The sequence below is a fragment of the Arachis ipaensis genome, chromosome B1 (assembly GCF_059453495.1).
Source record: "Arachis ipaensis isolate K30076 ecotype BB chromosome B1, ASM5945349v1, whole genome shotgun sequence".
In the NCBI taxonomy this organism is placed as follows: domain Eukaryota; kingdom Viridiplantae; phylum Streptophyta; class Magnoliopsida; order Fabales; family Fabaceae; genus Arachis; species Arachis ipaensis.
Genome location: NC_142436.1, coordinates 113,171,296 through 113,243,384, shown reverse-complemented (window position 1 = coordinate 113,243,384; position 72,089 = coordinate 113,171,296). Strand labels below are relative to the sequence as shown.

At 37.1% G+C, this 72,089-nt stretch overlaps 3 protein-coding genes across 3 annotated transcripts; all 3 read right to left on the bottom strand.

Moving 5' to 3' along the window:
• Positions 1-44,440: 44,440 nt before the first annotated feature.
• LOC107609609 (E3 ubiquitin-protein ligase AIRP2-like) lies at positions 44,441-45,241 on the bottom strand. Its single transcript, XM_016311621.2, has 4 exons — positions 45,136-45,241; positions 44,926-44,993; positions 44,784-44,850; positions 44,441-44,691 (listed from the first exon to the last, which is right to left on the bottom strand). The coding sequence occupies exons 1-4, from the start codon at positions 45,239-45,241 to the stop codon at positions 44,441-44,443; spliced, it is 492 nt and encodes a 163-aa protein (XP_016167107.2).
• On the bottom strand, positions 45,205-47,417 carry LOC107618820 (mitochondrial import receptor subunit TOM40-1-like). The gene is made up of 4 exons (XM_016320990.3): positions 46,164-47,417; positions 45,961-46,063; positions 45,768-45,863; positions 45,205-45,475 (listed from the first exon to the last, which is right to left on the bottom strand). The coding sequence occupies exons 1-4, from the start codon at positions 46,193-46,195 to the stop codon at positions 45,356-45,358; spliced, it is 351 nt and encodes a 116-aa protein (XP_016176476.3). The 5' UTR covers positions 46,196-47,417; the 3' UTR covers positions 45,205-45,355.
• Positions 46,287-46,718, bottom strand: LOC148577976 (putative dynamin-related protein 4A). Its single transcript, XM_088502932.1, has one exon. The coding sequence runs from the start codon at positions 46,716-46,718 to the stop codon at positions 46,287-46,289; it is 432 nt and encodes a 143-aa protein (XP_088359058.1).
• Positions 47,418-72,089: the final 24,672 nt, after the last annotated feature.

Genomic DNA, 72,089 nt, shown 5'->3' with positions numbered 1-72,089 from the left:
ATACTTTGCTCGAGTTTTGACGACACAAACTGGCGTTCAAATGCCAACTTCCTGCCCTATTCTGAAGTTAAACGCTAGAAACAGGTTACAAACCAGAGTTAAATGCCACAAATAGGCTGGAACCTGGCATTTAAATCCAAGAGAAGCCTCTACACGTGTAAAGCTCAATGCTCAGCCCAAGCACACACCAAGTGGGCCCCTAAAGTGGATTTCTGCACTATCTGCACTTAGTTACTTATTTTCTGTAACCCTAGCTACTAGTTTAGCATAAAAACAACTTTTAGAGACTTTACTATGTACCTCATGACATTTTACATCTGAATTTGTATCTTCTACGGCATGAGTCTCTAAACTCCATGGTTGGGGGTGAGGAGCTCTACTGTGTTTTGATGAATTAATGCAATTACTACTGTTTTTCATTCAATCACGCGTGTTTCTATTCTAAGATATTCACTTGCACTTCAACATGATGAATGTGATGATCCGTGACACTCATCACCATTCTCAACCTATGAACGCATGTCTGACAACCACCTCCGTTCTACCTTAGATTGAGTGTGTATCTCTTGGGTTCTTGGCTCATACGTTTGATTGCATCTCCTGACAACAGAGCATTCAAATCTGTGAGATCAGAGTCTTCGTGTTATAAGCTAGAATCAATTGGCAGTATTCCTGAGATCCGGAAAGTCTAAACCTTGTCTGTGGTATTCTGATTAGGATCCGGGAAGGGATGACTATGACAAGCTTCAAACTCATGAATGCTGGGCGCAGTGACAGTGTGCAAAAGGATCAATGGATCCTATTCCAACATTAGTGAGAACCGACAGATGATTAGCCATGTACATGGACCCTTTTCACTGAGAGGACGGCTGGTAGCCATTGACAACGGTGATCCACCAACATACAGCTTGCCATGGAAGGAGACCTGCGTGCGTGAAAAAGAAGACAGTAGGAAAGCAGAGATTCAAAAGATGGAGATCTCCAAAACCTTAACATGTTCTCCATTACTGCATAACAAGTATTATTTATTTTATGTTATTTAATCTTCATAAACTCAACCATTTTTATCACTAATTTCCTGACTAAGAATTACAAAATAACCATAGCTTGCTTCAAGCCGACAATCTCCGTGGGATCGACCCTCACTCACGTAAGGTATTACTTGGACGACCCAGTGCACTTGCTGGTTAGTTGTGCGGAATCGCAAAAGTGTGATTGTAATTTCGTGCACCAGGTACCAAGAAAAGAAAAGAGAAGACCACTGACATGGCACCAGCAAGGAGAGGAACCAAGAGGGCACCGTCTAAAGCTCTTCCATCTACAAGCGTAAAGCCACCAACAAAGCGGGTGAAGAGGATCATTAAAGTTGATGAATCAGAAAAAGCCTTTCCTGCACGAGACTCCACACGGTTCACTAACCGTTACTGCGAGTAGATGTTCCCCATCCTAGCCGAGAGGAACTACAACAATGAGCATCTACTCATTGTTCTAACACACTTTGTTGATTTTGTCGAGCCCCGAATCAGGAGGAGACAATGGGGATTTTTGAGGAGGCAGCCGCGAAAGGCCAACTTACCAGGGGTAGTTGAATTCTATTCCAACTTCTACTCGCCTACCCTGCAGGCTGTCTATGTTCGTCAGCACCAAGTCCCTGTCTCCGAGAGTGCCATACAGCGAGCACTAGATCTACCGCCTAGTCCAGAGGGATTGGATGCATATCAAGAAGCCTCTTTTAAGCACCATATGTATCAGTTCGATTGGAATAGTGTCCTTGGAATTATAGCCCAACCTGGCAGTACCTGGATCTATGGGCCGCATCGATCAAAGCCCAAGAGCATCTCAGCCTAATCACTTACCTTGGAGGGTCACGTGTGGGCACAGATTATGTCCCACTATACCTTTCCGAGCACTCACGAGTCCACCTTCACAGCGGACATGGCTGTCATTATCTGGTGCATCCTGACAAAGCAACCCCTTAACCTGCCCCAACACATCCGGCAAGCAATGGGACATGTACAGATTGCGGTTAACTTGTCTTTTCCCACCTTAGTTTCAGATTTAGTCTCTACAGCAGGTGTGTCCTATCGGGTAGGAGACATGAAGGTCATGATCCCTAGAGCCGACCAGTATGTCCCACATGGGAAGTACATCAGGCCACCAGTTCCTTCTGCGAGCCGGCCTACAGGCCCATCTTTGGATACTCCTCCTACTTCTCCTCCATCATCATCCACACCACAAGCACCATCCATCCATCAGATGTTCCTTCAGATCCTTCAGAGGTTCGACCGGCAATACTGGCGGATGGAGCAAATGGAGCACCGTAACAAGCGCCAATACAACTATCTGAAGGAACTCATAGTTTGTACACACCCACCTCCAGAACAGAAGGACACCCCGGATTCCCCTTCTTCTAGTAGCACAGGGAGCCATGGCAAACCAGACAGCGGAGGCAATGCTTCCAGCCCTACCTTGCTCCTTACTGATGGCACGGAAGACCGTGCCAAGCCTTAAGTGTGGGGAGGTCAATCCTTGACTTCCGGAGATAACTTCTCTCTCTTAACACCAACATTTGACTTTTTCTTTTGTTAGATAGCATAGATTGCATGATAATAATTGTTTGCATGTATGTTTTGCTTGGTTAAAATAATGAGTTCTTTTTCAAGACCCTTTTTATAGCATTCCACTAATTTAAATTAAAATTTTTGTGCTAAAATTGTTTGAAGATTGTAATTTGGAACATGGTTGATAGCTAAGAACACACAACCTGTGAGATTTGAGCTTAACTACATGGTTACATTATTTAACCATAACATTTTATTCTTGTGTGTTTTCTTCTCTATAATTGCAATCTATATTTTGTTCCATTCTATATGTCCATTGTTTAGTGTATTTACATGCATACATATGATTGAGGCCATCAATTGTTATTAGCTCACTTATCCCAAATAGCCTACCATTCTATTTATCTTTGTTAGACACTTTGAGCCTTTTAATCCCCATTTGTTCTTTATATTACCACATCACTAGCCTTAAGCAGAAAAATAATTAATTACCTGATTTAAATCTTTGGTTAGCTTAAGATAGTCTATTAAATAAGTGTGGGGAATTGTGGAAGCCTGGGTTAATGGGAATGTGTTATGTTTTCACTTTATCTGAATATTGGAAATTTGAGAACCTACTCATGTGAGACCAGAAATATTAAAAACCCATATGCATTGATATATTATGTTTGCTGTCAAGTTCAAAAAAAAAACTTTAATATAAGTAAATAGATAAATAAGGGGACAAAATTACCCCAATGTGAAGTTTAAATAAAAGATCAATGCATATGTGGTGAAATTAAAGAAAATTTGGTACATGAGTATGTGATGCAAATGTGGGAATTATGGGTAGCTAGGTATGATTTTAGAGTTACATAGAGTGTGTGTGTGTGTGTGTGTGTGTGTGTTAGGTGAGAGCTTAGGTTTGTCAAAGATTCATATTATAGCTCACTTGGCCATATATATATATATATATATATATATATATATATATATATATATATATATATATATATTCTCACCTTTACCTTAGCCCCATTACAACCTTGAAAAGACCTCGTGATGTTTGATGGGTTGAAACCAATTTCCAACACCTAAACTCACCGGCAAGTGTACCGGGTCATATCAAGTAGTAAAACTCACTTAGAGTGAGGTCGATCCCACAGGGATTGATAGATCAAGCAACTTTAGTGGGTGATTATTTTAGTCAAGCTAACATTGGTGAGTGATAATTGATACATCAGAAAGTAAATGACAAGAAAATTTAAAGTGCAGAAAGTAAAATTGCAAGTAAATTAAAGAGCAAGAAATGTAAATTGACAGAATCTTAAAAGACAAGAAATGTAAATTGCATCAAATGTAAAGGGGATTGGGTGCAGAGAATTTAAAGGAAGCAATAAGCAGAACTTAGAACAATTGCAGAAGAATTAAATTGCATGAAAAGTAAAAGGAATTGGGTGCTGAAAATTGAAACAGAACTGAAAAAATAAGAAGTGCAGTAAACTAAAGAGCTCTCAGGTTATGAAATTTGGAAACAGATTGATTCAATACCAAAACGGAAATGTAGAAGTGCAGGAGAATTAAAACAGAATTTAAATTTAGCTCAATTGTGAAATTTAAAGGAGAAATTCAAGATCCCAGGAAATCAATGAGACTAGAAAACAAGTCTAGATCTCAATTCCTTCCTTGATCCAACAAAGAATAATTGCAGAAGAGTAAAAGACAGATTGCAAAAGAAGTAGAAATGAGAACAGTAGAAAAACTTAGATCCAAATCACAATTCTTTTAATTATGCAGAAAGTAACAAGAGAGATCTTAGATCAAGATTGAAACAGAATTTCTTCAATTCTTAATCCAAGAATCAAAACAAAGAGTAGAGATTGCAGAAGTAAGAACAAGGAAGAAGAGAGATCAATTCTCTTTCCCAATTCTCAAAAATCAAATTCAAAGAAGAAAATTAAGAGAGCTCCTACTACCACTGCTCTCTAGTAGAGCTAGCCTCCTTTACAAAGATGAAAATGATGCCTTATATAGGCTTTACAAAGTGAAAATCAAAATGAAATTGAAATTAAAAACAAATTAAAATTTAAATGAAATTCCTATTCTAACTTGTTCTTGTGCCTTTGAGTGATGATGTGGGCTTTGCTTGCTTTCGATTTGAAGAGAGATGGGTCCAGTTGGCCTTGGTTCAATTGGTGAAGAATTGAATCCAATTTGATTTTTAATTGAATTTTCGACCATGGGTGCTACTCCCAGGGAACGGCTCAGTTGATTAAGTGAACCGAGCTCTTTATTTACTTGTGGCGTGCCAATTTGTGCGCATCAAGCCTTCCTTGTTGCTGCCCCCTTTGATCCTTGCCCGTTCACATTGTTGGAGTGCATGGGGGAGTAGTGCTCGGTTAGGAAAGTGAACTGAGCTTTCCTTTGTGCGCATAGAAGGGTCCTCTCTTCGATCCTTGGTGGGAGCAATTCAGCTCCAATTTTCCTTGTGAAGAAAACAAAGGTAGAGCTCAGTAGGAAAAGTTAACTGAGCTCCCTTTATATTCCTTGTGTAGCGCTCCACCTTTGAGTGTGAGGCCTTGAGTTCGAACCTTTGTAAGTGCGTTTTGTGTATTTTTCCTTGCATAAGTGCTTCTCTTGGTCCCGTGGGTGCTTGGTTTGAACCCTTGTTGAAGCCTTTTCCAAATGTTGCACTTTGATTTTCTTTGAGGAGAGCCCGATAAAGTTAACTTAGTTAACTGAGCTCAATGCTTTTGTCTTGCTCTCTTGAGTGTTCAGTTAACTAAGTTAACTTAGCTCCATGCCTTCCTCCCTTGGCCCTTGATCTAGAGCCTTTGCTGCCTTGATGCCACGCTTCCTTTTACTCCTTGGATGAGCGTTGCTTTTCCTTGGCCTAAGTAGCGCTCGGTTATCAAAGCCAACGCAGCGCTATGGCCTTTTCTTTCATGAACGCTAGCTTTCATTTGTTTTATTAATAATGTCGTAGCATCCATTGCATAAATTCACTTGGCATTGGCATTAGCAATTAAATGAGTCATGCATGCATTGGCTTTATTTTAACTATACTATATCACTTAGTCATGCTAAGTAACGTAAAGCCTATTCATTTAATGAATGCATGAATAAATTAATGATGACACTAAGTATACTAGCATGAGTAAGCTAATGTAACATTCATTCATTTATAATTAATGCCAATGTTAATAATGCATGGTTCATGGTGGCATTAAATGCATGCATGCTTTAATTTATTAACTCATGATAATGCATGCATAAGGCATTAATGCTAATGCCAATGCTTCATGGTCATGGGCCACGCTTTTAAAAGCGTAGCCTAAAGTTCTAAAGTGTGCTCAATCTTCAAAGCGTGCCCAAAATTTCTCTTTTCTTTTTTTTAGCTTATTTTTTGCTCTTTTACTTATTTTTCTTCTTATTTCCTACAAAATTTATAAAATCAAAAGATCAAGGAAATATAATATTTAAGCACCAAAGAATGCAATATTTAAGCACTAATCACAAATTTCTTGTATGAAAAAGCATAGAAAAACATGACATGATGACATATCATCAATGTTTGCATTGGTATACTAAATATTTGTTGATTGGTTAGATGAAGAACAAAGTTTTAGAAAGGATGACTAGAGAAGAGTGGAGTGATCAACCCTAGACACTTGAGTGATTAGAGTGCATATACACTACTAGTAAGGGTTCAATGCTTGATTCTATGTTCCCTGCTTTCATGAGCTGTCTTCTCACAAGTTTACTTGCCTTCTATTGTGTGATTTGAATTAGTGGAATTTGATTTATGTTTGTCTTGGAGAACCTATTTACTTTTAACCAAGTAGACAGAAACATCTCAGCATATAGTTGCATTCAAAGGTTGCATCTTGATAAGCGGATAATTTATACGCTTTTTGGCATTGTTTTTAGGTAGTTTTTAGTATGATTTAGTTAATTTTTATTATATTTTTATTAGTCTTTATGCAAAATTCACATTTCTCGACTTTACTATGAGTTTGTGTATTTTTCTGTGATTTCGGGTATTTTCTGGCTGAAATTGAGGGACCTGAGCAAAAATCTGATTCAGAGGCTGAAAAATGACTGCAGATGCTGTTGGATTCTGACCTCCCTGCACTCGAAATGAATTTTTTGGAGCTAGAGAAACCCAACTGGCACGCTCTCAATTGCGTTGGAAAGTAGCCATCCAGGACTTTCCAGCAATATATAATAGTCTATACTTTGTCCGAGTTTTGAGGACGCAAACTGGCATTCAAATGCCAACTTCCTGCCCTATTCTGAAGTTAAATGCCAGAAACAGGTCACAAACCAGAGTTAAACGGCACAAACAGGCTGCAACCTGGCGTTTAACTCCAAGAGAAGCCTCTACACGTGTAAAGCTCAATGCTCAGCCCAAGCACACACCAAGTGGGCTCCGGAAGTGGATTTCTGCACTATCTGCACTTAGTTACTTATTTTCTGTAATCCTAGCTACTAGTTTAGTATAAAAACAACTTTTAGAGACTTACTATGTACCTCATGACATTTTACATCTGAATTTGTATCTTCTACGGCATGAGTCTCTAAACTCCATGGTTGGGGGTGAGGAGCTCTGCTGTGTTTTGATGAATTAATGTAATTACTACTGTTTTTCATTCAATCACGCGTATTTCTATTCTAAGATATTCACTCGCACTTCAACATGATGAATGTGATGATCCGTGACACTCATCACCATTCTTACCTATGAACGCGTACCTGACAACCACCTTCGTTCTATCTGCACTAGCTTCAGTGTGTATCTCTTAGCCTCCTGGTTCATGATCAGAGTCTTCGTGGTATAGGCTAGAATTATTGGCGGCCATTCCTGAGATCCAAAAAGTCTAAACCTTATCTGTGGTATTCTGAATCGGATCTGGGAAGGGATGACTGTGACGAGCTTCAAACTCACGAGTGTTGAGCGTAGTGACAAACGCAAAAGAACCAACGGATTCTATTCCAACATTAGTGAGAACCAAAAGATGATTAGATGTGCGGTGACAGCGCATTTGGACCATTTTCACTGAGAGGATGGATGGTAGCCATTGACAACGGTGATCCACCAGCATACAGCTTGCCATGGAAGGAGACCTGCGTGTGTGAAGGAGAAGACAGTAGGAAAGCATAGATTCATAAGACAGAGCATCTCCAAAACCTCAATCTGTTCTCCATTACTGCATAACAAGTATTATTTATTTTATGTTAATTACTTTTCATAAACCCAACCATTTTTATTGTTAATTTCCTGACAAAGAATTACAAAATAACCATTGCATGCTTCAAGCCGACAATCTCCGTGGGATCAACCCTTACTCACGTAAGGTATTACTTGGACAACCCAGTGCACTTACTGGTTAGTGGTACGAGTTGTGAAAAGTGTGATTTACAATTCATGCACCAAATTTTTGGTGCCGTTGCCAGGGATTGTTCGATTTTGGACAACTGACGGTTTATTTTGTTGCTTAGATTAGGAAAAATTTATCCTTTTTTGTTTAGAGTCACTAAAATTGCGTCTTCTATTATTGTTTTTGGTTAAAACTTTTTTTTAAATACTTATTTTCTTTTTCAAATTTTTTCGAAAATTTTTATAAACTAATAATTGAGTTTTTCTATTTGAGTTTAGTTTCATATTTTAAGTTTGGTGTCCTTTGTGTTTTTGTTTTCTTAAAAAAAAAATTTTTTTCAAAAGTTGTTCTTGGCGTTCATCGTGATATTCAAAGTTTTCCTGTTTGTTTCCTTTGTTTTGATCTAAAAATTTAAGTTTGGTGTCATTTTTACTGTTTTTCTCTTTCTTCATTAAATTCAAAAATATCTTTTCTCTTTATTTTAATTAATTTTCGAATTTTCCTTTAAAAATTCGGATTTTTATTTTAAAACTTTTTATTCTATCTTATCTTAGTTTTGAAATTTCGAAATTCAAAATCTTTTTCAAAAATCATATCCAAAGTTTTTCAAATCTTCTTAATTAAGTAATTATTTTAGTTTTCAAATTTATTTTTCTCTTAGTTTTCGAAATTTATATTTTTATTTCTAATTATTTTATTTTATCTTATTATTTTTAATTATTCGATGTGTTTCAACTTAAATAAAATAAAAATAAAAATATATTTTATTTGCAATTCATATCAATTCCCTTTTCTCCATTATAGACCTAAATGGAAATGAACAATTCAGAAGGACTCTGGGATCATATGCTAACCCCATTACTGCTGCATATGGAAGCAGCATTTGTATACCTCCCATCAAAGCAAGTAGTTTTGAGCTAAATCCTCAGCTCATTGTCATGGTGCAGCAAAATTGCCAGTATTTTGATCTTCCACAGGAAGAACCTACTGAGTTTCTGGCACAGTTCTTGCGAATTGCTGACACAGTACGTGACAAGGAAGTAGATCAAGATATCTACAGATTATTACTGTTTCCATTTGCTGTAAAAGATCAAGCTAAGAGGTGGTTAAATAACCAACCTACTGCAAGCATAAGAACATGGAAACAGTTATCAGACAAATTCCTGAATCAATATTTCCCATCAAAAAAGATGACACAGCTAAGGCTGGACATCCAAGGCTTTAAACAAGAGGATGATAAATCCCTTTATATTGCCTGGGAGAGGTACAGAGGGATGCTAAGGAAATGCCCCTCTGAAATATTTTCAGAGTGGGTGCAGTTAGACATCTTCTACTACGGGCTTACAAAAAAAGCTCAGGTATCTCTAGACCACTCAGCTGGTGGATCTATACACATGAGAAAGAACATTGAAGAGGCTCAAGAGCTTATCGATATAATTGTTAGAAATCAGCATCTGTACATAAGTAATGAGTCCTCCATGAAAGAAGAAGCTAAGGCAGTATCAACTGACTTTAGTCCTCAGGAACAAGTTGCTGAACTCAATCAGCAACTATCTTCTATAACAAGGCAGTTAGCAAAATTTAAGGAGATGCTACAAGAAACCAAAAATGCTAACAAGAATATAGAATCACAATTGAATCAGACAAAACAACAGTTATCAAAACAGATAACAGAGGAGTGCCAAGTAGTTCAATTAAGAAGTGGAAAAACATTAAATACCTCAACTCGAAGTAGCAGAAAGCCAAGAAAAGAACAGCTGACAGAGGATGAGCAACCTGCTACCCAAAATCCCTCTGAGGACAATAAGAGCCCAGAGAGGAATAAGTCTGGCGTTCAAACACCAGAAAAGGGTGAAAAACTGGCGTTAAACACCCAATCTATGTCCAGTTCTGGCGTTCAAATGCCAGTGAGGGATCAGACACCTGCAAGTGCTGATAATAACTCTCTCAAGAGGGCTTCTCAACCTGCCTCTGTAGGAAATAAACCTGCAGCAACTAAGGTTGAAGAGTATAAAGCCAAGATGCCTTATCCTCAGAAACTCCACCAAGCATAACAGGATAAACAATTTGCCTGCTTTGCAGACTATCTCAAGACTCTTGAAATCAAGATTCTGTTTGCAGAGGCACTTGAGCAAATACCCTCTTATGCTAAGTTCATGAAAGAGACCTTAAGTCATAAGAAGGATTGGAGAGAAACTGAAAAAGTTTTCCTCACTGAAGAATGTAGTGCAGTCATTTTAAAGAGCTTACCAGAGAAGCTTAAAGATCTAGGAAGCTTTATGATACCATGCACATTAGAGGGTACTTGTACTAAGAAAGCTCTATGTGATCTTGGGGCAAGTATCAACCTAATACCTGCATCCACTATCAGAAAGCTTGGCTTGACTGAAGAAGTTAAACCAACCCGAATATGCCTCCAACTTGCTGATGACTCCATTAAATATCCATCAGGCATAATTGAGGACATGATTGTCAAGGTAGGGCCATTTGCCTTTCCCACAGACTTTGTAGTGCTGGAAATAGAGGAGCACAAGAGTGCAACTCTCATTCTAGGAAGACCTTTCCTAGCAACTGGACGAACCCTCATTGACGTCCAAAAAGGGGAATTAACCCTGAGAGTCAATGAGGATGAGTTTAAGTTGAATGTTGTCAAAGCTATGCAGCATCCAGACACCCCAAACGACTGCATGAGTGTTGATATTATTGACTCTCTGGTGGAAGAGGTTAATATGACTGAGAGTCTCGAATCAGAGCTAGAGGACATTTTTAAAGATGTTCAGCCTGATCTGGAGGAACCAGAGGAAATAAAAGAACCTCTAAAAATTCCTCAAGAAGAGGAGTAGCCTCCTAAACCCAAGCTCAAACCACTACTACCATCCCTTAAATATGCATTTCTGGGAGAAGGTGACACTTTTCCGGTGATCATAAGCTCTGCTTTAAATCCAAAGGAAGAGAAAGCACTAATTCAGGTGCTAAGGACACACAAGACAGCTCTTGGGTGGTCCATAAGTGATCTTAAGGGCATTAGCCCAGCAAGATGCATGCACAAGATCCTATTGGAGGATGATGCTAAGCCAGTGGTTCAACCACAGAGGCGGCTAAATCCAGCCATGAAGGAGGTGGTGCAGAAAGAGGTCACTAAGTTACTGGAGGCTGGGATTATTTATCCTATTTCTGATAGCCCCTAGGTGAGCCCTGTCCATGTTGTCCCCAAGAAGAGAAGCATGACAGTGGTTCATAATGAAAAGAATGAACTGGTTCCTACAAGAATAGTTACAGGGTGGCGTATGTGTATTGACTACAGAAGGCTCAATACAGCCACCAGAAAGGATCACTTTCCTTTACCATTCATAGACCAGATGCTAGAGAGACTAGCAGGTCATGAATATTACTACTTTTTGGATTGCTATTCAGGTTACAACCAAATTGCAGTAGATCCCCAAGACCAAGAGAAAACAGCATTCACATGTCCTTCTGCTGTATTTGCCTACAGAAAGATGCCTTTTGGTCTGTGCAATGCACCTGCAACCTTTCAGAGGTGCATGCTCACTATCTTCTCTGATATGGTAGAGAAATTTCTGGAAGTCTTCATGGATGACTTCTCAATATTTGGAGACTCATTCAGCTCCTGCCTTGACCATTTAGCACTTGTTCTGAAAAGGTGCCAAGAGACCAACCTAGTTTTAAACTGGGAAAAATGTCACTTTATGGTGACTGAAGGAATTGTCCTTGGGCATAAAATTTCAATCAAGGGAATAGAGGTGGATAAAGCTAAAGTAGAGGTAATTGAAAAATTACCACCACCTGCCAATGTTAAGGCAATCAGAAGCTTTCTGGTGCATGCAGGATTCTATAGGATGTTTATAAAGGATTTTTCAAAAATTGCAAAACGTCTGAGCAATCTGCTAGCTGCTGACACACCATTTGTGTTTGACACAGAGTGTCTGCAGGCGTTTGAAACTCTGAAAGCTAAGCTGGTCACAGCACCAGTTATTTCTGCACCAGACTGGACATTACCATTCAAACTAATGGGTGATGCTAGTGACCATGCCATTGGTGCAGTATTGGGACAGGGGCATAACAAGCTTCTGCACGTCATTTACTATGTCAGCCGTGTTTTAAATGACGCACAGAAGAATTACACAACCACAAAAAAGGAATTGCTTGCAGTGGTTTATGCCATTGACAAGTTTAGATCTTACTTAGTTGGATCAAAAGTGATTGTGTACACTGACCATGCTACTCTAAAATATCTCCTCACAAAGCAGGATTCAAAACCCAAACTCATAAGATGGGTGTTGCTTCTGCAAGAGTTTGATAAAGAAATAAGAGACAGAAAAGGGATAGAGAATCAAGTAGATGATCACCTGTCCCGGATAGAACCAGTAGCAGGAGCGTCCCTCCCTCCTACTGAGATTTCTGAAACCTTTTTGGATGAGAAATTGTTTGCTATTCAAGAAGCTCTGTGGTTTACAGACATTGCAAACTATAAGGCTCAGTAATGTCAAGCTATTGACAGTAAAGAAGTGCTTATTGGGAGGAAACCCAATCTTATTTATCTATGTTAATTACTTTTTCATTTTATTTTCCATTGTTATTTTATGTTTTCTTTAGGTTGATGATCATGTGGAGTCATAAAAACATCTACAGAATTAAAGTAGAATAAAAAACAGCATCAGAAATAGCACACCCTGGAGGACAAACTTGCTGGCGTTTAAACGCCAGTAAGAGTAGCAGAATGGGCGTTAAATGCCCTGTCTGGCACCATTCTGGGCGTTTAACGCTAGAAAGAAGCAACAAGCTGGCGTTTAACGCCAGAACAGAGCACCAAGTTGGCGTAAAACGCCAAAAAGGGAAGAAAAGTTGGCGTTAAATGCCAGAAATAGGCTGCAGCCTGGCGTTTAATGCCAGAATTGCACTATAAGGGTGTTTTACACGCCTAAATGGAGCAGGGATGAGAAGTTCTTGACCCCTCAGGATCTGTGAACCCCACAGGATCCCCACCTATCTTACCATTCAAATTCAAGTTATTCCCCTCTCAAACCCACCTCCATCTCCTCCACTTCTCCTTCTACTCCCTTCTTTCTTCTTTTGCTCAAGGACGAGCAAACCTTTTAAGTTTGGTGTGGAAAAAAGCGTTGCTTTTTGTTTTTCCATAACCATTTATGGCACCTAAGGCCGGAGAAACCTCTAGAAAGAGGAAAAGGAAGGCAGTTGCTTCTACCCCCGAGTCTTGAGAGATGGAGAGGTTCATCTCAAGGGTCCATAGATCAGTGGTAGAGCATTTGACTGCAGATCAAATATCCATGAGGGAGGAGCAACAAAGGCAAAGAAGAGACATAGAGGAGCTCAAGAGCACCATTGGTTCTTCAAGAGGAAGAAGACGCCACCCTCACTAAGGTAGACCCATTCCTTAATCTCCTTGTCTATTTATTTTTCTGTTTTCGATTTTGAGCTTTATGTTTGACTATGTTTTGTGTCGTTACTACATGATCATTAGTGTCTAATGTCTATGCCTTAAAGTTATGAATGACCCATAAATCCTTCACCTTTCTTAAATGAAAAATGTTCCTAATTACAAAAGAACAAGAAGTACATGAATTTTAATTTTTATCTTGAAATTAGTTTAATTATATTGATGTGGTGGCAATACTTTTTGTTTTCTGAATGAATGCTTGAACAGTACATATTTTTTATAAGTGGGGTTTATGAATGTTAAATTTGTTGGCTCTTGAAAGAATGATGAAAAAGAGAAATGTTATTGATAATCTAAAAAATCATAAAATTGATTCTTGAAGCAGGAAAAAGCAGTGAATAACAAGGCTTGCGAAAAAAAATATAAAAAAAATTTGGCGAAAATAAAAGAAAAAGAAAGAAAAAGAAAAAGCAAGCAGAAAAAGCCAATAGCTCTTTAAACCAAAAGACAAAAGCAAAAAGCCAGTAACCCTTTAAACCAAAAGGCAAGGGTAAAATAAAAAAGGATCCATGGCTTTGAGCATTAATGGATAGGAGGGCCCAAAGGAATAAAATCCTGGCCTAAGCGGCTAAACCAAGCTGTCCCTAACCATGTGCTTGTGGCGTGAAGGTGTCAAGTGAAAAGCTTGAGACTGAGCGGTTAAAGTCGTGATCCAAAGCAAAAAAGAGTGTGCTTAAGAACCCTGGACACCTCTAATTGGGGACTCTAGCAAAGCTGAGTCACAATCTGAAAAGGTTCACCCAGTTATGTGTCTGTGGCATTTATGTATCTGGTGGTAATACTGGAAAACAAAGTGCTTAGGGTCACGGCCAAGACTCATAAAGTAGCTGTGTTCAAGAATCAACATACTGAACTAGGAGAATCAATAACACTATCTAAATTCTGAGTTCCTGTAGATGCCAGTCATTCTGAACTTCAAAGGATAAAGTGAGATACCAAAACTGTTCAAAGGCAAAAAGCTACTAGTCCCGCTCAACTAATTGGAGCTAAGTTTCATTGATATTTTGGAATTTATAGTATATTCTCTTCTTTTTATCCTATTTGATTTTCAGTTTCTTGGGGACAAGCAACAATTTAAGTTTGGTATTGTGATGAGCGGATAATTTATACGCTTTTTTGCATTATTTTTAGGTAGTTTTTAGTATGATTTAGTTAATTTTTATTATATTTTTATTAGTTTTTGTGAAAAATTCACATTTCTGGACTTTACTATGAGTTTGTGTTTTTCTATGATTTCAAGTATTTTCTGGCTGAAATTGAGGGACCTGAGCAAAAATCTGATTCAGAGGCTGAAAAATAACTACAGATGCTGTTGGATTCTGACCTCCCTGCACTCGAAATGGATTTTCTGGAGATACAGGAACCCAATTGGCGCAATCTTAATTGCGTTGGAAAGTAGACATCCAGGGCTTTCCAGCAATATATAATAGTCCATGCTTTGCCCGAGTTTTGACGAAGCAAACTGGCGTTCAAACGCCAACTTCTTGCCCTATTCTGAAGTTAAATGCCAGAAACAGGTCACAAACCAAAGTTAAACGCCACAAACAGGCTGCAACCTGGCATTTAACTCCAAGAGAAGCCTCTACACGTGTAAAGCTCAATGCTGAGTCCAAGTACACACCAAGTGGGCCCAGGAAGTGGATTTCTGCACTATCTACACTTAGTTACTTATTTTCTGTAACCCTAGCTACTAGTTTAGTATAAAAACTACTTTTAGAGACTTACTATGCACCTCATGACATTTTTACACTTTACATTTTATTTCTGACGGCATGAGTCTCTAAATTCCATGGTTGGGGGTGAGGAGCTCTGCTGTGTTTCGATGAATTAATGCAATTACTACTGTTTTTCATTCAATCACGCTTGTTTCTATTCTAAGATATTCACTCGCACTTCACCCTGATGAATGTGATGATCCGTGACACTCATCATCATTCTCACCTATGAACGCGTGCCTGACAACCACCTCCGTTCTATCTACACAAGCTTGAGTGTGTATCTCTTAGCCTCCTGGTTCATGATCAAAGTCTTCGTGGTATAGGCTAGAATTATGGGCGGCCATTCCTGAGATCCAGAAAGTCTAAACCTTGTTTGTGGTATTCTGAGTAGGATATGAGAAGGGATGACTGTGACGAGCTTCAAACTCGCGAGTGTTGAGCGTAGTGACAGACGCAAAAGAATCAACGAATTCTATTCCAACATGAGTGAGAACCGACAGATGATTAGCCATGCGGTGACAGCGCATTTGGACCATTTTCACTGAGAAGATGGATGGTAGCCATCGACAACGGTGATTCACCAACATACAGCTTGCCATGGAAGGAGACCTGTGTGTGTGAAGGAGAAGACAGTAGGAAAGCATAGATTCAGAAGACAGAGCATCTCCAAAACCTCAATCTGTTCTCCATTACTGCATAACAAGTATTATTTATTTTATGTTAATTACTTTTCAAAACCCAACCATTTTTATTGTTAATTTCTTGACTAAGAATTACAAAATAACCATAGCTTGCTTCAAGCCGACAATCTCCGTGGAATCGACCCTTACTCATGTAAGGTATTACTTTGACGACCTAGTGCACTTGCTGGTTAGTGGTAGGAGTTGTGAAAAGTGTGATTTACAATTCGTGCACCACATCTCATGAGTCTTACTTTCCACCACTCATTCCTTTTGTCTCCTTGAGCTTAGCATGAGGACATGCTAGTGTTTAAGTGTGGGGAGATTGATAAACCCCTATTTTATGGTTTATCTTGTGCTCAATTGAGTGGTTTTTATCAAATCTTTGCACACCATACTATCTGCATGATTTTACAATTCCTTCCCAATTTTGTTCTATAGTTGGAAACTTGCTTCCTAAGCCTTTAAATTGTATATTTTTAATCCCCCTTTATACCATTCGATGCCGTGATCTGTGCGTTAAGTGTTTTCAGGTTATATAGGGCAGGAATGGCTTAGAGGATGGAGAGGAAGCTTGCACAAATGGAAGGAGCACAAGAAATAAAGGAGACAACCAGCGAGAAGCGATGCGCACGCATGGCTCACGCGTGCGCGTGAATTGGAATTTGCACGGCAACGTGTGCGCGTACCTGACGCGTACGCGTGACATGCGAAGATGACCAGTTACGCGTACGCATGACATGCGCAACCTGCAGAAATCACAGAAAATGTTGGAGGCAATTTTGGGCTGAGTTTGGACCCAATTTTCGGCCCAGAAACACAGACTAGAGCCAGGGGACAAGCAGAAACTCAACAGACATTCTCATTCGGATAGTTTTTAGTTTTTAGCTTTGAATCTTAGAGAGAAATCACTACTTCCTCTAGGGTTCTTCATATTCTTAGATTCTAGTTTTTATGCTTTTGATGCTTTTGCCTTGGATATTGAGAAGAGTTACTACCTCCATTGAAGTTGCCATTATTCTACATTGTTTCCTTATTCCTTTACTCTTTTATTGCCCATTAACCCTGTTCAGATATGTATGTTTATGATTTCGGAATTTATTAATGCAAAGAATTACTTTTACCTTTAATTAATTTTCAGTTCCTATTTTATTTAATTTATCATGTCTTCTTTCTATTCTCTTTATATATCTGTGAAGGTTGTATTCATGTCAATGGAGTAAACTCTCAACTTGACTTGGGGGTTGATTAAAAGGAGACCCTTGAGTTGGAATACTCAAGTGTCAATATTAATTGGAAGTTGTTGGCTAACTCTCTATTTACTAACACTAATCCTTCCATAGGAGAGGATTAGGACTTGCGAGTAAGAGTTAGCTTAATCACTTGACTTTCCTTTATTCGGTAAGGGTTAACTAAGTGAAAACAACAACTTCTTATTATCACACTTGGGAAAATTCAACAAGGATAGAACTTCAAATTAATCTTCCCCCGGTCAAGGCTTTTATTTTGATTATATAAATTCTCTTGCTAATTTTCATTGCTTTAAATAACAATCATTTATTTTTCTGTTCTCCAACTCTTAAAATTTCTCGGAAAATTCCTGATTGATAAAATAGCACTCTTTTGTCAACTCGTTGGGAGACGACCTGGGATTCCTACTCCCAGTATTTTTATTCAAATTTTGTGACAACCCCTTTTAAATTGATAAGCGGAATTTTTATTGGTTAAGAACTGTACTCGCAACGTTATTTCTATATTAAATTCTTAATCGGCAAATTTCCGCCCATTCAGAGCTATGAGGGAAAAACAACAGAGACTAGGGTATGACAATGAAGATATCAAGTGCTCTATTGGTTTCTCTAGAGGAAGTGGTAGCCGCCGTCATTAAGGTGGTCCCGTTCCATCACCCCTTGCTTTTATGTCATTTATCTATTTTCCGTTACGTTTTACTATTTATTCTCGTGTTCTTATTGCATTATCATTTCTATCTATTTAAACTAGGAAAGTCAATAATATCATCTGCATTCTAAGTTCCTAAGGATGCCAACACTTCTGAGCTTTAATGGATAGTGAGATGCCAAAACTATTCAGAAGCAAAAAGCTACTAAGTCCCGCTCATTTAATTGAAACCGAACTTCATTGAAAACTCTGAGATTTATTGTATCTTACTCTTCTTTTTATCCTACTCTTATTTTATACGCTTTTTGACATCATTTTCATATAGTTTTTGTTATATTTTATTTAATTTTTGTTATATTTTCATAGGTTTTAGTATAAAATTTGCATTTTTGGATTCTACTAAGAGTTGTTGTGTTTTATGGTGATTTCAGGTATTTTTTGGTTGAAATCTGAGAGTTTTGACAAAGTCTGATTCAGAGGCAAGGAAAGCGTAGCAGATGCAGACAGGATCTGACCTCCGTGCATTCAAACAGACATTTCTAGAGTTACGGATATCCAAATGGAGCATTCTCAATGGCTATGGAAAGCTAATATCTAGGGCTTTCCAATAATATACAATACTCTATACTTATTTTTAGAAATGAAGGCCCAAAACTAGCATTCAACGCCAACCATCTACCCGCTTTCTGGGGTTGGACGCCCAAAAGGGAGCAGCTGGTATCCAACGCCCACAAAGGTGTCCCCAGCAGGTGTTCAATGCACAAGGAGCCTACTAGCATGTGGAGACACCCTTAGCTCAGCCTAAACACTTACCAAGTGGGCCCCAAAAATGGATTTTCGCACTACAAGCCTAAACCTATCATATTTCTGTAATCCTTAGTTATTAGATTAGTATATATAGGAGAAGATCACCCTTGTTTTAGGATCTTCGACCACCAGAGAACACTATTTCATATTTTCGAGTTTGATTGTACAGTATGAGCCACTAAACCTCTTAGGTTAAGGTTAGGAGCTCTACTGAGTTTTATGGATTAATAAAAGTGCTACTATTCTATTTCAATTCGTGTTTGATTCTTTCCTAAGATGTATCTTCGTTCTTCAACCTTATGAATAAGTTGAACCAACACAAGTTATCTGTATTCTACATGGGTTCAATGAGCGTCTTTCATCAGATATTACTGAACCACTAGCTTGAGGATACGTCTCTTAGACGGCTAATCCACGACTTCGTTGGAAACTTCTCGAGACATCAGTTCAGCTGAGGTATGGGGAGATTAGGGTCTTGTGGTAAAGACTAGAACCAAAGCACAGTATTCTCTAATCCAGAAGATTCGAGCTTGTCAGTGGCGTTTTAAGTAGGATCACCAAGGGGATGAACTACAGCAGCTTCACCCTCATTCAGACTGGATACGCACTAAACCTGGTGTTCAACCTAGAGGAAGATTAGTGGCCTCTCAACCGGCATTGATCACATACCGCCTGCTATAGAAGAAATCATTCACAGTTGGAGAAGACAGTAAGAAAGGATTGATCCAGAAGAACAAAGCATCTCTGTGGCCTTAACCATCTTCTTATCATTGAATTCACAACCACTGAGTAACGTTATTCTTATTTTACTTTTATGCGCTTAAACAACTTGATGACAAGTCATCTTATGCTAGCTTTTCAAGTATTTTTCACTTGTTTCATTAGGTTTTATGCACTTTCTTACATTATAAGTAAGTGATTTGGAGTGGATTTTCATGATTATGTTAAATCAATCAACCAACATTTAATTGACACAAAATCATAGGGTTTAAGCTAGAATTAGTTGATTTTATGAATGAATTAGAAATCTTGTGAATTTGGTGATACTTTGATATGTTTATTTGGTTGCTTGTAGGTGAAGACATGGTAAAGAAAAGAAAGAATAAGGAAAGTGTGCTCAACCAAGCGTGGCCCAAGATACAAAAGCGTAGCATTCAAGGAACCAAGCATAGCGCTCTCTAATTGAGCGCAGCGCTCTCTAATTAAGCGCTAGAGCAAAGATCAAGGGAGCAAAGGCATGGCACTACGTTGAGAGTGTTAACTGAGCGCTACAAGGAGGCACTCAAACATGTAGTGCTCCGTTAACTTATTTCACTTTTTTGTGGGTCTCAACAAAGAAAAGCAAGAAGCAAGCACTCAAATTGGGGCACCCAAGGTTCGAAATAGGGACAAGCGCATGAAAGAAAGGGCGCTACGTGAACTTAGTTCACTGAACGCTATGCTTAACAAAGAAATGGCCACAATTGAAGCCAGTGAGGATCGAAGGGGAGTCCCACCCAAAAGCTTGAAGCGCTACGTTAAAATAATTAACTGAGCGCTATTGAAGGAAGGCTGGGCACAAGCCCAAACACAAGGCCAGGTAGCACTGCGTTGCCTTAGTTAACCGAGCGCTTCCCTGGGAGGTGGCCTTGGTTGAATATTCAATTAAAAACCAATTTGGATCCAATTCTTCACCAAATGGAAAAGCCCACTCCAAAGTCTGAAGATAAAAAATAGAAAGTGTATAAATAGGAGGTAGTTTTGATTTGTAGAGAACTTTTTTTTTACTTTTTTTGAGACTCTGAGCTCAATTTTAGTTTTCATTTTAGCTTTCATTCTGAGAATTGAGGAATTGGATCTGAGTTTTATTTGCTGTTTCATTTACATATCTTTTGCAATTCATTTCAACTTTTACTTCTCTGATTGATTGCATTTTACATTTATCTGTTGAATTCTAAACCCCAGCACCCCAAATCCCTTCTACTCTTCAAGCAATTTACATTTCTTAGCAATTTAGATTCAGTCATTTAGTTTTCTTGCACTTTAAGATTTAGGCATTTATTTTTCTTGCAATCTAAGTTTCAGTTATTTACATTACTTGCACTTTAAGTTTCAAGCAATTTACTCTTCTGCACTTTAGATTCTGTCAACTTCTCCTCTCCTTTTTATTTTCATGCAATTTAGCTTCTGTTGATCACAATTCACTCACATCATCAACTATTTGCTAAACTAAATTTATCACCTAACTAAAATTGCTCAATCCATCAATCCCTGTGGGATTGACCTCACTCATGTGAGTAATTACTACTTGATGCGACCCGGTACACTTGCCGGTGAGTTTTGTGTTGGAATCTAATTTCCACCCATCAAGTTTTTGGCACCGTTGCCAGGGATTGATTTAGATTGACAATGATTATGTAAGGTGATAATCTAGATTAAGAATTTTTCTTTTGTTTTCTTTTAAGCGTATTGACTGTTTGACACATTGTGTCATCTAACCCTCTAACCACATTCTAGCATTAGAATGTCTAGATTTCATTTGGTTTGTTTGTGATTGTGCAAGTCATGGAGGATGAGGCAGAAGTAACCAACAATGCTCAACCTGCAAAGAGGGTGTTGGCCTCTTACACTATCCCCAATGCAAGAAATTATGGGAGTAGCATACTCACTCCCAACGTTCATGCAAATAACTTTGAGTTGAAGCCTCAACTTATTACTCTGGTGCAGAAAAATTGCTCCTATGGAGGAGGTCCACTTGAAGATCCAAACCAACACTTATCCATCTTCCTCAGGATTTGTGAAACTGTCAAAACAAGTGGTGTGCATCCAGACATCTACAAGCTGCTGCTATTTCCATTCTCTCTAAAGGATAAGGCCTCTCAATGGCTAGAGACATTTCCCAAAGAAAGCATTAATAATTGGGAAGACTTAGTGAGCAAATTCCTAGCCAAATTCTACCCACCTCAGAAGATCATTAGATTGAAGACAGAAGTGCAAACCTTCACACATATGGATGGAGAGTCCCTCTATGAGGCATGGAAGAGATACAAGGCCTTGATCAAAAAATGTCCCCCTGAAATGTTCAATGAATGGGACATACTTTTGAATTTCTATGAAGGATTGACTCTGAAAACTCAGGAAGCACTAGACCATTCAGCAGGAGGTCCTTTGCAATTAATGAAGAGAGCAGAGGAAGCCCAAAACCTCATAGAAATGGTGGCAAACAATCAATACTTCTTTGCTCATCAAAGGCAATGCCAACCAACTTCCAAGAAAGGTATCTTGGAGCTTGAAGGTGTTGACACTCTCTTGGCACAAAACAAACAGATGCATCAACAACTTCAGCAACAAATGGAAATGATGGCCAAGAAAATTGATGGACTACAAATTTCTGCAGTAAATACACAAGGCCAATCTCAAACCTCACATGTGTGGAAGCAATCTGAAGAAGGTTTCGGGACATTTAATTATGAGCAACAAAACTCTGAGCAGGTGCAACATATGAATAACACCTCAAGTTCGTTCCAACATAACTTCCATGTTGACATACACAACCCATCCTGGAGGAATCATTCTAACTTGAGGTTGGGTGAGCACCAGAATCAAGGACGAAGGGACCTCAACTATAGCAGCCTCAGCAAGACAAACAACCAAAGCCATTCATCCAATAATACTAACCAATTCAAAAACCCACAAAACACATACCATCAACCCCATAACAACTCACAAAACCACCAAAATAACTTTTCCACATCCACATTTTACCCACAAAATATCCCCGTAGATAATTCAAACAACTTTCAGCAACAACCATCTCATCTCACACAACCACAACCAAATCCAGACTCTCTAAGAATCTCTAGTTTAGAGATATTAATGGAGAAACTCATCAAAACTCAAGAGATGGCCAGACAAGATTAAGAAGCAGCAAGAAAAGATCAAACCATAACAAGCAAAAACTAAGAAGCTTCAATCAGAAATCTTGAGAGGCATATGGAGAAAATGGCTAAGAAAATTTCAGAAATGGGTGAGAAGAGAGCAAATACCTTCCCTAATTCCACTGAAGAACACCCAAGGAACAAAGGAAAGGCTACAAAGTAGGAGGAGTGCAAGGCAATCACAGTGGGAAGTGAGAAGACTATGTAAGAAGGAAGCCATCAATTAGGAAAAACACAACAGAGAAGTTCCACAAGGAGAGATAGGGGGAAGACGTGAAGAGGATCAAAAACCCAAGAAGGCACAAATCTCAAAGGGAGACAAGAACATCCTTGAGCAACAGCTACAAGAGAAAAAGGAAGGGGTGAAGCCATATGTCCCCAAACTTCCATACCCTCAGAGGTTCAAAAAAGAAAACGAGGATAAGCAATACTCAAAGTTCCTGGACATATTCAAGACACTCAGCATCAATATTCCTTTCTTAGAAGCACTTGAACAGACGCCATTGTATGCCAAATTTATGAAGGAAGTTCTGACAAAGAAAAAGTCCCTAAAAGAAGGACAAATTGTTGAGATGACAATGGAATGTAGTGCTATTCTCCAAAGAGAGTTGCCAGAGAAGAAAGATGATCCTGGGAGTTTTTATATATCTTGCACCGTAGGAAACATAACAATTGAGAAGTCATTCTGTGATCTTGGTGCAAGCATAAACTTGATGCCTTTGTCTCTAATGAGGAAACTCCAAATTTTTGAGCTGAAATCCACATGAATACTTCTTCAAATGGCTGACAAGTCCATTCAGCAAGCACTTGGAATTGTAGAGAATGTGCCGGTAAAAGTGGGAAAATTTCTTCTCCCAGCTAATTTTGTCATCCTGGAAATGGAGGAAGACCCTAACACTCCCATCATCCTGGGGAGGCCTTTCGTGGCTACAGGCAGAGCATTGATAGATGTTCAAAAAGGAGAATTATTGCTGAGAGTGCATGATGAGCACCTAGCATTCCATGTTTTTAAAACACTGCATGAGCCCACTCAAGAAGAAGATTGTATGAAGGATAAGGCCAGAGATCAAAGCTTGAAGGAGGCATTTAATGAGTTAACTCCAAGACTTCTAAATCCATGGTTGAAAGCAGTAGAGATGGTACAACAGACCAAAGAAATCAAGGAGGAATTAGATCCAAAACCCCCAGATGAGAACCTCAACACCCCAGATAAAGAACCACCAAGGCATGAATTATCTTCTGAGAAAGAAAAGAAGAAGAGGCCAAAAGGATGGAGAAACAAGAAAATCCCCGCTGAAGGCTTCTCACCAGGGGATAAAGTGATGCTAAACACCCAACCAATGAAGGTGTCTCCACAATTATCTGAGTATTATACTATGAACTGGATCCTTTCACTTGAACACCTGGAGATCATCAAAGAGGAGACCAGAAGGAAGTTCACAGTAAGAGGAGAAAAGCTAAGGCACTATGATTTTCAGCCTCCATGATCAAAGAACAAGATATCAAGCTAGTAACATTAAAAGAGCGCTTGTTGGGAGGCAACCCAACCAAAGGTAGTTTTCTTTTCCTAACTATTTCAATAAAAAGGTTGAGTGGCTTTATCTGTATTGCAAGGAGCTAATTTTGGTGTTGCACACCAAAATAATTTAAGTTTGGTGTTCCACCAAAAATTTTAAACTAAAACACATTTCAACCCTCTGCATAAATGGTTACTAGCTCCAAACAATCAAGAAACTTACTTAACTATTGTCTGTTTTCTAGTTTTTAGTTTTATGACCTTCAGCAAAGGCACAAGGTTTCATATATGGTTAGCTTGTTGCATAAGAAACAATGGCAAGAAACTAAGTTTGGTGTTCACACACCAAACTAAGTTCAACAGCCTACAAGCAAATCTTGCATACTAACCAGTTGCCTAAAGGCTTGAGAAACAAGTAACTTTTAAGGATTATGCAGGAAAACATTCAATCTGTGAAAGGATTCTGCATCATCATCCAAAGGAGGAACAACAGAGAGAAATAATAATGATAGAAGGAAGAGATGAGAGACATTCCCAACAGGTTGTATTGACACTTAATCCTTGTTGCTTTGAAGAATCTTAACTTGGGGATTCCTTTATGTCTTGATGAAGTGTTCAATTAGGTGTAAGTGGAAATGTTTGCCAAAAATGCTAGCCTGCATTGTGCTTGCTACTACATATCTGCTTAAATTCTGTTTTGTTCTCTTCTGCATAAATAAAAGAAAAATGTCTGAAACAAGGAAGTGATTGTCCAATGTTGTAGGAATTAGAATGAAATTCAGTGGTGGTACTTGTTTGATTTAATGATTAGTTCAATAATAAAAAGCTTCATAATAAAATTTTCCTTGAAGTGTGAATTAGGTTGTTGCTATAAAGCTTTTTATTAATGAATACCCCTTGAGAATGGATCAAAGTAATAAAGAAAAAAAAAGAGAATAGCCAAGAATTGGCAAACAAACAAACAATAAGGCTAGACACCAATAGCTTGGACCTTAGGACATATGCCTGTGGTGTTTTTGTACTGGGATATGCTTGGACAATTAGGTTCTGAGGAGTATTTTAAAACTTGGCCACTTGGATTAACTAATCTGGGATTGCCAATCGAAAGTCCATTATCAAGAGCAACCTAGTTACAAAACACTTAGTAATCTAAAGAGATGCTGGGCATCAATGTTCCGAGGAAGAAATTGTGAGCCAAGTGTCTGTGGTGAAGAAGTGCTGAGCAAAAATTGATCCAAAAGGCTGCTGCAACACTTGCCACCAAGCTTTCATTAATAAATAAGCTTTCTAAAGCAAAAGAAATAAAGAAAAAGCTAGCAAGGAATCAAGCAAAAAGCAAGGCAATATAGCAGCAACTCTAGTGAGCCATCAAGGAGACGTTTCATATCAGATAGCTAAGAATAATTGAGCTACATTTGTCTGCATAAAACCCATAAACCAAGTTCAATTATCTGCTAAATAAGGACATGCATGCTTCTCTGTTTCATTTTATTTCTTCTTATGTTTAGTGCTTGCTTAGGGACAAGCAAAATTTAAGTTTGGTGTTGTGATGACAAGTCATCTTATGCTAGCTTTCCAAGAATTTTTCACTTGTTTCATTAGGTTTTATGCACTTTCTTGCATTATAAGTAAGTGATTTGGAGTGGATTTGCATGATTATGTTAAATCAATCAACCAACATTTAATTGACACAAAATCATAGGGTTTAAGCTAGAATTAGTTGATTTTATGAATGAATTAGAAACCTTGTGAATTTGGTGATACTTTGATATGTTTATTTGGTTGCTTGTAGGTGAAGAAATGGTGAAGAAAAGAAAGAATAAGGAAAGTGTGCTCAACCAAGCGTGGCCCAAGATATAAAAGCGTAGCATTCAAGGAACCAAGCATAGTGCTCTCTAATTGAGCGCAGCACTCTCTAATTGAGCGCTAGAGCAAAGACCAAGGGAGCAAAGGCATGGCGCTACGTTGAGAGTGTTAACTTAGCGTTACAAGGAGGCACTCAAACATGTAGCGCTCCGTTAACTTATTTCACTTTTTCGTGGGTCTCAACAAAGTAAAGCAAGGAGCAAGCACTCAAATTGGGGCACCCAAGGTTCGAAATGGGGACAAGCGCATGAAAGAAAGGGCGCTACATGAACTTAGTTCACTAAGCGCTATGCTTAACAAAGAAATGGCCACAATTGAAGCCAGTGAGGATCGTAGGGGAGTCCCACCCAAAAGCTTGAAGCGTTACGTTAAAATAATTAACTGAGCGCTAATGAAGGAAGGCTGGGCACAAGCCCAAACACAAGGCCAGGTAGCGCTGTGTTGCCTTAGTTAACTGAGCGCTTCCCTGGGAGGTGGCCTTGGTTGAATTTTCAATTAAAAACCAATTTGGATCAAATTCTTCACCAAATGGAAAAGCCCACTCCAAAGTCTGAAGATCAAAAATAGAAAGTGTATAAATAGGAGGTAGTTTTGATTTGTAGAGGACTTTTTTTTTACTTTCTTTGAGACTCTGAGCTCAATTTTAGTTTTCATTTTAGCTTTCATTCTGAGAATTGAGGATTTGCTGTTTCATTTACATATCTTCTGCAATTCATTTCAACTTCTACTTCTCTAATTGATTGTATTTTACATTTTTTTGTTGAATTCTAAATCCCAACACCTTAAATCCCTTCTACTCTTCAAGCAATTTACATTTCTTAGCAATTTAGATTCAGTCATTTAGTTTTCTTGCACTTTAAGATTCAGCCATTTACTTTTCTTGCAATCTAAGTTTCAGTCATTTACATTACTTGCACTTTAAGTTTCAAGCAATTTACTCTTCTGCGCTTTAGATTCTGTCAACTTCCCTTCTCCATTTTTTTTCATGCAATTTAGCTTCTGTTCATCACAATTCACTCAAATCATCAACTATTTGCTTAACTAAATTCATCACCTAACTAAAATTGCTCAATCCATCAATCCCTGTGGGATCGTGATGAGCGGATAATTTATACCCTTTTAGGCATTGTTTTTACATAGTTTTTAGTATGTTTTAATTAATTTTTATTATATTTTTATTAGTTTTTATTCAAAAATCACATTTCTGGACTTTACGATGATTTTGTGTGTTTTTTTGTGATTTCAGGTATTTTCTGGCTGAAATTGAGGGACCTAAGCAAAAATATGATTCAGATGTACTCGAAGTAAATTTTCTGGAGTTACAGAAGCCCAATTGGCGCGCTCTTAATTACGTTGGAAAGTAGACATCCTGAGCTTTTCAGAAATATATAATAGTCCCTACTTTGCCTGATATTTAATGGCCCAAATTGGCGTTCAAAATCAGCCTAAAACATCTTGGCGTAAAACGCCCAAACTGGCACCAGAATTGGAGTTAAACGCCCAAACTAGCACCAAAGCTGGCGTTTAACTCCAGGAACAGACTAAGCACGAAAAAGCTTCAATGTTTAGCCCAAGCACACACCAAGTGGGCCCCAGAAGTGGATTTCTGCACTATCTGCACTTAGTTACTCATTTTCTGTAACCCTAGGCTACTAGCTTAGTATAAGAACTACTTTTAGAGATTTATTTTACACGGACTTATAGTCTTTTTGACCATCTCTGGACGTTTAGTCCTTAGACCTTTGGCATGGAGGCTAGCCTCACGGCCATGCCCAGACCTTTCACTTATGTATTTTCTACGGTTGAGTTTCTACACCCCATAGATTAAGGTGTGGAGCTCTGCTGTTCTTCATGAATTAATGCAATTACTACTGTTTTCTATTCAATTCACACCTGCTTCTTCTCCAAGATATACTCTCATACTTAATTTAGTTAAGTCAGAATGAAAGGGTGACCCGTGACAATCACCCAATCTTCGTTACTCGCTTAGCCAGGATCGCGTGCCTGACAACAACAAAGCGATCTACATGATGTTCAACGTAGTCATTGGACGACAGCCGGAGTATATTCTCTTGGGTCCCTAATCACGATTCACATTGTCTCTCCTGACAACAGAGCATTTGAATCTGAGATTAGAACCTTCGTGGTATAGGCTAGAACCATTGGCAGCATTCCTGAGATCCGAAAAGTCTAAACCTTGTCTGTGGTATTCCGAGTAGGATCTGGGAAGGGATGACTGTGACGAGCTTCCAACTAGCGAATGTTGGACGCAGTGACAATGTGCAAAAGGACAATGATCCTATTCCGACGCTAGCGGGAACCGAAAAATGATTAGCCGTGCGGTGACAGCGCATATGGATTTTTTTTCATCCAAGAGGATCATACAGCTTGCCATGGAAGGAGGTAACGCATGGTTGGAAGAAGGCAGTAGGAAAGCAGAAGTTCAGAAGCAACAAAGCATCTCCAGAAGCTTATCTGAAATTCCCACCAATGAATTACATAAGTATTTCTATTTGATTTTATATTTTATTTATATTTTAATTATTAAAACCTTATAACCAATTGAATCCGCCTGACTGAGATTTACAAGGATGACCAAAACTTGCTTCAAGCCGACAATCTCCGTGGGATCGACCCTTACTCACGTAAGGTTTATTACTTGGATGACCCAGTGCACTTGCTGGTTAGTTACGCGAATTTATGTAAGAAGTCTTGAGATTACGTTTTCCCACACCAAGTTTTTGGCACTGTAGCCAGGGAACAAACAATCACGATTTTGCGTACCAAGTTTTTGGCGCCGTTGTCGGGGATTGTTCGAGTTTGGACAACTGACGGTTCATCTTGTTGCTCAGATTAGGTAATTTTATTTTATGTTTAAGCATTCTATTTTTAATTTTATTTTCAAAAAATACTTCAAAAAAATAATATAAATATATTTGTTCTTCAGAATTTTTACGAATGAATTCTAGAGTTTCATCATGATCTGTTGAAGCCTGGCTGGCTGTCAAGCCATGTCTAAATTTTTTTGGACCGAGGCTTCCACTTATCATTGTAGGAGCTTTTTGATTCCCATCAATTTGGCTGTTGTATGTAATGCTCTGCTGAGGCTTGGCTGGCCATTGGCCATGTCTAATCTTTTGGACCGAAGCTTTCACATAAAGCTTGGCTGGCCGTTGGCCATGTCTAAATTTTTGGACCGAAGCTTTAGACTAACATTGCATGATTCCTAGAATTCTTATTAAAAATTTTGAATTTCTTTATTTTTTTTTCCTGATTAATTTTCAAAAAATCCAAAAAAAATTAATAAAATCATAAAAACCAAAAATTTTGTTTTTCTTGTTTGAGTCTTGTGTCAAATTTTAAGTTTGGTGTCAATTGCATCTTTTTAATCTTTCTTTAAATTTTTGAAAAATTCATGCATGTGTTCTTCATTGATCTTCAAGTTGTTCTTGATGATTGTCTTTGTTTGATCTTTGCATTTTCTTGTTTTGCGTCTTTTCTTGTTTTTAATATGCATTCTTGAATTATTAGTGCCTATAGATTAAAAATTTTTATGTTTGGTGTCTTGCATATTTTTCTTTTCTTAAAAATTTTCAAAAACATATTCTTGGTGTTCATCATGATCTTCAAAGTGTTATTGGTGTTCATCTTGACATTCAAAGTGCTCTTGCATGCATTAGTTGTTTTGATTTTAATTTCTTATGTCTTATGTCTGTTTGATGTTTTTCTCTTTCCTCATTAATTTCAAAAATAAAAAAAATATCTTTCCCTTTATTTTGCTCATAAATTTCGAAATTTTGAATTGATTCAGTCAAAGAGTTTTAAAATTTAGTTGTTTCTTGGTAGTCAAGTCAAAATTTCAATTTAAAATTTCTGTCTTATTCAATTCTTTTTCAAAAATCAAATCTTTTTCATTTTTTATTCTATTTTTGAAAATTCTAAAAATTTGATTTTTAAAATCTTTTTCTTATTTTGAGTTCATATTTTTGAATTTATTACTAACATTTAATATTTTGATTCAAAAATTTCAAGTTGTTACTTGCCTATTAAGAAAGGATCAATCTTTGAATTCTAGAATCATATCTTTTGGTTTCTTATTAGTCAAGTAATCAATTTTATTTTTCAAAATCAATTTCAAAAGCTTTTCTAACTTCTTATCTTTTCAAAATTGATTTTCAAATCTTTTTCAATTGACTACTTGACTTTTTGTTTGATTTTAAAAGTTTACCATTTCAATCTTTTTCAAAACCACCTAACTACTTTTCTTTCTCCAATTTTTAAAAATCACTAACCACTTTTTCAAAAATCTTTTTAATTAATTAATTTATTTAGTTTTCAAGTTTTATTTTATTTCTTCCCTTAATTTTCGAATACTAACCAATAATTAAAATAAAAACAAAAATATTTTCCTTTTATTTTAATTTAAAATTTGAATTCTCTCTCTCTCTCTCATCTCTTTCTATTTATTTATTTATTTACTAACTATTCTCTTCTTCTTATAATTCGAACCCTCTCTCCCTCTCTGTGTTCGAATTCTTCATCTTCTCTCTTCTTCATTCTACTCTTCTATTCTTCTACTCACATAAAGGAATCTCTATACTGTGACATAGAGGATTCCTATTCTTTTCTGTTCTCTTATTTTTCATTTGAGCAGGAGCAAGGATAAGAACATTCTTGTTGAAGCTGATCTAGAACCTGAAAGGACTCTAAAGAGGAAGCTAAGAGAAGCTAAAGCACAATACTCTGGATAGGACCTGACAGAATTTTTCAAAAAAGAAGAAAAGATGGCCGAACCCAATAACAATGGTGGAGATGCAAGGAAGATGCTTGGTGACTTTATTTCACCCTCTTCCGACTTCTGTGGAAGGAGCATCTCAATTCCTGCAATTGGAGCAAACAACTTTGAGCTTAAGCCTCAATTAGTTTCTCTGATGCAGCAGAATTGTAAGTTTCATGGACTTCCATTGGAAGATCCTCATCAGTTCTTAGCTGAATTCTTGCAAATCTGTGACACTGTTAAGACCAATGAGGTCAATCCTGAGGTCTACAGACTTATGCTTTTTCCCTTTGCTGTAAGAGACAGAGCTAGGACATGGTTGGACTCATAACCTAAAGATAGCCTGAACTCTTGGGAAAAGCTGGTCAACGCTTTCTTGGCCAAATTCTTTCCACCTCAAAAAATTGAGCAAGCTTAGAGTGGAAGTCCAAACCTTTAGATAGAAGGAAGGTGAATCCCTCTATGAAGCTTGGGAAAAATACAAGCAATTGATCAGAAGGTGTCCTTCTGACATGTTTTCAGAATGGAGCATCACATGTATATTCTATGATGGTCTGTCTGAATTGTCCAAGATGTCATTGGACCACTCTGCTGGAGGATCTCTTCATCTGAAGAAGACGCCTGCAGAAGCCCAGGAACTCATTGAAATGGTTGCAAATAACCAGTTCATGTACACTTCTGAAAGGAATCCTGTGAATAATGGGACAACTCAGAAGAAGGGAGTTCTTGAGATTGATACTCTGAATGCAATATTGGCTCAGAATAAAATATTGACTCAGCAAGTCAATATGATTTCTCAGAGTCTGTCTGGAATGCAAGCTGCATCAGGCAGTACTTAGGAAGCTTCTTCTGAAGAAGAAACCTATGACCCTAAGAATCCTGGAATGGAAGAGGTGAATTACATGGGAGAATCCTATGGAAACACCTATAATCCTTCATGGAGGAATCATCCTAATCTCTCATGGAAGGATCAACAGAAGCCTAATCAAAGCTTCAATAATAATAATGGTGGGAGAACACGGTTTGGCAATAACAAACCTTTTCCATCATCTTCTCAGCAACAGACAGAGAATTCTAAGGAGAGTCACTCTGACTTAGCAACTGTAGTCTCTAATCTATCTAAGACCACTCTCAGTTTCATGACTGAAGCAAGGTCCTCCATTAGAAATTTGGAGGCACAAGTGGGTCAGCTGAGTAAAAGAGTTACTGAACTCCCTCCCATTACTCTCCCAAGCAATACAGAAAAGAATCCAAAGAGAGAGTGCAAGGCCATCCACACGTCCAACATGACCAAACCTATAGAGGAGGGAAAGGCAGTGATTTCCAGTGAGAAAGACCTCAATGGACGTCCCATGGCCTCCAAGGAATTCCCTAAAAAGGAACCAAAGGAATCTGAGGCTCATATAGAGACCATAGAGATTCCACTGAACTTACTGTTGCCATTCATGAGCTCTGATGAGTATTCTTCCTCTGAAGAGGATGAAGATATTATTGAAGAGCATGTTGCTCAATATCTAGAAACAATCATGAGGCTGAATGCCAAGTTAATTGGTAATAAGACATGAGAGGATGAACCCCCATTACTCATCAATGAACTGAATGATCTAGTTCAACTAAAATTACCTCGGAAGAAACAGGATCCTGGAAAGTTCTTAATACATTGTACCATAGGCACCATGACCTTTGAGAAGGCTCTGTGAGACCTGGGGTCAGGAATAAATCTCATGCCACTCTCTGTAATGGAAAAACTAGGGATCTCTGAGGTACAAGCTGCAAGAATCTCACTAGAGATGGCAGACAACTCAAGAAAACAGGCTTATGGACTTGTAGAGGATGTCTTAGAGAAGGTTGAAGGCTATTACATCCCTACTGACTTCATAATCCTAGACACTGGGAAGGATGAAGATGAATCCATCATCCTTGGAAGACCCTTCCTAGCCACAGCAAGAGCTATGATTAATGTGGACAGAGGAGAGTTAGTCCTTCAATTGAATGAGGACTATCTTGTGTTTAAGGCTCAAGGATCTTCTTTTGTAACCATGGAGAGGAAGCATGAAAAGCTTCTCTCAATACAGAGTCAAACAGAACCCCCACACTCAACTTCTGAGTTTGGTGTTAGGAGGCCAATATCAAGCTCTGAGTCTTTGTGAAGCTCTCTAAGAGCTTCACTGTCAAGCTATTGACATTAAAGAAGCACTTGTTGGGAGGCAACCCAATGTTATTTAATTATATTTATTTATTTTCCATTATTATTTTATGTTTTCCTTAGGCTGATGATCATGTGAAGTCACAAAAACAAATGAAAAATAAAAAATAGAATGAAAAACAGCATCAAAAATAGAACACCCTGGAGGACAGGCTTACTGGTGTTTAAACGCCAGTAAGGATAGCAGAATGGGCGTTTAACACCCAGAATGGGCAGCACTCTGGGCGTTTAACGCCAGAAAGGGCTGTCTGGCATCTGGCTGGCGTTAAACGCCAAAATGGGCATCTGGCTGGCGTTTAACGCCAGAAATAGGCAGTAGAGTGGCGTTTAACGCCAGGAAAGGTAGCAGAGCTGGCGTTAAACGCCAGAATTGGCACAGAATGGGCATTTGAATGCCAGAATGGTGCAGGGACTCAAATTCTTTGACACCTCAGGATCTGTGGACCCCACAGGATCTCCACCTTCCCCACCTCTTCTTCTCTCCTCTTCATACCTTTCCATAACACTTTTCCCCAAACACCCTTGACCAATCCAATCAAAACCTCTTCCCCAAACACCCTTACCCTATAAATACCCCTCCTTACAACCTTCATCTTCACACAACATACACACTACTACCCCTTGGCCGAATTCACACCCCCCCTTCATATCCTCCATTTCTTCTTCTTCTACTCCTTTCTTTCTTCTTTTTTGCACGAGGACGAGCAACCATTCTAGGTTTGGTGTGGGAACTAATGGCATCTAAGGCCGGAGAAACCTTTAGAAAGAGGAAAGGGAAGACAATTGCTTCCACCTCCGAGTCATGGCAGATGGAGAGATTCATCTCAAAAGCCCATCACTAAGAAAAGGATGGAACAAATAAGAGAGCCTACTCATGGACCTCAACAAGAGCATGAGGAAATTTCTCATCAAGAAATCCCTGAGATTCTTCAAACGATGCATTTTCCTCCAAACAATTATTGGGAGCAACTCAACACTTCCTTAGGAGAATTGAGTTCCAACATGGGACAACTAAAGATGGAGCACCAAAAGCATTTCTTCCTCCTCCATGAAATTAGAGAAGACCAAAGAGCCATGAGGGAGGAGCAACAAAGACAAGGAAGAGACATAGAGGAGCTCAAGCACTCCATAAGATCTTCAAGAGGAAGAACTAGCCGCCATCACTAAGGTGGACCCGTTCTTTAATTTTCATGTTCTTATTTTTTTCTGTTTTTCGAAATATATGCTTTATGTTTTGTCTATGTTTGTGTTTTTATTACATGATCATTAGTGTCTAGTGTCTATGTCTTAAAGCTATGAATGTCCTATGAATCCTTCACCTTTCTTAAAATGAAAAATATTTTAATTGCAAAAGAACAAGAAGTACATGATTTCGAATTCTATCTTGAAATTAGTTTAATTATTTTGATGTGGTGACAATACCTTTTATTTTCTGAATGAATGCTTGAACAATGCATAATTTTGAATTTGTTGTTTATGAATGTTAAATTTGTTGTCTCTTGAAAGAAAGATGAAAAAGGAGAAATATTATTTGATAATCTGAAAAATCATAAAATTGATTCTTGAAGAAAGAAAAAGCAGTGAAAAGCTTGCAGAAAAAAAAAGGCAAAAAAAAATAAAGAAAAAAAAAGAAAGAAAAAGAAAAAGCAAGTAGAAAAAGCCAATAGCCCTTTAAACCAAAAGGCAAGGGTAAACAGGATCCAAGGCTTTGAGCATTAATGGATATGAGGGCCCACAGGAATAAAATCCTGGCCTAAGCGGCTAAACCAAGCTGTCCCTAACCATGTGCTTGTGGCGTGAAGGTGTCAAGTGAAAAGCTTGAGACTAAGCGGTTAAAGTCATGGTCCAAAGTAAAAAGAGTGTGCTTAAGAGCTCTTGGCACCTCTAACTGGGGACTCTAGCAAAGCTGAGTCACAATCTTAAAAGGTTCACCCAGTTATGTGTCTGTGGCATTTATGTATCCGGTAGTAATACTAGAAAACAAAATGCTTAGGGTCACGGCCAAGACTCATAAAGTAGCTGTGTTCAAGAATCAACATACTGAACTAGGAGAATCAATAACACTATCTGAATTCTGAGTTCGTATAGATGCCAATCATTCTGAACTTCAAAGGATAAAGTTAGATGCCAAAACTGTTCAGAAGCAAAAAGGCAACAAGACCCGCTCATCTAATTGAAGCAAATCTTCAGTGATAAGTTTGGAATTCATTTTATATTCTCTTCTTTTTATCCTATTTTGTTTTTAGTTTCTTGGAAACAAGCAACAATTTAAGTTTGGTGTTGTGATGAGCGGATAATTAATACCCTTTTTGGCATTGTTTTTACATAGATTTTAGTATGTTTTAATTACTTTTTATTATATTTTTCTTAGTTTTTATTCAAAAATCACATTTCTGGACTTTACTATGAGTTTGTGAGTTTTTCTGTGATTTCAGGTATTTTCTGGCTGAAATTGAGGGATCTGAGCAAAAATCTAATTCAGAGGCTAAAAAAGGACTGCAGATGCTGTTGGAATCTGACCTTCCTGCACTCGAAGTGGATTTTCTGGAGCTACAGAAATCCAATTGGCGCGCTCTTAACTGCGTTGGAAAGTAAACATCCTGGCCTTTCCAGCAATATATAATAGTCTATACTTTGCTCAAGATTTGATGGCCCAAATTGGCGTTCAAAGTTAGCCTAAAACATCTTGGCGTAAAACGCCCAAATTGGCACCAGAATTGGAGTTAAACGCCCAAACTGGCACCAAAACTAGCGTTTAACTCCAGGAACAGCCGAAGCACGTAAAATCTTCAATGCTCAGCCCAAGCACACACCAAGTGGGCCCCAGAAGTGGATTTCTGCACAATCTCCACTTAGTTACTCATTTTCTGTAACCCTAGGCTACTAGCTTAGTATAAAAACTACTTTTAGAGATTTATTTTACATGGAGTTTTAGTCTTTTTGACCATCTCTGGACATTTAGTCCTTAGATCTTTGGCATGGAGGCTGGCCTCACGGCCATGCCCAGACCTTTCACTTATGTATTTTCTGCGGTGGAGTTTCTACACCCCATAGATTAAGGTGTGGAGCTCTGCTATTCTTCATGAATTAATGCAATTACTACTATTTTCTATTCAATTCACACCTGCTTCTTCTCCAAGATATACTCTCGTACTTAATTCAGTTAAGTCAGAATGAAGGGGTGACCCGTGACAATCACCCAATCTTCGTTACTTGCTTAGCCAGGATCGCGTGCCTGACAACCACAAAGCGATCTACATGATGTTCAACGTAGTCATTGGACGACAGCCGGAGTATATTCTCTTGGGTCCCTAATCACGATTCACATTGTCTCTCCTGACAACAGAGCATTTGAATCTGAGATTAGAACCTTCGTGGTATAGGCTAGAACCATTGGCAGCATTCCTGAGATCCGAAAAGTCTAAACCTTGTCTGTGGTATTCCGAGTAGGATCTGGAAAGGGATGACTGTGACGAGCTTCCAACTAGCGAATGTTGGACGCAGTGACTGTGTGCAAAAGGACAATGGTCCTATTCTGACGCTAGTGGGAACCGACAGATGATTAGCCGTGCGGTGACAGCGCATATGGATTTGTTTTCATCCAAGAGGATCATACAGCTTGCCATGGAAGGAGGTAACGCATGGTTGGAAGAAGGCAGTAGGAAAGCAGAAGTTCAGAAGCAACAAAGCATCTCCAGAAGCTTATCTGAAATTCCCACCAATGAATTACATAAGTATTTCTATTTGATTTTCTGTTTTATTTATATTTTAATTATTAAAACCTTATAACCAATTGAATCCGCCTAACTGAGATTTACAAGGATGACCATAGCTTGCTTCAAGCCGACAATCTCCGTGGGATCGACCCTTACTCACGTAGGGTTTATTACTTGGATGACCCAGTGCACTTGCTGGTTAGTTACGCGAATTTGTGTAAGAAGTCTTGAGATTACGTTTTCCCACACCAAGTTTTTGGCACTGTAGCCAGGGAACAAACAATCATGATTTTGCGTACCAGATCGACCTCACTCATGTGAGTAATTACTACTTGATGCGACCCAGTATACTTATCGGTGAGTTTCATGTTGGAATCTGATTTCCACCCATCACAACTAAACAACTTTTCTATCCGCCTAACTAAGATTTACAAGATAACCACTATTTGATCCAAGCCAACAATCCTCGTGGGATCGATCCTGACTCACCTCAGGTATTACTTGAATGACCCAGTGCACTTGCTGGTTCAGTTGTATGATGTTAAATTCTGCGTACCAATTTCTTTTCTAAGAAACTGTTTTAGGGAATTTCACTAATTTGAATAAAAAACTTTTTGTTGAACTTGCTTGAAAGAATTAATTTTGGAACATGGTTTTAGAGCTAGAACACACAAGCCTAGTGAGATTTTGAGCCTAATTGGTTGGTTGCATCTTTGGTGTGCGAAATTAGAACTCGCACAACTGAACCGACAAGTGCACCGGGTCGTCCAAGTAATACCTCAGGTGAGTGAGGGTTGATCCCACGAGGATTGTCGGATTGAGCAAGCAATGGTTATCTTGCAAATCTTAGTCAGGCGAATAGAAAAGATGGTTGTTGTTGTAAATGCATAAAACAAAATAAGAACGAAAGTAATACCAACTTGATGTAGAAACAATGATAAGAATATAGTTAAGGCCTCAGAGATGCTTGTTCTTCTGAATTAATACTTCTTACTGACTACTTTAACAATGAGTGATCCACTCAATGGTAAGGCTGTAAGTGATTAAAGCCAGGGCCAGTGGTCATTAATCTCCTCTGATCCACATCAAACGCCACGCCAATGGTCAATTGATCTGAACGAGGGTGAAGCTCACGCAATTCAAGCTCTGATGATCCTACTCAAAACGCCACAAACAAGGTCGGATCTTCCGGATCAAAAAATAAAGCTCTATGATTCTAACCTTAGCACCAAAGAAACCTCAATTACCCATGGCTAACGAGATTTTATGTCACATATCCCAATTATCCCAAATACTCTATTGGAATCTGTGATGCATTTTCAAGCGGCAGCTCAATACTATCCCGCCAATGACTCGCAAGAACTCATGTAGAATGAGAGGTCATATGCCAGTTCCACCCCAGATTCATAAGGATGTAGAACGAAAATGTATCATAGAATGGAATCAAACATGTATTAAAGTAGAAAAGTAATAATATTAATCCATAGGAATGAGCAGAGCTCATATCCTTAACCTAGGAGATTTAGCCGCTCATAATGTACAGAAATAATATGAAAAATATGTAAAGTGTCAAAAGGTACTGAAACAAGGGTGATCCTTGTTCTATTTATACTAATCTAACAATAAAAATTTACAAAAATAAGATAAACTAAACTAATGGTGCGAAAATCCACTTTTGGGCCTACTTTAGTGAGTGTTTTCGGCTGAGCTTGGTGTCCAACTTGAAGAATGGGCATTGAACGCCCATTAAGGGGGTGGCCATGCTGTCTTGTGCTCCCTTCGTGGCATTGAACACCAGGTTTGGGTGTTCAACGCTGGCCTTGGTCCTCTTGGGGCGTTGAACGCTAGAAAGGGGGTAAGTAGGGCGTTCAATGCCCAGTTTGGGCAATCATTTCCAAAGAAAAGTATAGACTATTATATATTGCTGGAAAGATCTAGATGTTAGCTTTCCAACTTCATTGAGAACACGTCAAATTGACCTCTTTAGCTCTAGAAATACTTGTTTGAACCCACAGAGGTCAGGATCTGATAGCATCTGCTATCCTTTCTGTGCCTATGAATCAGACTCTGCCAAAACTTGCCATTTTCACCCCAAAATCACCTAAAATCATAGAAAAACCACAAAAACTCAAAGTAGCATCCAACAAGTGATTTTTACACTAAAACCTATTAAAACATAATAAAACTTAACAAAATATACTAAAAAACTAAGAAAATTGTGCCAAAAGGGTATAAAATATCCGCTCATCAACCATTCCCCTTCACTTTTTTTAGTTTCCTTCAGCTTAGCATAAGGACATGCTAATGTGTAAGTATGGGGAGGTTGATAAACTACAATTTTATAGTTTATTTTGTATTAAATTGAATGGATTTTGTCAATTATTCTCACACTTATTCATATAAATTGCATTGTTTTTGTGAATCCTTCCTAATTTGTGATTAAGAATGAAAACATGCTTCCTAGGCCTTAAAATTGCTAATTTTTAATCCTCTTTTATTACCATTCGATGACGTGATATGTTTGTCATGTGATTTCAGGGTTATAGGGTAAGAATGGCTTAAATGATGGAAAGGAAGCATCCAAAAGTGGAAGAAACATAAAGAATTAAAGATTTGAGAAGCTGGTCCCGACGCGTATGCGTGGCTGACGCGTGCGCGTGACCAGGAGCATTGTCCACCGATGCGTATGCGTGACTGACGCGTACGCGTGACCTTGTGCAAAGTTAGACGATGCGTACGCGTGGTTGACGCGTACGCGTGACAAGCGCCACGTGCCTCACTAAAGGAAAAATGCTGGGGGCAATTTCTGAGCTGGTTTTTGGCCCAGTTTCAAGCCCAAATTGAAGATAAGATGCTGGGAGTGAAGGAGGATAGGGAGAACACACATTCCATTAGTTTTAGTTTTAGATAGATGTAGAATTCTAGAGAGAGGCTCTCTCCTCTCTCTAGGTTTTAGGGTTCTTAGTTTAATTTCTTCTTAGATCTAATTTTGAATCTTGCTTCAATTTAGTTTTCCTTTAATTTTTACTGTTCTAGTATCTTAGTTTATCCAACTTCTCTTGTTAATTTCTTTATTTTGCCAATTTAGTTTATGAACTCTCTTGTCAATTTCAATTTCCTTTCAATGCAATTTTATATTTTCATGTCTTTTGATGTTTACCTTAGTTGCTATTATTGATTTCTTACGTGTGTTAGTTATGGCTTTTATTAATTCTTGCATTTTATGATGTTTGCCTTTATTGCACTCTAGGTATTTGATGAAATGTTTCTTTTAGCTATAGAGTAGATTTTTGTATTCTTGACTTGGGTTGGTAATTTGGGTGACCTTGAGTTACTAATGTCCAAGTGATTGATAATTTGTGTCCATTGACTCTAGTCTCTCACTAAATCAATTGGTGAGATGGCTAGAACTTATGGATTAGGATTAATGAAGCTCATTTGACTTTCCTCCAATTATTAGAGGATGACTAAATGGGATTGATCCTTGCAATTATCGTATTGTGGTTGGTAACAAGGATAGAGATCCTTAACCATTAACCCTTGCCAAGATCTTTCTACCATTTGAGTTTTCTTTCCTTTGTTGGTTAATTGTTATTTATTTTCTTGTTATTTACATTTCTTGTCTCTTATTACAAAAAATCCCAAAATATTTTATAGCCAATAATTGAGCACTTCTTTGCAATTTCTAGGGAGAACAACCCGGGATTAATACTCGAGTTATTTTGATTTGTATTGTGACAACCTTTTTAAACTTTGATTGGTGGATAAATTGTTGGTTTGGACTATGCTTACAACGAAATTCTTTTGAGAAATTCTAGACCGACATTTATCCCTTCATCAGGCATCCATGGCAAAACCTCCCCAAAACAACCACCACAAAATATCAAGATGCTCAAGATGATCAAAATATATTTGTAAATAATAAAATATATCAAAACTTACCTAGTAAAAATAAAGGGACAATAATAACATTAGAATATTAATCACTCACTAATCACATTACTTAACTATTGTTGATTCCCTTCCACAACAACCCAGCTTCGATTCCAACTACACATTCGTTTTCATTATTTCTAATGTCTAAGTATTTTTATACTAATTAGTCCTCTAGCCCTACATTCATAATTAGGAATAATCATTTCTCCATAAACCCTAAATTCAACTAAAATATAGCGAATGATAACACTAATCGGTAAGAACATAGGGCAATGAATAATATAAAAATAATGTTCAAGTGCTCTGTCAACAATGTTATGCAAATAAGGTACTCTATCAACAATATTCAGGTTTGTACAACAGCATCCCCAATCTCAATTCAAATGTTGTCCCTAATAGTGATAATAAAAATCACCAAAAAAATGCTAGTTTTAAAAATCATACAAAATACAATTATCAATATTCCAATATAAAGACGTAACATATAGACATTTATGAAATTAATTTAGAACAGATGCAAATTCCATAGAAATAATCCAGTAAAAAACAAAAAGAATTACAAACTCACATAGCTAGAAACTAATCACATGATCATCTAAAACCAGAAATAAAACAAAAAAAAAAGAAATGCAAATAAAAGATACCCAACGTTCTAGCAAGGTGTCTAGACTCAGTCATCAGCTAAGCCAAAAGAAAACAAGGCCAAGCAACAATTGGGGAACAACAATAACATAACAATTAACAAGAAGAATCAGCAACAAAAAGAACAACTAACAGAGGCTGAAGAAGAACAATCAGCAACGAGATTCTGAAGAACTAAATCAATTAACAGAGTCATGCTCTATACCTGAACACCAGAAGGGATGGAGCTGGAGACGAGCAGAGCTAAAAGCGATGGCGACGAGAGGCAGAAGACGACAACAAGGGGACAGCAGAGCTCGTAGAGTGGCGAATAGAGGAACTCACAACTTCAAGCTTTGAGAGATGTAAGACTCCAGATTTTTCAAAATTAAATAATAAATTATTTATGATATTTTATTTATTCGAGAATATATTTTCAGAGACACAACTAGAAAATGGATTAATACAGACAGATTTAGTCTTTATTACAGACGGATTTTTGGTTACCGACAAAATTACTGACGGATTTTGTCCCTCTCTAAAAGCCCGTCGGAAATTATTTACCGAAGGATTTTTTTCGTCGGAAAATTACAAACGGATTTTTACCAGTTACTGACGGATTTTCCCTCTATAAATTTTCTATCCATTTTCCAAAGGCGACGAACTTTCCGACGAATTTTTTGTCTGTAATTACAGACAAATTTTCTGACAGATTTTCTGTCTGTAATTACAGACGGATTTTCAAACGGATTTTCTGTCTGTAATTACAGACAAATTTTCTGACAGATTTTTCGTCTGTAATTACAGACGGATTTTCCGTCTGTAATTTGAACTTTGAAAAATCATCTTATACTCTAATTACAGATAGAAAATCCGTCTGTAAATCCGTCAGTAAGGTAAAATAGAATTTTTAATAAATACAAATTTTATTGATGGTATAAATAGAAAAACACACCAGTGAGTACAAAACGCTTTCTTTATAATAAGAAGCAATTATTTCCATGCAATAATATAATCTAAATACATTAGATGACAAATAACTACTAGTGGACTCATCAAGATTCAATATCCTAATTTATGGATAGCTTCATTCTTTCTTGAGCTTTTTAGTGATGATGGCAATATACTTGCTTCTTGAGATTCTTGGTCCATCAAAATTATTCGCTGCTTCCCACTTTCTGAGCAGAGGATGTCTACCTTACTATATCCGATCTACACTCAGACAACAAATAAGGCAATTATTAGAAAAAAGAACCAAAAAGGAGTTGTTACTACTGCAGTTACTTTTGATTAAATTTCAAGTATCTGCCTGCAACAATTTGGAACTCTTCCATAGATTTCTCAGGGTTAGTTCTTTTTAAAGATCATGGACGCTGCCAAATAGCAATAGCAGATTTGGAACATGTAATGCACACAATGCAATAAACTAGAACAAGTCTAAAAGCAAGTGATTCAGATTCAATTCAGTGACTGGATACTTTATACAAGTCTTTGATCAATTAAGCAATCAAGAACTGTCATTGAGTTGAGGAAAAGAAGAGGCTTCAATTCACAACAATTATATGAACATGAAAATGCAGTGTCTGAAGAGAAAATAACATGAATGAATCAATTAAATAAATAAAAAAAAACAGTAAGAATTGAAGTAGAAGATGATGATGGAGAAACAAGAATACCTCTTCCCTATGTGTTGCTCTCTCAACAGCATCAAGGTTCCTTCTTGAAGAAGCATTCTTCCTTGCCACCACACAATCCACAGAAGCAGAAGCATGATCTGATGCGAATCCAATTCCAGGGCCACACCATACATCCTGAGAAGAAGAAGAAGAAGAAGAAGAAGAAGAAGAAGAAGAAGAAGAAGAAGCATGTTTATGGTGACATGTTATGCTGCTTTTTTCAGTGTTCCTCCTTCTGCACTTCTTGTTCTTCCTAGTGTTCTTCCAATCAGTAGAGGATCGAATTACAGCAGGAACTGAGAGGTTTCATTGGAGAAAGAGGAGAGGATGAGAGAGGATATGGTGGATTTTCAGCTTGTGGTTTGGATCATGGGGAAATAATGTTGAATCATTATGAACAAAGAAATAATGTTGAATCATTAAAAATAACTAACCATTCCATGATCTTTTAGCCACTCTCCTAAAGGTCTATTAGTATTCTGAGGATCATAGGGTTCACCATAAAAGAAGTCCGGAACAACCACATAGTAACCAGAAGCTGCAATCTTGTCTGCAAGCTTCCTAAACAACAAAAGATGAACAATGTTATTTAGGATAGGAACACATTGAGATGGAAACAGAGATAATTGACAATAAGAGCATATTGAATCAGATTAGCCTCCTGCTTCTATTGGTGGTAAAATTTATCAAAAGCTTCAGAAATTTCAAGTGAAAGATAGCGAGGCTTTAATCTTAGCAAGTAACCTCAAACAAGAAAAGCTTATACCTTCCTTTCTTGTCAATTTTTGTTCAGTCAACTATCAAACAAGAACACATTCAAATAATTAGAATAAAGCAACAAAGTTTGGTTTAATGAGGAGAAATAAGCTACAAGACATGTCCTGAATATTAAACGGAGAGGAACTTGTTCAAGTAGAAAGTGTGTTGTGCCGCTTAGGGTTCTATGCTGTGAGAGTATAAGGGATTAGTTGAACACACTTTGGAAAGCGAATATGTTAATTGCTAAAGAAAATCACCCCTTTTTCCCAATGGGTAAAAGGATTATGCTAATTGCTAAAAACAAGAGGAGAGAAGTACAAAACAGAAACCTAAGAATACAACAGTCTAACTCTAGATACCAATATACCACACAAAAGAAAAGCACCTTAACTTCAATGCTTTGTTAATATAAGAGTTTTACACTATTATTATCAATCACATACTACTTCTATAATGTGGCAGCGCATAATTAAATATTTGTTTAGAAACTTTTATACAATGATGTACACCAAATTAAATTCATAAAAAAGTGTGAAATTTTTATGGATAATCTCACACAAAAGATAAATACCAAAACAAGGAAGGAGAAGAGGACACTGCAGAAAATAGGGCAAAGAAACCAGTATATTACCAACTTTTGAGGCCAGCCTTGGGAACATATTGCCTTCTAAACTCTTGCTGAGGTGAAAATAGCACCTCCTCTCAAGTTTTCTTCTATTTTCTCAACTGCTTGTGTCCACTCAAGAAAATCCCTATAGTTAGGTTAGTAGACTGTTGTTGTAAAGAACCTGTTTGATAAATACAAAAGAATATGAAAAAAATTTAATAATTGGAAATACAGCACAACCAATCTTCCTTTGTATCATCTCATCTTCATATTAAAGTAACAATATTGCAGTGAAAATTGAAGCTAACATAAACAAATAAAGAAAAAACTAATTCCATAAAATTAAAGCTGACATAAACAATATTCACGGTAACGTTTCAGGCACATAGCATGGATGCAGTTAGGCAACACAATCTTACTATTCACTTCCATGCATATTCCACATTCTTCTCTTTCAATGTCTATATCAGATTGTTGTTGATGATCCTCATTGTCTCTTTTTCGATACCTCTCCATACAAACAGCTTTCTGTTTCTTATCCTCTGAATCTGTAACCCCTTTCTGAAGTTGTAACAAAGACGGATAAATTACCGCTGATAAATGCAAAAACTCAACAAATAAGCTAAATTAACTGACCCAAAGATGCAAAACAACTTATCATACAACAAAATAGAGGAACAAATACCATAGAATTCTCTAATGCTAGCTTTCCTTTCATGAGTAGATATGGTAGTTGTTCCATCCACATATACCTGCACCATGAGAAACATTTTTCAACTTATCCCAATTTAACTCTTGAACAGCACAATAAATTATATGAAATTCACCTCTTTTACACTTTTTCCACTCTTCATAGAGAACAGTAACAAGAAAGTAGAAACTACAAAGATAGAAACTGCATCAACAGCATCAATAGCAACAAGAAGTTAGAAACTACGAAAAAAATTGATAAACCTAAAATTGGCACAGAAAAGTTGAGCCCTAAGCACCAAAATCACAAAATCAGATTATACCTGAAGTTCACTAAAGGAGCAAACGCGACAAGAGCGGCGGTGGAGAGATCTCTATGTTGTATTTTAGATTTGAGGTGATGGGAGTGTTGAGTGAAAGTGGAAGAACCTTACCAAATTCAAAAAGCAGCATATTAAAAGGAAGATTTGAGGTGATGGGAGTGTTGAGTGAAGTGTGAAGTTTGGATTTTGTTCCCCATGGAAATCTTGAGAAAGAAGTTCTTGTGGTTAGTATATAAAACTCCCATTAAGTCACACTAATACAATATATGTCAAAAACGGGGGAAAATGATCTAGGAAGGTTAAAGCAATTGACCTTGTAATCAAAGTTGACCATCCCTTGAGACATGTGTGGCTCATTCGTAAGCTGGAGAAGCAAACAAGAAAGAGTAGTTTATGGTTAGCCAAAAGGAGAATTAGCAATAAGAAACATGAGAATGGGAAGGGGGTTGTCATAGATCAAATATTGGATGAATAAAAAAAAACATAATGCTCATTCAACAACTCTTGCGCGTTATCAAGTTAAAGCTGAATCTGTACTCAACAAAACAAAACAGCACTAAATTCTTGTAAATATAAGGTGTAGCAGAATATCAAAGGCTCATAAACAACAGAAAAATTGTGGCATTTCCCTTATAATAGAAAAGGAGCATAAATACCTGAGCATTAGCTTTAAGAGTGAGATTTTCAGAGACGTCGCACTTGACTCTTGCATTGAGCCTTCCATCAGTCAATATTCTCCCCAACAACATCAACTAAACCAAGCACAATAATATCATCGTCAATGAGTGTTGGAACTTACAACAACAAAACGAAACTAAGAAAAATCAGAGGGGGGGGGGGGAAAAGCACCTTGGGATGATCAATGAAGGTTGCACCAAACACATAGTTAGCGGTAGGGATCTTAATAGTCTCCGTTGACTGAGAAGGGATCTCAGTAGGCCCCATCGAAACGCTGGTCGCAATCAGATTCCAACCAAGAACCAAATAAACAAATTAGATAAATATTTTTGCATAATTTAATTTGAAGTCAGCTAAAAGATATGAAGAGGTACCTATGATTGAGGGAGAACTTCTGGTTGAGCATCTTGGTGAAATTAAGTCAGCTTGTAAGTCAGCTTCTCATTGATTTTCTTCACAATTTCGGGTAAAGTTTTGGATATGATCATGCCTTGAACTTAAACTAGCCTCTGTGCCAGAACAAGAACACCAACAATGAATTTGTCAATCTTTGAAAGCATTGGATGAGACTCAAAAAGCCTCTCTTCTTCAATCCTCGTCTCCTCATAAGATTCATCGCCAATCCTGTTCCTGACACAGACATAACCAAGACCAATGTTAACATCATTAGCAGTTACCTTCTCCAACAAGCCTTCAGGAGACTTATCAGCCTTTGTTACAACAGCCAAGGTTCTCAAACTAGTTTTATCTACAGACCGAGATATTCTTATTGATTCACAAGTAATAAAATCAACGGTAGCAGAAAGAACATTCAGAATAATACTCTCTTCAGGCCTAATATACTCCATGATAATATCCTTGATCTGATCATAGATATTTTCAGGCTGGCCATGAACAGGAACCCTAGTTATACCAGGAAGATCCACCATTGTCAAGTTCCCTCCCAAACTAATACTGACAAAATATTGTAAACAATTATAATTCAGATTCAAACCAATCATAGTCCTCAATCAAAAGTTTGAATTAGAAACTAAAAAAGAAACTAAAAAAGCACATAGATCACAATAAGCAATGAGAAAGCACAGCGATTACGATAAGCAAACAAAATCATATGAATTTTGAGTTGAAGTCTAGGAAAAATATAATGCTGCCATTACGAAGATCTCCTTGAATTTAGAACGCTTGAGAATAGGAGCATCGCCAGTGGCTCTCCGATGAACAACCACTGCCACAAAACCAAAACCCTAGTTCACGCACCATATCGGTTCGAACAGGGGGAAAGAGAGAGGTGGAACCGCGGCTGACGGTGGAACCGATTTTGGTCGCCACGGAGCTAGGGCTTGCGCGAAGGTATGCGAGCCAGAACTTTGAGGGGGATAAAAGGAGAGAGGTGCGGCGGTGGTGGAGCTTGAGCTTGCTTTGTTCTGCGAACGAGAAAGAACGAGAGATACAGGGGCTGTATTCTACTGGTTCAGTGTTTAAAGAAGAGGAGAAGAAGGAGAAGGTAGCTGCGGCGGTTAGAGTGGCCGGCGGTGGCGCTGTGGGTGAGGAAAGGAGAAGAAGAAGCTCGTCGGCGGTGGCGCTGTGGGGAATGCTAGGTTTGATTTGTATGCTGTGAATGAATAGAGCTCTGCATAAACTTAACCCCAACGATCATAAACTTAAAATATCAATATTTCCGACGGAAAATTTTAAATTACAGATGGATTTTCCGTCTGTAATAATTTAATAAAACGCAGCGTTTTGTCTATTTAATTATCGACAGATTTTCTGTCTGTAACCATTTTTCACGGAAAAAAAATTAATTTTTCGACAGAATTATCGACGGATTTTCTTTTCCATCCGTAATTTATGCTAATTCATTTTTTTGTTTTCCGACAAAAAATCCCTCTATAATTCTGTCTATATTTCCCTGGGATAAAATCCGTCGAAAATATCCGTCTGTAATAACTATTTTTCTAGTAGTGAGATTTTTATATTAATTGAGTACTTTCTTATTATTGATTTAAAGCTTTACTAATTAAAAAGTAATAAGAATTTTATATGCTTTAATTTAAATATTTAGTTTTGAACTTTATTTATGATTTTAAAAAAAATTAATTTGATTATCTCTAATTATTGAATTAGAGCATTTATTTGAAAATAATGTGTAAATTGATAGTGAAGGTGTTATAAGAGAGGAAGGAGACCCGTTGGAGATGAGATAGATGATCATGGTGGAACAGACAAGATTGGTAAAGGCTATTCAAGTGTTCCGTTGCCTGCTCCGGTGCTAACTGTGGCGAAGACAATAAACATCGACAACGAAGACAATACGTTGAAAAAAGTGAAAGGAGAATATCAAGAAGGAATAGCAAGAAACTGTGTGAACCAGAATCTCACATCAGCATTTTTTTTTTCTTTTTTGAATCTTAATTTGAATTTGAATTTAAATTTGAGATTGTTCAAATATTTTAGATTAAAAAATTAAATTATAAAAAAGATACAACTTAAATTAGATTTATTTTTATTTAAAATTAATTCTTTTAAAATAATTTGATTTGAATTGGATTTAAAATTCAAAATCTGTATTATTTTTTTTCTTTGCACAGCCCTAATATAGCATATCCAAATCACAATTTGACTTCCACGTTGTTGTTTAATTAAACTATGCTTTAACGTTACACACTGAGCCAACTGGCGAATGAAGCACGATTAAGTACGGATACGGGATATATTCCCGTACTATCAAATCCTCTTAATTTATTGATTATTTGTTGCCAATCATGTTTCCGTAACGCCGTTTATCCAACACAAGATTCCTACTGTACTATTTACTACGTACCCACTCCTCCACGTGCTGCCAAACCTCTCATGTCAATTATGTCTAGAGAAAAATATAAATTATATGATAAAATAAGATAATGACATAAGTTAAATGATATTATAAAATTTTAATATTGTCAGGAATTAATTTGAACAATCCTGATAAAATTATAAAGAAGAAGGAACAAATCAACAATAACATATCAATTGCAAGCTAATTAGTAAGTATCGTTTGTTTGAAGAAATACAAAATACACGCATAAAGAGATGTCACCTACTACATACAAGATACTAACTTTTAAGTTGTGATTCCTGAACAAATTATTTCAGTATACTTGACGGGATTGAGAGTGAAAGACCTAGGTATACGAGTACCATTGATATGCACAGTCACTGACGGATTCAGAAAATTTTGATAATGGGACAAAATATATATATATATATATATATATATATATATATATAAAATAATAATAATAATAATAATAATAATTTTTATAATAAAAATATTATGTGTATATAAAATTTAATTATCAAATTATTTATTAATTATTATGTATTTGTATATAAATATATGTATTATTTAATTTATTGTTAATATATATTTTTTATTTCAGTATATATACACAGATAATTATTTTTTATGTAAATATAACATGATTAGTTTTTATAATATCTAATTTTATAAATTAAAATACTAAAATAATCATTTATAAATAGGGTAAAGTATATTTTTTGTCCTTAAAATTTGACAAAAGTTTAAAAAATATCCATAAGTTTTATTTTGTTTCAATTTTGTCCCAAAAGTTTTCGATTTGTATCAAATATACCCCTAACGGCTAATATTTCAAAAAATTTAAGATCGATTCAACAACAATTTCATAAGAACAACCCTTCAACACAAGTAAATCAAGCATAATTTTCATGAATTATTGTTATGTTGATCTTAAATTTTTTGAAAATTTAGCCTCTGATGGTATATTTGATGCAAATCGAAAATTTTTGGGACAAAATTGAAATAAAATAAAACTTAAGTGTATTTTTAAAACTTTTGCCAAACTTCGGAGACAAAAAATATACTTTACCCTTATAAATATCTGTCTTTTTATATAGGATAATGCTACATATTCATTTTTTTTTGTTAACCAAGTCCAATCAAATTTGTCTAAGACAACAAAAATCAGTTATGACTAATATTATTTTAAGTTTTATTGTTTAACTTGGTTAGACTTAGTTCATAAAAAGAATTGGATATTTAGTATTTCTTTTACATATATATATAAGTAAATACTTATTTAGAAATTTACTTCTTATACAATTAGATGTCAATTCTTATTGAGATTCATAGTTGAAAAAGTTCTTTCAATTAATGTAGTTACAGAAAAAAATTAAAACTAATATAAAAAAAGATAAATAACATTCTTTCGAGTTGATTTCTAAGCAAAAATACAAATTTCATTTAAATTGAGAATTCATCATTCTAATGACATCTAATATAAAATTTTTAAATTGACTATGAAGTACCAAAAGTTGAGCAAAAAATTATCGTAGGGTCAAATTTAATAATTTAGTGGGGGCAAATAAATATTATTATCATATACAACTCAAAAAAATTTCAAATCATAGTGGGAGCAATTACCCCCACACTTATATACATACATCCGTCCCTGAGTACGCACTATGACAATTGACAAATACTATGAAACTTCTAAGTCTCATCATAAATAATTAATATAGTGTTAGCTCTTAATTGGTTACTTTGGATCTTGAGACAATCACCCATCTTAACAATTTGTATTGATTGTAGTACATTTTACACTACAAAACAAACGGTAAATATTGGCAATAATTTAGCGCCAGAAGGTGAAATTGAGCTATCTATAAATTTTACAGCGATTGTAGTAGTAAAACTGTAATCAGTAGCTATATTTTTCAATTGGCGGCGGTTTGAGTGGAAATCGAAACAAGTCTACCTTTTTCTTCTAGATCCCTCCCTTCTCCCTATTCTCATATCTTTTACCTCACATAACAATCCAAAGGAGTAAAACCTAGCCTCCGTTGGTCTCTCTATCCTCGAAGGCCCGAACCTTCACATCCTGTCAATTTAAAATTTGTCAAGCTAATTCTGTCACACACTATTACTGCCAGATTCGAGGTCGACATCGTGCTCCTCTGGTTGATCTCTTGCGTCGATTTGCTCACCATCTCCTTATGTACAGGTGATTGGTTCGAATACGATGCATTATTACACGTGAGTCTAGTGCAAAATTTAAAAATCTACAAACTAACCGGCAAGTACACTAGGTCGTACCAAGTAATACCTCAGGTGAGTGAGGGTCGATCCCACGAGGATTGATGGATCAAGGAACAATGATTGAGTGATTTACTTAGTCAGACAAGCAGAAAATGATGTTTTGAGAGTTCAAGTGTATTAAACAGTAAATTCAGATATTGAAAAGTGTAACAACCCCGATTTTTGAGTACGCGAAATCTTTTCTGAAAGTACGAATTTCTCCGGAATATCAGTAAGGGGAAAACCTTTGATATATCATCAAGTATCTCAATCCTCATTGTCATTATGTCATCTTTAAGTTAGAACCTTTTCTGAGACAAGCTCAATAACGCGGTCGCGAAAAACCAAGTTTTTAAACCGTATCGGTTAGGAGTTTTGATTCGGCTTTTCGTAAATAGTTTCAGTTTGACAAACCGGACCCGATTTATGAGAGAAGAGAGATAATAGGATGATATTATCATTATATTAGTATTAGAAGCTTCTTGAATGATATTATAAGGTTACCTGATCAGTTTTAGTTAAAAACAAAAAATCGGTTTAACCGGGTTCACAGTTTACTAGTGCAGCTTAGCACCAGCACTCTCTGATGACTTTAGCAATGCTAAGGCCTCATTATACATGTCTTATTCTCATAATAAATATGTTACTAGTGTCATTTATGCTAGTAGCTCAAAAAATAAATTTTAGAGATGTTTTTGCAAGTGTTCTGATACATCTAATTTTAGTAGTTATACACCTGAGATATTTTAATATTATTTTAATCCACCTCCAAGCCAACCAATCACAACTCACCCTACACCCCCAAAACCCCCAAGGCTGGCTCATTTTCACTTTGTGGCCGAAAATAGGTAGAGAGAAAAAGAGAGAAAAGTTCTTAGTTCCAAATCTTCAAAGCTTGTTTTCTGCTGAACTAAAACTCAAATCAAAATTCCAATCCGACCAAAATGATCCTCTTTTCTTTCTCTACATGATCATATGACTTATCAAGATTGGAATCAAGTTGAGTTGGCTGCACCATCTCTCTTTTGATTCGGTTTCAAGGAAACATGCTTAAATATGTGTTTTCTTGATGTTCTTCCTTAGGAATCATGCTTAACTTGACTTGAGGGCCAAGAAACGTGACTTTCCAGCAAGTCTAAGGTTAAAAATCACTTCCTAACTTGCTGAGTGAGATTTGGTTAGTTGAGGGTTTTTGGATTTAAAGTTGTTCTTGATGTGATTTAGGAGGAAAAAGTGCTTAAGGACCACCTGAAAGTCTAACTGAATTAGGAGCACCAAAACCAGGTAGGGTGTCACGAAATTAATCTTGATTATTTGTGTTTGAGTTGTGTGAATGTTGTATAAATTGGCTGTGCTAAAAATTGGTTGCATATATGATTGATTCTTGGTGAAAATTTGGTGAAATTTTGATGAAATTTGATGAAATTCAAGCTTTAAAGTTCATGTTCTTGGGGAAGCTGGAAAAACGAAACCCTAAGCTTAAATTGAGGTTCAATTTGTGTTGAAATCATGTAGAAAAGATGGGGTTTTAGTAGCTGCTAATTTATTATGAATTATACTAAAAATCGGTTGCTGAAAAGACTGAAAAACGGGTAAAAACAGAGAAAGAATCTGAAGAATTTATGAAGAACATGAAGAACACTTTGAGTGTGATGAAGAACAATGAAGAACAGGCCTTAGATCTTAAAAAGGGCAAGGAAGTAAAATTTTTGGTGTTTAAGGGGTTATTTGGTAATTTCTGAAAATTAGGGTGGTAAAAGTAGAAATATTAAAAGTTACAGGTGGTAAAAAGTGAATTTTAAAGGTTAAAAGTAAAAGTAAGTTAATTTTCAAAAATTTAATGATAAAATAATAAAAATAATAAAATATTAAATAATAATATTTAATTAAAAATAGTATTTTAATAAAAATAATAAAATAATGCGGAAAAGGCAGTTTTCTATAAAAGCTTTAGAAAGACAACTTTAAGCGCAGAATCTCATAATTACCTTCATAAAACACTTAGGGACTGGTAAAAACATATTAGTGAGGCAAAGATAAATAAAAGATAAAAAGTTGAAGAAAAGATAAAAATCGAAGAAAAAGTATGTAAAGTTTTAACGACAGAAAAACAGACAGAGACTAGTGAACGAACTAGGGCAACTTAGTTAGTACTTGAGTCGCGACTAGGGTTAGGTATTATATGAAAAGTTAAACTGTTTCAATATAGACTTAATGAACCTATACTTGGGACATGCCAACTATTCATACCGAAATTTACATAAGCTTTAAATACACAAGTTAAATAGAGAAATCAGAACAGGGTAAAGAGACTAAGAGCAGAAGGCTTATTGAAAAGTTATTTGTTGCTTGATGCAACCCAAGAGATATTATATATATATTTGTTGCCTAATGCAACCCAAGAGATATTATTTATTTGTTTGTTGCTTAATGCAACCCAAGAGATGTTTGTTTATTTATCTGTTGCCCTGAGGCAACCCAAGAGTAATTTTCCGTTTCCAAGAGTATATATTTCCTGCGAGTAGAAAGCAGGGGCTGTCTCAATAGAGCTGCTAATAATTGTATGCACATTTATTTGAACGGAAAATCGTATCCGGGAAATCGTGAACTCGTGACCGGATAAATGTCGGGAATGCAGGTTGTAACCGACACATGAGCTCATGACATGCGCTAGGGCTAGACATGCATCATTCTTTTCTGCGCATTATTCTCTGTTGTATTCCTACTTGTGTGTGATCTATTTCTTTATGTTTGTTTGCTTGAATGTTATGTCTGTGCTTTATCTTCTTGTATTCTTCTGCTTGTGTTCTGTTCTTTGTTTTTCTATCTATTTTTAACTTCTGTTTACTACATTACTGTATTCTATTATCCATCTGCTAATCAAAAACGAATAAATGAACGTAACTAACAACCCCGATCCTACTAAGAACTCTCCAGTTCTTACCCCTTCTCTCCCTTCCTCCCCCTCAGATGGAGACGGGCATGATCTTCTATGATTTCGAGGACCCTTACGTCTACAAGGATCCGGTACATCACAGTTACTTCATCATGGGATTGGAGCCTCGTATTAGACGATATGCGTTACCTAATCGAGCTTTTCAACATCCTCTGTCTAGCCCGCATTTTGACCCTGATGCTCCTTACGACTTTCCCTTATCCTGGTTACATCCTGACGCACCTGGACATCCTTTTCCTGATGGTCTTGAGCACCCTATACCAGCTCAACCTTTGAATGAGGCGGTACCTGAGCCTATCATTCCTGATGAGCCTGAGTTAGCTGGTGACTACATACCTGTGATACCACTAGAGTGGGATTTTCTCCCTGAGTCGATCCCTGACTTTCCACAGCCTGATGAGCCGGCACTACCGGACGGTGGGGTAGCCCCTATATACGCGAACGGACCAGTACTTGCGAATGGTTTTGTACATAGTGACAGCAGTGCTTCTGGTGGATCTGAGGGTATAGCTGTAGCTGCAGACGATGAGGAGGAGGAGGATCCTGAGATAGAGATAGAGCAGGATGAGGAGATGGACGAGCCTCACGGCGATTCTTCGAACGGCCACGTGTAGATATAGTTTGACTGCGGAAGGGGCATTCTTTTGATGACACTCTAGTCTGACATTATCTGATAGTTAGTCTCTCACTTGTGTTAGTACACCCGAGCGCTAGGAGCTATATAGTGGTTAGGCTAGCCTGGGTGCCAGTTTAGCGGTTTTTTGTATGGGCCAGGCCCTAGGAGTGTCGTGTATATATTAGTTACGTAGGATGACGAGGATGTAAATTGACTTGATCTTGTGTAAATGCTACATGTTTTGTTATAGTGTACATGATGTATATTATCATCTGTGTTTCTATGTTTATTTATGCTTCCTTTCTACTTCTCTCAATGTATGCCTGTTTATTTTACCTTGTTATCCGCAACGATATAATAAAAAAAAAGTTACTCGTATAATTGGCAATGTTCTAACAAGGCACAGGCTCATATATTAAATAATAGATAATAGTTAGGAAGGACAAGTTAGTAACACTTAGCTTCTTGTATGACCATGGCATACTGGGAGTTGGGTCATTACAAGTTGGTATCAGAGCAGTTCGTTCCCAATAGAGCCTGGGGAGTGGACTGACTATGCTTCATTGCATACTCTGTTGTGTGTCTCATGCTTATAGGATATCTATGTGATATGTGTTGCATGATTGTCTCTGTGTTTTAGTTTCGGGAATGTTCACACTTGACTTGAAGTGTTAAGACTGATCACCTTAATAATGATTGTTTGGTGTGAACAGGACCACGATAGGTTCACGGAGACGAGGCGTACAGGAAGGAATTCCTAATGTTAACTACGAGAGGGAACAGGAGACGTTTATGACTACCATGAAAGCTGTGGCTGAGGCAGTACATGAGGCTACAGTAGCAGCGGCTAGGGCTGTTGACCGTCTTGGAGTGAGAAACGGGAATGAGAATGAGCATGGGGAAGATAGTGGAAATGATGAGAATAACTTGGGGCATCTCAAAAGAACTATGACCCTTGCAACTTTTCTGAAGGTTAAACCGCCTAAGTTTAAAGGTACACTTGTTGCGACTGATGCTGACAATTGGTTTCGAGCTATCAAACGATCACTGCGAGTGCAGCATGTTCCGGAAGGCCAGCACGTGGAGTTTGCTACTTATATGCTGGAAGGAGAAGCTGAGCATTGGTGCCAGGGGATACAGCGACTGTTGCAACAAGATGAATGCAATATTCCTTGGAATACTTTTAAGGATGAATTTTATAAGAAGTATTTTCCGGGCAGCTCGTCATGCTAAGGAGATGGAACTTATGCAGCTAAAACAGGGTAACACAACTATTGCAGAATATGCCCGTAAGTTTGATGACTTGTGCCGTTTCTCCAAGATCTACCAAGGGAATCCTGCTGATTTTGAAGAATGGAAGTGTTTGAAGTTCGAAGGGGGCCTTCGTGAGGATCTGGTGAGTTCAGTAGTTCCATTGGAGATACGAAATTTTGCTGAGCTGGTTAATAAGTGTAAGTTAGTGGAAGAATGTGCTAAGAAGGTAAATGCCTCTAAAGCAAGCCGTCAAGGATTTCCACCAAGGAACTACAATAGTTATAATTGGCAACCACGAAGGACAAACTTCAAGACACCTGGTGTGCCACAGTGAAGGAATCCACAAGCTGGTAACGTTCCTGCTCGCCCTACGGGTGGAAACGGAGGTAGACCAAGGCAGGATAATGGTAAACGACCCCAACAGGAACAGGTGAATACTACATGTAGGCAGTGTGGGAAAGATCATGGTAATAGACCCTGCTTGTTTGGAAAATTCAAGTGTTATATTTGTAATGAACCAGGACATATGGCTAAGAATTGCCCGAAGAGGTTTACTCGGAATCCAGCGCGAACCCAGCAACAAGGTCGAGTGTTTGCCATGACTGCTGATGATGCTATGCAATCAGACGCCCTGATCCAAGGTCAGTGTATTGTCAAAGATCGATTTCTAACTGTACTGTATGACTCGGGTGCATCGCATTCCTTTGTTTCTTTAACTGCTGCTCGTGAGTTGGGACTAGATTTCTCTTAGTTGAACTTTGATCTGATTGTCCATACACCTGCATCCCAAAATGCTTTGACTAGTTTAGTGTGACTGCAAGTACCATTCACTATTAGGAACAGAACTTTTATACATGATCTAATCTATTTGCCTCTATGTGGTTTAGAAGTTATTCTAGGGTTAGATTGGTTATCTAAGTATCATGTTTTCCTTGATTGTTATGAAAGAACTGCTGTTATTCCATCTGATAGTTTAGATATTAAACCATTTTTGTCTCATACTTTATATCTGAATTCTGTAAGAGTTACATTAGACGGGAGTGATTGTGAGAAGTACGTTCTATTAGTGGCTAGCTCGAATGGTAGTGAACTAAGCTTAGAACGAATCCAAGTGGTGAAGGAATTTCCTGATGTTTTCCCAGACGACATACCTGAGTTTTCTTCTCAGCGAGAGATAGAATTCAGCATTGAACTTGTACCTGGAACTGGACCGATTTTCATAGTACCGTATCAGATGTCACCACTGGAACTTGCAGAGTTGAAGAAGCAGTTGGATGAGCTACTTGGAAAAAAATTTATTTGTCCCAGCGCATCACCTTGGGGAGCTCCGGTGTTGCTAGTAAAGAAGAAGGATGGTGGAATGCGACTTTGTGTAGATTACCGACAGTTAAATAAAGTTACTATCAAGAACAAGTACCCACTTCCACGAATAGATGATTTAATGGATCAGTTAAAAGGTGCAACTGTGTTTTTGAAGATTGATTTGCGATCGGGCTATCACCAGATTCGAGTGAAAGAGTCAGATATACCAAAGAATGCATTTAGAACTCGATATGGTCACTATGAGTATACGGTTATATCGTTTGGACTAACTAATGCTCCTACGATTTTCATGGATTACATGAATCGTATTTTCCGTCCGTACCTTGATCAGTTCGTAGTAGTCTTCATAGACGATATTCCCATCTATTCGAAGACAGAAAGAGAGCATGAAGAGCATCTAAGGACTGTATTGCAGATACTAAGGACTCAGAAGTTATATGCTAAACTATCAAAGTGCGAGTTCTGGACAGAGAAGGTGGCATTTTTGGGACATGTTATATCACAGGGAGGAATTGCAGTGGATCCTTCAAAAATTGAAGCAGTAGTGCAATGGGAACCACCTACGACCGTTACAGAAGTTCAGAGTTTTCTCGGACTTGCTGGATATTACCGAAGGTTTATTAAAGGATTTTCACAGATAGCCTTACCTCTAACTTACCTTACACGAAAGGAAGTTCCGTTCGTTTGGACGGCTGAGTGTGATAGAAGTTTCAAGATGCTTAAGGAAAAGTTAACAACTGCACCTGTATTAGTACTACCCGACCCACAGAAACCTTTTGAAGTATACTGTGACGCCTCTCATAAAGGACTTGGATGTGTGCTGATGCAAGACAAAAATGTGGTGGCTTATGCTTTCCGGCAGCTGAGACCTCATGAACGAAATTATCTGACGCATGACTTGGAGTTGGCTGCAGTAGTGTTTGCTCTGAAGATCTGCAGACACTATTTGTATGGCGCTCAACTAGAAGTTTTCTCTGACCACAAAAGTTTAAAGTATATCTTTGACCAGAAGGATCTTAATATGCGACAACGAAGGTGGATGGAGTTCCTGAAGGACTATGATTTTAAGTTAAGTTATCACCCAGGAAAAGCGAACGTGGTGGCAGACGCATTGAGCCAGAAGAATTTGAGTATCTCTTGGATGATGATAAAGAAAGAAAAGTTACTCGTGGAATTTGAGGACCTTATGTTGGCTATGACTGAGACGTCAAGTGGAGTCCGTTTGGCCCAATTGTATATAACACCAGATTTTAAGATTATGATTCAGCAAGCACAAGCACAGAATTCAGAAATGATGACGATGTTGAGACGGATGAAAGTAGAGGAACCAGAAACTGTAAGACTAGATCGTAGCAGTCTCTGGAGATACAAGAACAGAATTTGTGTGCCTAGCTCTGGAGATTTGCGGCAAAGGATTCTTGCAGAAGCTCATCAAAGTAGATTTTCTATACATCCTGGAGTAACAAAGATGTATCAGGATTCGAAACAAATGTTCTGGTGGCCAGGCTTGAAAAAAGAGGTAGCTGATTATGTCTCAAAATGTTTAACCTGCCAAAAGGTGAAGGTGGAACACCAGAAACCGTCAGGAACCCTGCAACCCTTAGAAATACCACAATGGAAATGGGAGCAGATCACTATGGATTTTATCACGGGATTGCCAAGGACCTCAACTGGACACAATGCCATTTAGGTAATTGTGGACAGGTTGAAAAAATCAGCGCACTTTCTTCCGATTCGAGTTGACTATACATTAGAAAGGCTGGCACAGATATATATTCAAGAAATCGTACGATTGCACGGAATACCTTCATCAATTGTTTCAGATCGAGATCCGAGGTTTACTTCCAGATTCTGGGGAGCTTTCCAGAAAGCGTTGGGAACAGAATTGCATATGAGTACAGCATACCATCCTCAGACAGAAGGACAATCAGAGCAGACAATCCAGACGTTGGAAGACATGCTAAGATCTTGTGTGATTGATAACCAGGGCAGTTGGGATAGGTATTTGCCATTGGTCGAGTTCGTCTACAACAACAGTTACTAACAAAGTATCGGGATGGCACCATATGAAGCTCTCTATGGAAGAAGATGTTAGACACCATTATGTTGGAATGATGACGGAGAAGCTAGTGTCTTAGGTCTAGACTTAGTGCAAGAAACTATTGAAAAGATAAAGGGGATTCGCCAGAAGATCCAGACAGCACAGAGCCGTCAAAAGAGCTATGCCGATAATAGACGTAGACCCTTAGAGTTTAGTGAGGGTGACCATGTCTTTCTTAAAGTAACCCCGACTACTGGAATAGGTAGAGCCCTTAAGACTAAAAAGCTTAACCCTCGATACATAGGACCTTTCCAAATACTTAAAAGAGTCGGTCTAGTAGCTTATCAATTAGCCCTTCCTCCATATCTGTCAAACCTTCATGATGTTTTTCATGTCTCGCAACTTAAGAAATATATTCCCGACGAGAGTCACATTTTACAACCAGAGACAGTACAGTTACGAAACGATTTGACATATCAAGCATCACCAGTTCAAATCGTAGAAAAAAGTGATAAGCAGCTGAGAGGCAAGACTGTTCGCTTAGTCAAAGTAGCTTGGGGACAAAAAGGAGAAGAAGAACACACTTGGGAACTGGAAGATAAGATGAAAGCTTATTACCCGCATCTATTCTCAGGTAACTGAAATTTTGAGGGCAAAATTTTCTTTTAGGAGGGTAGAATGTAACAACCCCGATTTTCGATTACGTGAGATCTTTTCTGAAAGTACGAATTTCTCCGGAAGATCAGCAAGGGGAAAACCTTCGATAACGCGGTCGCGAAGAACCTAGTTTTTGAACCGTATCGGTTAGGAGTTTTGATTCAGTTTTTTCGTAAATAGTCTCAGCTTGACAAACCGGACCTGATTTATGAGAGAAGAGAGATAATAGGATGATATTATCATTATATTAGTATTAGAAGCTTCTTGAATGATATTATAAGGTTACCTGATCAATTTTAGTTAAAAACAGAAAATCGGTTTAACCGGGTTCACAGTTTACTGGTTCAGCTTAGCACCAGCACTCTCTGATGACTTTAGCAATGCTAAGGCCTCATTATACATGTCTTATTCTCATAATAAATATGTTACTAGTGTCATTTATGCTAGTAGCTCAGAAAATAATTTTTAGAGATGTTTTTGCAAGTGTTCCGATACATCTAGTTTAGTAGTTATACACCTGAGATATTTTAATATTATTTTAATCCACCTCCAAGCCAACCAATCACAACTCACCCTACACCCCCAAAACCCCCAAGTCTGGCTCATTTTCACTTTGTGGCCGAAAATAGGTAGAGAGAAAAAGAGAGAAAAGTTCTTAGTTCCAAATCTTCAAAGCTTGATTTCTGCTGAACTAAAACTCAAATCAAAATTCCAATCCAACCAAAATGATCCTCTCTTATTTCTCTACATGATCATATGACTTATCAAGGCTGGAATCAAGGTGAGTTGGCTGCACCATCTCTCTTTTGATTCGGTTTCAAGGAAACATGCTTAAATATGTGTTTTCTTGATGTTCTTCCTTAGGAATCATGCTTAACTTGACTTGAGGTCCAAGAAAAGCGACTTTCCAGCAAGTCTAAGGTTAGAAATCACTTCCTAACTTGCTGAGTGAGATTTGGTTAGTTGAGGATTTTTGGATTTAAAGTTGTTCTTGATGTGATTTAGGAGGAAAAAGTGCTTAAGGACCACCTGAAAGTCTAACTGAATTAGGAGCACCAAAATCAGGTAGGGTGTCACAAAATTAATCTTGATTATTTGTGTTTGAGTTGTGTGAATGTTGTATAAATTGGCTGTGCTAAAAATTGGTTGCATATATGATTGATTCTTGGTGAAAATTTGGTGAAATTTTGATGAAATTCAAGCTTTAAAGTTCATGTTCTTGGGACAGATGGAAAAACAAAACCCTAAGCTTAAATTGAGGTTCAATTTGTGTTGAAATTATGTAGAAAAGATGGGGTTTTAGTGGCTGCTAATTTATTATGAATAATACTAAAAATCGGTTGCTGAAAAGACTGAAAAACGGGTAAAAACAGAGAAAGAATCTGAAGAACTTATGAAGAACATGAAGAACACTTTGAGTGTGATGAAGAACAATGAAAAACAGGCCTTAGATCTTAAAAAGGGCAAGGAAGTAAAATTTTTGGTGTTTAAGGGGTTATTTGGTAATTTCTGAAAGTTAGGGTGGTAAAAGTAGAAATATTAAAAGTTACAGGTGGTAAAAAGTGAATTTTAAAGGTTAAAAGTAAAAGTAAGTTAATTTTCGAAAATTTAATGATAAAATAATAAAAATAATAAAATATTAAATAATAATATTTAATTAAAAATAGTATTTTAATAAAAATAATAAAATAATGCGGAAAAGGCAGTTTTCTGTAAAAGCTTTAGAAAGACAACTTTAAGCGCAGAATCTCATAATTACCTTCATAAAACACTTAGGGAGTGGTAAAAATATATTATTGAGGTAAAGATAAATAAAAGATAAAAAGTTGAAGAAAATATAAAACTCGAAGAAAAAGTCTGTAAAGTTTTAACGACAGAAAAACAGACAGAGACTAGTGAACGAACTAGGGCAACTTAGTTAGTACTTGAGTCGCGGCTAGGGTTAGGTATTATATGAAAAGTTAAACTATTTCAGTATAGACTTAATGAACCTATACTTGGGACATGCTAACTATTCATACCGAAATTTACATAAGCTTTAAATACACAAGTTAAACAGAGAAATCAGAACAGGGTAAAGAGACTAAGAGCAGAAGGCTTATTGAAAAGTTATTTGTTGCTTGATACAACCCAAGAGATATTATATATATATTTGTTGCCTAATGTAACCCAAGAGATATTATTTATTTGTTTGTTGTTTAATGCAACCCAAGAGATGTTTGTTTATTTATCTGTTGCCCTGAGGCAACCCAAGAGAAATTTTCCGTTCCCAAGAGTATATATTTCTTGCGAGTAGAAAGTAGAGGCTGTCTCAATAGAGCTGCTAATAATTGTATGCGTATTTATTTGAACGGAAAATCGTATCCGGGAAATCGTGAACTCGTGACCGGATAAATGTCGGGAATGCAGGTGCTAACCGACACATGAGCTCATGGCCTACGCTAGGGCTAGACATGCATCAATCTTGTCTGCATATTATTTTCTGTTGCATTCCTACTTGTGTGTGATCTATTTCTTTATGTTTGTTTGCTCGAGTGTTATGTCCGTGCTTTATCTTCTTGTATTCTTCTGCTTGTGTTCTGTTCTTTGTTTTTCTATCTATTTTTAACTTCTGTTTACTACATTACTGTATTCTATTATCCATCTGCTAATCAAAAACGAATAAATGAACGTAACTAACAACCCCGACCATACTAAGAACTCCCTAGTTCTTACCCCTTATCTCCCTTCCTCCCCCTCATATGGAGACGGGCGTGATCTTCTCTGAGTTCGAGGACCCTTACGTCTACGAGGATCCGGTACATCACAGTTACTTCATCATGGGATTGGAGCCTCGTATCAGACGATATGCGTTACCTAATCGAGCTTTTCAACATCCTCTGTCTAGCCCACATTTTGACCCTGATGCTCCTTACGACTTTCCTTTATCCTGGTTACATCCTGACGCACCTGGACATCCTTTTCCTGATGGTCCTGAGCACCCTATACCAGCTCAACCTTTGAATAAGGCGGTACCTGAGCCTATCATTCCTGATGAGCCTGAGTTAACTGGTGACTACGTACCTGTGATACCACCAGAGTGGGATTTTCCCCCTGAGCCGATCCCTGACTTTCCACAGCCTGATGAGCCGGTACTACCGGATGGTGGGGTAGCCCCTATATACGCGAACGGACATGTGCTCGCGAATGGTTTTGTACATAGTGACAGCAGTGCTTCTGGTGGATCTGAGGGTATAGTTGTAGCTGCGAACGATGAGGAGGAGGAGGATCCTGAGATAGAGATAGAGCAGGATGAGGAGATGGACGAGCCTCACGGCCATTCTCCGAACGGCCACGTGTAGATATAGTTTGACTGTGGAAGGGGCATTCTTTTGATGACACTCTAGTCTGACATTATCTGATAGTTAGTCTCTCACTTGTGTTAGTACACCCGAGAGCTAGGAGCTATATAGTGGTTAGGCTAGCCTGGGTGCCAGTTTAGCGGCTTTTTGTATGGGCCAGGCCCTGGGAGTGTCGTGTATATATTAGCTACGTAGGATGACGAGGATGTAAATTGACTTGATCTTGTGTAAACGCTACATGTTTTGTTATAGTGTACATGATGTATATTATCATCTGTGTTTCTATGTTTATTTATGCTTCCTTTCTACTTCTCTCAATGTATGCCTGTTTATTTTACCTTGTTATCCGCAACGATATAATAAAAAAAAGTTACTCGTATAATTGGCAATGTTCTAACAAGGCACAGGCTCATATATTAAATAATAGATAATAGTTAGGAAGGACAAGTTAGTAACACTTAGCTTCTTGTATGACCATGGCATACTGGGAGTTGGGTCGTTACAAAAAGCAAATAGTAAATTGATGTGAAGACTATGAGAGAAAACAGTTAAGGTTTAGGGGTAGTTTATCTTCCGGATTTCTATTTTTTACCAACTATTTTCATCATGCAAGATTCAATTCATGGCAAATTATATTTGACTAAACCCTAATTCCTTAGTAATTTAGTCTCCTCTAACCTAGTTAACCGCCAATTCATTGGTCACTAGATTTCAATTAGAGCTTTAAGTCCAATTCTAGTTTATCAACCACAAAAACCCTAATTACCCAAATATAAGAGGATTATATATCACGTATCCCGTTAAATTCAGATAATTAGTGATTTAGGAGAAATTATTTTCAAGCTGTTGTTTAAGTAAATTACTTTTCCAAGATTTAGCAAGAACACAATTAGAATAAGAGTTATTCTTTCGATCTACCCAAATCCTTAAGATGAAGAACGAAAGCAAATTCTTGAAATTGAAATCAATACATTAATTAAAATAAAAGAGTCATAGTATTAATCCATAAAATAAACAGAGCTCTTAACCTTAACAATAGAGGTTTAGTTGCTCATGGAGGAAATAAACACTAGCAAAGAAAAGTGTAAAGTGCGAAAGTCGAGAAGAAGAAACCCTAGGCCAAGATCTCTTTTCCTTTTATATCTAATCCTAATTAATGTAAAATATATTTTCTAAAACCAAATAATATCTCTCCCTATTATAAATAATATAAAGTTTTAATAAAAAATCCTTGAAGATCTCGTTGCTGGCTCCTAGAGACATGGGGACCACTACAAAATCCTAAAGCTGGTGCCAAACTTAGGCTAGGCCAAGTTTGGTGCCACTATGCCCGTGCGAAATTGTAGTATTTTCTTGATCTTGGTGCCAAACTTGGATATCCCAAGTTTGGTGTAAACCCCGAGTAATTAGTAAATAATTAACTAATAAATTGATTATTATTCAAAGAAATTAGAAAATTAAATTTTATAATTTAATGAGGTAGAAATAATTAAAATATAAATTTTAATACTAATTTTAAAGGTTTTGACCTAAAATTGACCGAACAGGCCAAACCGGTTAGTCCGGGCCCAAGGCCCAACCTATTTAATCACCTTCCATGAGCTTTTAGCTCCTTAAAGATAGATAAGGGAGAGAGAGAGAGAGAGAGAGAGAGAGAGAGAGAGAGAGAGAGAGAGAGAGAGAGAGAGAGAGAGAGGGAGAGAGAGAGAGAGAGAACAGAACGGTGGGGGAAAAGGGAAAGAACTGAAACCCTTGCCCAAATTTAATTCACCATAACTTTTAATTCGGAGCTCTGATTGATGAGCCGTCAACGACCACACATTCGTCTTGGAATCCTCTTCGAAACCATTCTAACCATGAGGTAATACGGCTGCATTTTTGCTCCCAATTTCTCCCCCTTCAGTTTCAAAAATGTTAGGTTTTGATAATTGAAGAATTAAATGATTTTGATGGTTTAGGTGAACTCTGGCAATAGAAAATTATCGGATTTTTGCCCAATTGCTTGTGGATAATGGTAAGAAACTCATAACACTTGTGAATCCTTTAATTAAATGAGATTGGGTAGTGGAATTAGTGGTTGTGTATGTAATTGTGTGAAATTAGGTTGTGTAAATGTGAATTGGAACAATAATGATGATGTTGGAGGCAAATTGGGTGATATCAGTAACTAGGAAGTGGACCGTAGAGGTTAGGTCTTCGTTCGGTGAGGATTCGAGACTTTGGACACTTGAGGAGCAGAGGTATTTTGTGCTGTTTCGGCATTAGGGAGAAATCAGCCAAGGTATGGTTTTAGTTTCTCATAGATAATATATAATTTTTTGTGAAAATATAGGCTAGATGACCATAGGATAGGTTGAAAATGTGGGAGTATGTTAATGCTAGTAACCGTGACGGAAATATGGAATTATATTGTGAATAAGTTGATGAATGATGATTTTGTTGAGTTGGTTGTAGGAATTGTGTTAATTAATATTGTTGATGGGAGTTGATGAATGATTATTGGTGAATGTGAGTATTGATGATGAAATATTGAGGATTGGTTGAGTTGTGTGTATATATATATATATATATATATTCGTGTGTGTGTGTGTGTGTGTGTGTGTGTGTGTGTGTGTGTTGAATAATGAATGAATTGAGAGTTGAAAATGATTTGAAAAAGGTTTGAAAGGTGGTTTGGATGGGACCTGGGAAGGGTGGCAAAGTTCAAGATTTAGGGGAGGTGCTACCAAAATTCTATGAGAATTTTGGGATATATACTTATGCTTATATTATGTATATAAATATTCTCCAGCCAGCCTTAGCTTCGCAGGTTGAGTCCGGATCTTGAATATTTTGTATCTTTTGACTCCCAGCTCTTATATATATGTGTTTCTACTTTTTTTCATACACAAGTTTGGGTTTACGTGAGCGTTGCGCTTTTTGTTTTGTGACTTTGCTTAAGCATTTCTTTCAAGGCTCCACAAATATAAATTCCTTTCAACTATATTATGTATATATTTATTTTAGAGGTCATAATACTTGACCACCTCTGTTTTACGACTTAAGTATAAGACTTCGTGTGGTAGTGTGTTACATTTGGCGCCACCATGCCAGCGTGATTGAGGAGTTTGTAATGATACCGGTGCCAAACTTGGAGGTTGCCAAGTTTGGCGCCAACTTGGTGGCATTTGGTGCCATGATTCCAGAAGAAAAATATAAACTATTATATATCGTTGGAAAGCTCTAGAAGTTTGCATTCCAATTCCACTAGAACCGCATTAATTGGACCTTTATAGCTCAAGTTATGCCCGTTGGAGTGCGAGAAGGTCAGGGTTGACAGCATCATCCACTTTTTTCCTTTTCTTCTACATGAACTCTGTCAAACTTGCCCAAATACTACCTGAAATAAACCAAATTGTATACAAATCAAAGTATCATTCATAGTGGCTTAAAAATACTTAAATCTTGATTAAACTTAATAACTTCGAATGCAAATTCACTAGGAAAAGATAGGAAAGATGCTCATGCATCAGAGTCCAGCCACTGTCACTTCCAATAGGTTCAGATTTGTGATAGCTACTCTCTAACATCTACCACTTATTTGCTTATCTGAAACCGTGCTTCTGCCTTAGATGTGCTCGGTGCTCATGCCTCCCTCCTTCTGCCCTGCTCCTTTTCTTTTAGTTTGTTCTTTTTTATTTTATTTGTTATGAATTTTTTTGTTCACTCTGAATCTAGTTATGCTTTTGGTTTCTACACTAATCTAATTGCTCTACTTCATCAAAGAAGAAGAGAAATCTCAATAGAAAATCTATCTAGCATTTTCCATTCAATATCTAAACCAAGTTTCAATTTGTAGTGCTAGAATAATTTTTACAAATATTTGCTAGTAAGTATTGTTATAATAGTTTATTTGACTATGAGTCTGGGATTAATTTTATGTATAAGTAAATGGGTTTATTTTGTCTCTCTTTGGTTGGTTTATGAAAATTGAAAGAGAAAAAGAATGTCATGTTGAATATGAATTTTGTACTAGTTGATTAGTACAGTGATTTAAGTAAATTTTACTACTTCATTATCGCATAGAATCACTGTCATTAATTGCCAAATGCCAACAATGAAGGAGAAAAAAAAGAAGTATTGATCTTAATTTCTTATTATTGGTGTGTTCTCAAACGTAGAGAACTATAAGAAAAAGTATAGAAAATTTAAATATCAGTTGAAGAGCGGGAGGAGATGGTCAGAAATTTGGACAAGAGAGAAACCGAGTATATGAGGCTTTAAAGAAGTAAAGTTAGAGTTAATGATTTTGAGCAAATAATAATAATTGGCAAAGGTGTTTTTGTTGAGGTACATAATAAATATTTTAGATCATGTTATATTATAAACTTTGGATTCTTTCATATATAGTATCTAATAATTTGTTAAGATGATTTAGTTTTGTTTTGTTATCAGTTAACCATTTTTGTGCAGTCACCCAATCGTGCATTACCATTTAATAGAAATATTTGACTCTAATAATAATTGTCTCAAGAGAAGGATTAGTGAATATGATACGTTTCATTAGGTGCATGCTTCAAATCTTCCCTTTCGTACTCTATAACTGCTCCCTTGTTGTTTTTGTTGTTGTTTTTTGTGAAAAAAGAACTATTGTGTTTCTATTCAGTTGTTTTTCCTTAGCTAACATGAGGGCCTTGTTATGGATGATAATTCATGCGGATCTAATGAGCTGATGCTGCACCTTCTAATTTTTGTATTTTATTTTGGGGATAGCAATGGAAGGGAAAAAATGTTTGGTGGTGTTTTAGTTTCGTATGAATATTTGTTCAAAGCTATCATGGAGGTTTTGATTATTAGTCATTTTGGAATGGGAAATAAGCTTAATTTAAGCATGCTAGTCAAGTGTTCTGTTGCTGGAAGTGATTTACTTTACTTTTGAGTATCTCTACAGCATTGTTTTATGGTTCATTGATGTTTAAATTGCTTACTAATCATCTGATTATTGTGATATTATTTAACGGTAATGAGACAATAAAATATCAGTCCAAACTTGACTTATTTAGCATTCATTAAATCTAGCTCTAGTGACAATTAATAAATGCTAAACAAGACTAGTTTGGACTATTTTTGGCTAATAGAGAATATGAAAGTACTTGGCAGTTTTATTTACTTCAAGCTTTTTTTACTGGAAATTTATTTTAAGTTGTTATTGTAGGTTTGGTGAAGGTTTTACATGTTGTTGGAAGTATTTGGCACAGTGCATTTTTAGGTTTATGCATTACAGCATTGCGGTTGGTTCAAAGGGTATGGAATACAACAAAAGGATGGGAAACTAATTATTTATTTTGTTTTAAATTGGAAAATGGCTTCATGAATTTATTCATGTGCATGAACTGGTGATGTACTCTTGTTTTTTATTATAAGGAAAAGTTATGCTGGCAAGCCATTTACATTTGCTTTGTACGTATTGCCAGTTACAGTTCTACATTTAATTGATTAAATATTTTTTATTTACAAAGGAAAAAAATGATTCCAAAAGGTTTTTGCAATTGGAATCTACAAACTTTTCAAATAATGCCATTTATATTTTTTACCTGTTATTTTAGGAGAGAAATTCAATTGAAGGTCTTATACCTCTCATTCATACTTGCATGTGTATGTTATTGAGCATTATAACCCTTGTGGTCATTCATATTATCGATGGAAAGGGAAGCAAATTGATTGAGGAAGCTGAATGTAGCCTTGCCAATCAAAGAAAAGATAACCCAGCTTTGGGGAAGCGTCGTGGAGAATTAATTGCCAGCTTATAGTTATTGGGTGATTATGAGTTCTTACTGACTCCACCTCAATCTTTTCTTTCGGAAGCCAATAAAGTTGCTACTAAGGCTATTATGTTCTTGTCTGGAAACTCCGTTGGCAGTGAGGTCTTAGAGTATATGAGCATGAATGACTTGCCGATGAAATGATGTAAGTATTTCTCTCTTTATGTTGGTTTTAGAACTTATATTTTTAATTGATATCTATCTTTTTTATTGGAACCTTCATCACAGCCACCTAGCATTAAGCTACAAGACAGGACTGATAAAATAGTTCAGTGAATATATGGAAAAGAAGAGAAAGAAAAATATGAGAGGGTACATTCCTTAATATTGTTTATTTAGTGTTATTTAATACTAATATCTCAAGTTTGATAAAATATGATGTAAAGAAAATAGGTTATAGTAAAGAAAAATGGTATAAACTATTGTAATTAGTTAGGATTTTTTTTAAAGCTCATATATAAAATTGCGGCGGTTCAAAACTGTTGCATTTTAAAAAAACACATAAATTTGCGACAGTTTAAAAAGCCGCAGATTATTTTTAAAATCCATTGACCAAAATAGCGGCAGTTATGCCAGTGAAACCGACACAAAATTACACGTTCGCACCTTAAACCACGACACTTTTAGAACTGCTGGTATACCGTTTTGTGGCCGTCGTAATTCCCCAAAAAAACTACCGTTATTCGACATGTCTCTTGTAATATTAGCAAAACAACACTCTATCTCTGATCAATAAAAAATATTTAAGTGAGACTCTATTAGAAGCGTATAATTAAATTTAGCAAAATGAACTATAAATTGAAAAAATATATCACTAACAAGTATATCATAATTAAGAATTTTTTATAATAATAAAAACTACAAAATAATGCTAATTATTTAAATTTTTATACATTTAATATATGAAAAAATTACATTTTTTTCATTTACTCTTTTTAACTATTGTTTTAGGACATTCTTTAGTCAAATCCAACTAAAAAATACATTCTATGAAATAATTATGCCTTGTAAAGAATGCAGTACAATGATATTGAAACTTGCTAATTCACCCTTCATCACACCATTCTCCACCAGCCCCTAGGGATGGCAACACCACCCGAACCTGTGGGTACCCATTCCGTCTTTACCCGCTCGGGGCGGATAATTACCCGTCCCACACCGGGGCGTATTTTTAGCGGGGTGCATTCTTAGGCGGAGTGGGGCAGGGCCGGATTTAGGTAATACCTTCCCCTACCTGCCCCAGTATATATATAATATATATAATTTTAATATATAATATGTGTAATATATGTAAAATAATTAGCAAAATTATTAATAATATTTTATCATATTTAAAATTTTATTTTAATTTATGTTATCTATGCGGCGATGGTTATATAAATTTTGAAATTTAATTTTATTTATTAGATTTTAATAATTATACGGGCAGGTAGGGGCGGGGCGGGTTAGGGTTCAACTTTTTACTATCCGTGAGTAGGAGCGGGGCGGGTTCTATGCAAGCTATGAAGCACGAACACTTTGTTTAGTTGCCATGTCGGTATGTCGGACACATTTCGGACACGACGCACGAAGACACTCATTCGACACACGTGTCTCCCGTGTCCAAACGTGTCCTGTCCAAAAAACTAAAAAACTAGCCAAACATGGCCCGGACATGGGCCATTAGTGTTTTGAAAAGTTCTCTTCATCAGTTCTACACTTTTACTTTGACAAAAGAAAAAAACCTAACTTTCCACCTCCACCCTAATGAGGGAAAAACGATTCCACACAAAACTCACCGGCAAGTGTACCGGGTCGCATCAAATAGTAATAACTCACAGGAGTGAGGTCGATCCTACAGGGATTGATGGATTGAGCAACTTTAGTATGGTGATGAATTTAGTTAAGCGAATATTTGATGATTTGAATGAATTTTAATCAACAAAAGTGAAATTGCAGAAAGCTAAAGTGCAGAAGGTAAATTGGCATAAAAGTAAAGTGCAGAAGAGGTAAATTGCAGAAACTTAAAGTGCAAAAAATTAAAAGAGCTAAAACTTAAATTGCAATAAAAGTAAATAACTGAAAATTAAAGTGCAAGTAATGTAAATTGCTGAATCTAAACTGGTGGGAAACTTAAATTGCATGAATAGTAAAGGGGTTTGGGTGTTGGAAATAAAAACAAAACTAGAAAAAGTAAATTGCAGTAGACTATAGAATGCTCAAATGTAGAAAATCAGAAAACAGACCAGTGAGGATTTTAGTACCAAAATAGAAATGGAAATAGAAGAGTCACAGCAGAATGAAAACTTAGATCAATCTTAAAATCTTAAAAGAGAAATTGACAATTGCGGAAGAATAACAAAAACAGAAAGTAAATTCAGATCTAAAATGCTCTCTTAACAAGACAGAATCGAGAAATTGCAGAAGAAAATAAAATAAAAAGTGAACTATGATCAGATCCTCAATTCTAAGAACTATATAAAAGGAAAAGTGAAAGATGATTCTCAGATGAAGAAATTCAGTAGAATTCTTCAACCCAAGTTTAAGACACAAAACAGAAGAATAAAAGTTGCAGAAAGGAGAAAGCAAAAACAGAAAAAAAATTTAGATCTGATCTCAATTCTAAATTCTAGAACTTGAAAACTAAAAAAGAGCTCCCTCTGAAATTAAATTCCTATCTATATACACTTTCTATTTCAGGCCTTCAGCACTTGGAGTGAGCTTTTTGGTCTTGCATTAAGTGGATCAAAATGGCCATTTGTTGTAGCTTCAGGTGAACGTAGCATTCTCAAATTGAACGTAGCGTTGTTTCACCGACGCGGGCGCGTCCTGTGCGCAAGCGCATCCCTTGTGCTTTTCCCCATCGACGCGAGCGCGTACTGTGCGCGAGCGCGCCCTTGAGCAGCGTTCATTAACTGAACGCTCCGTTCGCGCCATGAACAATATATCCGCGTGCACGCCTTGTGCTCTTGCTTGTGTATAGCAACAGATCAATTCTGCATTCCAGCGTCTTGTACGCGTCTGCGTCCATCACCACTTTTATTTCATCGACGCGGGCGCGGCATGTGCGTGTGCACGTCGATTCCCTCTTTCAAGTTTCCACTCTGAAAGTATCGTAGGCGTTCAGTCAGACTGAACGTAGCGTTCGTTGTGGGTGAATGCTAATCCTTAATGCGTGCGGGCGCACCATCTGCGCGTGCGCGTGGATCTCCAAACTTGCTTTGTCACGCGGGG

Coding starts and splice junctions, on each gene's coding strand:
- LOC107618820 (XM_016320990.3), bottom strand. CDS start 46,195: ATGCTCAACCAGAAGTTCTCCCTCAATCATAG. Junction 46,064..46,163: donor AAGTTCTCCCTCAATCATAG/GTACCTCTTCAT, acceptor GATTGCGACCAG/CGTTTCGATGGGGCCTACTG. Junction 45,476..45,767: donor CTCTTAAAGCTAATGCTCAG/GTATTTATGCTC, acceptor TTGCTTCTCCAG/CTTACGAATGAGCCACACAT.
- LOC107609609 (XM_016311621.2), bottom strand. CDS start 45,241: ATGCTGCTTTTTGAATTTGGTAAGGTTCTTCCACTTTCACTCAACACT. Junction 44,994..45,135: donor TCCACCGCCGCTCTTGTCGC/GTTTGCTCCTTT, acceptor CTGTTGATGCAG/TTTCTATCTTTGTAGTTTCT. Junction 44,692..44,783: donor TAGCATTAGAGAATTCTATG/GTATTTGTTCCT, acceptor TGCATTTATCAG/CGGTAATTTATCCGTCTTTG.
- LOC148577976 (XM_088502932.1), bottom strand. CDS start 46,718: ATGGTGGATCTTCCTGGTATAACTAGGGTTCCTGTTCATGGCCAGCCT.